The 69,814-nt window shown below is 50.7% G+C and overlaps 3 protein-coding genes across 6 annotated transcripts; 2 read left to right on the top strand and 1 right to left on the bottom strand.

The window, feature by feature from the left end:
* Positions 1–12,340: 12,340 nt before the first annotated feature.
* BMP8B (bone morphogenetic protein 8b) lies at positions 12,341–41,441 on the top strand. 2 transcript variants are annotated; one of them, XM_053212067.1, is made up of 7 exons: positions 12,341–13,052; positions 29,071–29,260; positions 29,684–29,832; positions 36,199–36,393; positions 37,155–37,234; positions 37,799–37,909; positions 41,199–41,441. In XM_053212067.1, exons 1-7 carry the CDS (start codon positions 12,719–12,721, stop codon positions 41,346–41,348), a joined length of 1,209 nt encoding a protein of 402 aa, XP_053068042.1. In that variant the 5' UTR covers positions 12,341–12,718; the 3' UTR covers positions 41,349–41,441. The 2 variants fall into 2 exon arrangements, with proteins under 2 accessions (XP_053068042.1, XP_026910824.2); XM_027055023.2 differs by lacking the exon at positions 41,199–41,441 and having other exon boundaries at positions 37,799–38,569.
* Positions 29,846–34,950, top strand: LOC106988987 (succinyl-CoA:3-ketoacid coenzyme A transferase 2, mitochondrial). The gene is given in 6 exon segments (XM_015087454.3): positions 29,846–32,572; positions 32,575–32,601; positions 32,604–32,930; positions 32,933–33,050; positions 33,052–33,509; positions 33,512–34,950. Coding segments are annotated over 6 exon segments (1,551 nt in total). The 5' UTR covers positions 29,846–32,319; the 3' UTR covers positions 33,880–34,950.
* A 3,060-nt stretch (positions 41,442–44,501) lies between the features above and the next one.
* PPIE (peptidylprolyl isomerase E) lies at positions 44,502–60,757 on the bottom strand. Of its 3 annotated transcripts, none has more exons than XM_015087463.3 (10): positions 60,680–60,757; positions 59,650–59,748; positions 58,088–58,131; positions 57,611–57,637; positions 56,398–56,479; positions 55,762–55,862; positions 53,086–53,209; positions 48,786–48,971; positions 47,764–47,906; positions 44,502–47,581 (listed from the first exon to the last, which is right to left on the bottom strand). In XM_015087463.3, the coding sequence occupies exons 1-10, from the start codon at positions 60,708–60,710 to the stop codon at positions 47,513–47,515; spliced, it is 906 nt and encodes a 301-aa protein (XP_014942949.1). In that variant the 5' UTR covers positions 60,711–60,757; the 3' UTR covers positions 44,502–47,512. The 3 variants fall into 3 exon arrangements, with proteins under 3 accessions (XP_014942949.1, XP_053068046.1, XP_053068053.1); XM_053212071.1 differs by having other exon boundaries at positions 60,688–60,743; XM_053212078.1 differs by lacking the exons at positions 57,611–57,637; positions 58,088–58,131; positions 59,650–59,748; positions 60,680–60,757 and adding an exon at positions 57,566–57,587.
* Positions 60,758–69,814: the final 9,057 nt, after the last annotated feature.

Genomic DNA, 69,814 nt, shown 5'->3' with positions numbered 1-69,814 from the left:
GGATTCTCTCTCCCTCTGTCTCTGCCCCACTCCTCAAAAGAAATATATAAACATTAAAAAATATATACAAATTCTCAGAAGAGGGATTGCTGGATCAGAGTGCAAATGCATTTGAAATTTGGGTAGATATTGCCAAATTGCCCTCCACAGAGACTGTACTATGTTTGCGCTCCCATCAGGAATTTATGAGCACCTGTTTCCTCACACAGCCTCACCATCAGTCTGTGTTGTCACACTTTTTTATTATTTGCTCTTTTGATAGGTGAGAAAATTTAGCTCAGTGTAACTTAAATCTGTATTTTTATTTATTTAAATTTATTTTAAAGATTTTATTTTTAAGTAATCTCTACACCCACCGTGGGGTTCAAACGTACAACCTTGAGATCTAGAGTTGCATGCTCCACCCCCTGAGCCAGCCAGGTGCCCCGCAGATTTGCATTTTAAAACAAACACCTCTACAACTGCCTTCTGATTTTTCTCCCTTCACCCTGTCTTACTTCCCTGCAGTGAATAGTGGAAGCTCCTGGGAAACCAACAGGGGTAGAATTCGGAGCACAGGAGTGTCCTTGGGTAGGAGGGGAAGACAGGACAATAAGGCAGCTGTGTGATAGTTTCTTTTCTCTCTGTCAGGGAGAACATAAGATCATTTGTTGAGAGTGAGGGGCTAAAAGGGAAGACAGAAGTCTGGGAACAGTGTATCTAAACAACCAAGCATAGAAATGTTTAGCAGCATCGCAGTGGGTGACCAGGAATTACTTATACCCCATAGTTCATGCTCTTCAGTGATGCTTGCTGCCTGGATGCAAACATAAAGAAGATGCATAGTCAGGCTAATCCAGAATTTGGGGTTTTGATAGGTAAGCATTGAGGGGTAGTGGAAGGCAGTGGAGTTCAGGATGTTTGCAAGGAAGTCATCGAAATGACGGAACATGACATTGAAGTTGGTTGAAGAGCAAAATGAAGACAGACAAGAGTTGGTGGATAGGGAGAAATAGGAGGGTTCCGTGGACTGGAGGTCTTGAGGAGGTCCAAGAAGAGGAAGGGCTTGACGAGTGGAGGTAGCAAGTTGGAAAGACATGAGTTGGTGGACCTACAGTGACATTGGGCTTTGAAAGGGCACACAGGGTTGTCACAGACATCAGGGGTGCAGTGAAGTGCAGAAGGAGGTCATTGGTGATGAGGAGATAAGGAACGAGAAGCCAGGGAGAACAAAGTCATGGACCATGATCCTGTCCCTTTCTCTGCAGGTGGGAACTACTCAGAGAGTCCTGGTGGCACCTGTGTGGGGAGTGTATAGAAGAACAGATTTTACATTGTGTTGATATTAGAATCTCTTACAGAAACTATTTGTTTCAAGCAGTTACCATGGAGCACAAATGGAGCATTTACAAAAAAATAGAGTATGTAATTTAAGGTCATAAAGGAAGTCACAACAAATTCTAAAGGATTAGTATCATACATGTATCAACCACGGTTAGTATCAACCATGATTCAGTGAAATGACAAATTATAATAGGATTATAGGTTTGGAAACTATCGTATTGACAGCTTTTGGTAGAAAAGGAAATCATAAAGAAATGTGAGAAATATTTAGCGCTGAATAATAATGACAAAACCACATGGCAAAGCTTGTGAGACACAGCTAAATCATCACTTAGAAGTAAATTTATATCTTTAAACACATTTATTAGGAAACAGTACACATATAAAATTAAACAAGCCCCCAAGAAAGCTGAAAACATACACCCACACAAACACTTGTAAGCAAATGTTGGTAGCAACAACTGTTTAAAATAGCCCCCAGATGGAGGCTACACAAATGCTCATCAACATGTGAATGGATAAACAAAATGTGGTATGTCCATACAGGGGAATATTATTTGGCAATAAAAGAAAAGAACGGGGGTGCCTGGGTGGCTCAGTCAGGTAAGTGTCTGACTCTTGGTTTCGGCTCAGGTCATGATGTCACTTTTAAGGGATCAAGCCCTGCACTCCACTCTGTCAGCTCGGAGCCTGCTTGGGATTCTGACTCTCCCTCTCTCTCTGCCTCTCTCACTCCTCACTCTCTCTCAAAACAAACAAACAAACAAACAAACACACACACAAACATTAAAAAAAAACCACAAAGCACTGCTACATGCTACAGCATAGGTGAGTCTCGAAGACATTATGTTAAGTGAGTGAGAAAACTAGACACCGAACACTACATTATATAATTGTATTTTTGCAAAGTGTCCAAGAAAGGCAAATCTATAAAGAAAGAAAGAAAGTAGATATTGCTTGCCTAGGGATGGAATGGAATTTGGGATAAACTGCAAATAGGTATATTTCTTTCTTTTGGTGGTGATGGAAATATTCTAAAATTGTATTGTGGTGATGGCTGCACAACTCCGTAACTATACTCAAGATCATTCAAGTGTGTACTTAAAACAGGTGAATTCTATGGTGTGGAAATTATACCTCAATCAAGTGTTAAAAATAAACAAGGCAAGCATTCAATTTAAGACTGAAAAAAAGAGGGTGCTTGGGTGGCTCAGATGGTTGAGCCTCCGACTCTTGATTTGGGCTTAGGTCATGATCCCAGGGCGATGAGATCGAGCCCAGCCTCGGGCTCCACACTGAGGGTGGAGCCTGCTTGGGATTCTCTCTCTCTCTCTCTCTCTCTCTCTCTCTCTCTCTGCCTCTGCCCCTCTCCCCCACTCTCTCTCTCAAATAGAAAATTAAAGATGGTGAAAAGAGAGCAATGAAACAAACCTCTAAAAAACAGGAAGGAAGGAAATAAAAAAAAACAGAAACCAAAGCAAGCAAACAAAGAAGGAAAAATAAAATTGGTATTTTGAAAAAAAATTAATACCGTATATAAGACCAGTGAGTTTATTTATCCAGAGATGGCTTAGTGATCACAGGAACTGTGAATTCATTTACAGATTAAGTAAACGACTTTGGTTTCCAATAATGAACAAGTGTTATAAGCTTGTAGTCATGTTCTTGATGACAGGACTTACCATCTCATCTGTAGGATGTGGCTTCTGTTGACTGACTAGGCTGTACTTGCCTCTGCCCAAGAACTTCTCATGTGCTATCTCTTTGCATCCTCACAGCAGTCCAAAGAGGTAGGTGCTATTATCCCCGTTTAACAGCTGGGCACCGGGGCTAGGAGAGGTGGGCTCCTGGGCAGAGGTCACAAAGCCAGTTTTTCCCCTGGGTGCCAGGCTGCTGGTGTCCACCAGGGGGCAGAGACAAGCCAGGAATCCAGCCAACAGGCTCCCTGCTTTCCCGAACTTCCCTTTGCCTTTCTTTGTGGTCAGGGACCTTGGGGATCAAAGGACCCGACCCCTATTTCTCACTCGACAGTAGGATAAACGGAGGCCGTGGAAGGATAGGGACCGACCCCGGAGGCAGACGTGATCAGGAGCAGAAGTGGCAACAGAGCCCAAGATTCCAGCCTCCCAGCAGCTCTGAGCCCTGCCCTAGACTCAGGTGACCCTCAGCACCTGGGGGGAGACATGCTGGGCATGGATTCTGGACTCCAACCCCAGCTGCGAACTCCACACGCGCCGTGGCCCCACACCGCCCACGCTGCCCTGCGCACAGAGAGGACGCAGCTGCCGCTTCCTGAGCAAGACCCATCACCACTAAGTCATTCCTAAGAAATGGGGAGAGCGCCTCCCTCCCAGGGCTGTTGGGAGGATTCATGCTAAGCACTCAGCACAGAGGAAGTTCTCCAGGAGTGGTGGCTCTATTACTGTTGTTGCCCTTTTATTATTAATAGCAAGTTGCCGGGCAACCGAGGGAAGCAGGTGTCTCTGAAGCCTGTTCTCCGAAGTGAGGCTCAGAGAGTCCCACGGCCCGTGAGTCGCGGGCCCTCAGGTGGATGAGGGACAGCTGTCGTGCCATTACCACCGTGCTCTCAGTGGGTACATTAATGATCCCATCTTGCACACGAGAAGTCAGAGGTTAAGAGAGGTTGAGTGTCACGCGGCTGGTGCGGAGCTTTGATAGGAACTCCTGTGTGTCTGACTCCAGAGCCTGTGTTCTTAACTGCTACCTTGGCCTCAAGCACTGCCCTCTACTGTGGGAGAGTATAATCAGCACAGGCTTTTTCGTCACTGGGGCGTGTCTGGGCCCAGTCCTCCGACTATAAGATGCCAAAGTACTCTGTACCTGCCTCCTGCACTCTGCTTAATCCATAAAAATGTCTAGATATTTCTTTTCGTCACTTTTTAAATAGCGGTAAAATACATAGGACGTCAAAATTACCATTTTAATTACTTGTAGGTGTACATACAGTGGCATCAAGCACATTCGCATTGTTGTGTAACCATCACCACCGTCTGTCTCCAGAGCTTTCTCATCACCCCCAAATGGAGCACTGTGCCTATTAAAAAATAACTCTTCAGGCCCCCCTCTCCCAGCCCCTCGCAGCCACGCTTCTACTTTCTGTCTCAGAATTTAACTATGTTAGGTATCTTATTTAAGGGGAGTCATACAATATTTGTCTTCTTGCATCTGGCTTCTTTGACGTAGCAGAATGTCTTCAAGGTCCATCCATGTTGTAGCCTGTGTCAGACTTTCCTTCCTTTTTAGAGCTGAATAATATTCCATTGTATGTATATCCCACATTTTGTTTATCCATTCATCTGCTAATGGGTATTTGGATTGCTTCCATCTTTTGGCTATTGTGCATAACACGGCTATGAGCATCGTACAAATATCTATTTAACTCCCTGCTGTCAGTTCTTTTGGATAAACATCCAGTGGTGGAACAGCTGGATCTTATGGTAATTCTGTGTTTCACTCTTTGGGGAACCACCATACTGTTCCATATCAGCTGCACGAGTTTACATTCCCACGGGCAATGCACAAGGGCTCCGATTTCTCCACATTCTCACCACTGCTTATTATTTTCTGTTTTGTTTTGTTTGTTTCATAATAGCCATCTTTTGTTTTGTTTTGTTTTTGCTTTCATACTAAACATCCTAATGGATGTAAAGTATCTCTTTATGGCATTGATTTGCATTTCCCTAATGATTAGTAATATGGAGCATCTTTTTTTTCAACGACCCATTTTATTTATTTATTTATTTATTTATTTATTTATTTATCTTTAAGTAAGCTCTACACTGAATGTGGGGCTTGAACTCATAACCCCGAGATCAAGAGTCACACGCTCCATTGCGTGAGCCTGCCAGGCACCTGTGAACATCTTTTCATGTGCTTATTGGCCACCTTTACATCTTTTCTTTCTTAATGTTTATTTATTTATTTTTAAGAGAGCAAACACAAGTGGGGAGGGGCAGAGAGAGAGAAACACAGAATCTGAAGCAAGCTCCAGGCTCTGTGCTGTCAGCACAGAGCCCGACATGGGGCTTGAACCCACAAACTGCGAGATCATGACCTGAGCCAAAGTTGGACTCTTAACCGACTGAGCCACACAGGTGCCCCGATAGCTTTTTTTTTTTTTAAGTTTTTATTTATTTATTTTGAGAGAGAGAGCATGAGCAGGGGAGGGGCAGAGAGAGAGGAAGAGAGAGAAGCCACACAGGCTCCGTGCTCCCCAGATGCCCTGATCTCGATAACTTTTAACTGTATTTCGAACCAGCCCAGCATGGAGGGCCCTGTCTCTGTAGAGTGCAAGCAGTGTTCCCTTCAGCAGTCAGAACTGTGAGCCAGTCAAAGAAAAGGGATCCCCCAAAACAGTGAGGTTTGTGTTCTTCTCTCAGGCAGCACAAGTTGGAGGAGGCCCTGCTGTTTTCGGGTCAGTTCATGGATGCTCTGCAGGCCTTGGTCGACTGGCTGTACAAGGTGGAGCCGCAGCTGGCCGAGGACCAGCCCGTGCACGGGGACCTCGACCTGGTCATGAACCTCATGGACGCCCATAAGGTGAGGGGCGGGAGCTGCGCCGCGTGGAGGCAGAGCCCTGGGTTCCTCCGCCTAAGCAGGCCTCCTGCTCCGACTCACCATCCAGGGGAGAAAGGAAATCTGGAAGAGCCCGTGTCTCTGCTTGTCACCTCGAGAGGCTCCCCCCACACCCCTCCATCCTGACTCCTTTCATCCATTGGGTCACATGTCTCATTTGGGTCACAAAATGGATTTCATTTCAGGTGGAAATTTCAAACATACCCATTTCCCGTGACTCCCAAAATCCATGGGAGAACTTTTGAACGACTTTTGAACTGTCCATGTCAGTATTTAGTGTAGCCTGAGCCTGGCAGGTTGAGCTGCATAAGGTCCTCCTGTTCCAGCAGAATGGATTCTGAGGAAGGCACAGTTTTATCACCATCTCTGTTAATATTCTTTAAATAATCTCTACACCTAACACGGGGCTCGAACTCACAACCCTGAGATCAAGAGTCACATGCTCCACCCTCTGAGCCAGCCAGTTGCCCCAAGATTCCTTATCTTGAGACTAGTTTTCCTGATATTAATAAGCCACTCCACCTTCTCTTTTATTTGCATGATATATTGTTTTTCCATCCATTTACTTTCAACCTGTATTGTTATATTTACAGTGCATCTCTTAGAGACAGCTTGTCCTTTGCTCTTGCTTTTTGTTTTTTTCTTCCTTAAGTCACCTGACAATCTCTGACTTATAATTGGAGCATTTAGTCCATTAATAGGAGGTGACCTGACCCATTGGCTGGAGATTCCCCATGAAGACAGGAACTGTGTCATTATGTTTGTTTCTTCTTGGCATGTAAGCATACCTTGGGAACATGACGAGCTGGATTTTCCCAGCCTCCTAGATGCAGCCAGCCACGAAGGCGAGTGAGACACCCTGTGGGCCCCTGAGCAGTCATTTAATGAGGCAGGATAGTGCACCTACCCCATGGCAGCCTCTGGGTCTGACACAATCATGACACAGGAGCTCTGGATAGGATCCTGTGACAGAATTACATAGGTCCTCAGATCACAAAAGGCAAAGGTTAAATATGTCAGTGGGAACATTGGATAATCTCCATTCCTATGGTATCTTTCTTACGGAAAACTGTTCTCTCTGCTCTTTTAAATTGCTGTTTCTTGTTCGTATTCCATATAGAGTAAGTCTTGCTATCATGAATTCGATCTTGTGGTTTTAGCAATGGAAACTCATGGATTTGCATTTGTGGCTGGTGTGCAAGCAAACCCCTCACACAACCAGAGAGTGAGCTTTGCTGGTCACCAACCCCCACACTCCAACACAGCTTTGTGCTTCTGTTCATTGCCTCCCATGCAATGATGGACAATTCTGCATGGAAGGGTTTGTGAAGGCTGGAGGCCACTCCTTTCTTAGAGATTAGTAAGCGCAGCAAATATTTACTGACACCCTACGCATGAGCCTGACACTGGGATGTGAAGGTAAATCGGGATGACAATCTCCGCTTCGAGAAGTTCACAGTGGAGAGGGAGGGAGTGGACAGCAAGTGTAGGAACAAATAAATGTCACTCAGTTTGATAAAATGAGCGAGCTGGGGGAGCAGAGGACCATCTGCCTATGAAGGTGGAGAAGGCATTGGGAAGAGGTGATGTTTTTTTAGCTTTATCTTAAACAGGGGTAATACTTGACCAGACAGGCAAAGGGGATCTGGACATTCTTGGTAAAGGGAACCACATATGCAGGTGAACAGAAATGTCAACAACAGAACAGGTGAGGGAACAACAGGTAGTCCTGTGCGACTGCAGCAAAGTATACACCATGGGTGACTAGAGAAGACTGTAAAGAGGGGACAGTAGCAGGGACCAACTGAGTGCTGGGCACTTGCTCATGTGATCACATAGTGCCCTCCTGGTCCCCAAGACATGGGGCCAAATGCGTTTGGAAGATATTGAGTTAAATTTAAGCTGATTGCATTAGGGCTCCCCCGAGGGAAGGGGGAAATGTAGCGTGTAGTATTTACCAAATTCCTTTTTATAGGAGCCCCCTCACGCACCTCAGTTTGGAAAATTCTGCTTTGAGAAGTGAAAGCCCATGGAAAGATTTTGAGCCATTTACAGATATCAGATTTTCATTTAGAAATTCGTTCTGGGGAATGAGGAGTGTGGGAGGGATGGGGAATGAGAATCAAGGACACCAGTTGGAAGGAAGCCTGTTACAGCCATCCAGGGTGAAGGAGATGCTCCATGAACCACACAGGAGGAGGGCGTGGAGAGATGGGGAATTCGAGAAACATTGGAAGGTGGAATCAACAGACTGAGCTGCCTTTGGAGGGAGGAACACACATCAGTTCCCTGGCTTCTGGCTTCGACCATGTCTAATCACTCTTTAGATATAACTTCTGGTGTTCAGGAGAGGGTCCGTGCAGGGGATATCTTTGGCGTGAGGAATGACTGTATGAAGGCAATGACGTCTCAGGTGGGTGAGCTCATCATCACCAGTTTCAAAGTCTAAGAGGGAGAACAGGACTGCAGACAGAAGTAGGGAACATCATGTTTAAGAATGGGAGGGAAGGAGTAGCCGGGAGGAAGGAGTGAAACAGGAGAGCAGGTGTTCTGGGAGCCAAAAGGGGAGAGGGTTTCAAGACAGCAGTCAGTAATCCCTCTACATGGAAATTATGACAACAGAGAGGTGGTTTTACCTGTCAGATCAGCAGAGATTTATTTATTCATGTGTTTAACAATAATACCTAGTGTTGGCAAGGGTGAAACAAAATGGGCACCTTCACACTATTTGGGTAACAGATAATATGTAGCAAAAACCTTATAAACTGTGTATGTCTTGTGATCCAGGTACTCTACCTCCAGAAACTAATCCTAAAGAAATTACCAAGCGGGGCGCCTGGGTGGCTCACTCGGTTAAGTGTCCGACTTCAGCTCAGGTCATGATCTCGCGGTTCGTGAGTTCAAGCCCCGCGTCGGGCTCTGTGCTGACAGCTCAGAGCCTGGAGCCTGTTTCAGATTCTGTGTCTCCCTCTCTCTCTCTGACCCTCCCCCATTCATGCTCTGTCTCTCTCTGTCTCAAAAATAAATAAACATTAAAAAAAATTAAAAAAAAAGAAATTACCAAGCATTGCATATAATATTAAAAATATTAATTAATATATTTAAAATTAACATATTTGGGGCACCTGGGTGGCTCAGTAAGTTAAGCGTCTGACTTTGGCCCAGGTCATGGTCTCACGGTTTGTGAGTTCGAGCCCCACATTGGGCTCTCTGCTGTCAGCACAGAGCCGCTTTGGATTCTCTGTCCCCATCTCTCTCTACCCCTCCCCCGCTCACATTCTCTCCCTCTCTCTGTCTCTCTTTAGCTCTCTTTCTCTTCCCAAAATAAAAAAAAAAATCATTAAAAAATAATAAAATAAAAATTACATATTATTCAATTACATGGGCCTGGCTAAATACATTATGATAGTCATATGATGAAAAAAATACCATGAAACCAGTAAAAAACTCTATGTGACATAAATAATGGCATGGTGAAATGCCATTTATGAAATCATTTAGGCCATTTATGAAATCAATAAAGCAAGCAAGATCCTATTTTTTTGTACTAAAAATATACACATGTATATAAGAAAAAGAAATACCAAATATTGCCAGTATTTACTTCTAGAATATGAGTTTGGGTGATTTTTGTTTTCTTTTTACTTTTCTATATTTTCAAAAGTTTCTGCAATTAAGCAAGTTATTTTAGTAATCAGGAAAAGGCATGTTTTAGTACTTTGAATAGTGTAATAATATTTTAATAATAACAATAGCTAATGTTTATTGACTGCTTGTGATAGGCTACTGTGCTAATTGCTCTATGCACAACCCAACATCGTGACCCCATTCACGGATGAGAAACAGCCTGAGAGGTTCAGTAACCTGCCCAAGGTCACAGCGTTACCAGGCGGCTGGGAAAGCCCTTGTTTGACACTATCTCTCAAGAAATCTCCCCCCCCCCCTCAGTTCCCTTCCAGGGCCGGAGTTCCAGGATTCCTCTCACATCCCCACCCCCACTTCCCAGCTCCTTGTCCTCTGCCCATCCAGGCACTTTACCGGGCCCTCGGTGGGAGCACAGCCTTCCTTCTGCCTCCCATTAAGACTGTATATTCATCAGACTGTCGCCCCTGTTGTGGGGGGCCCTTGGAGGCAGGGAACCGTCGGCTTCATCTCTGGCTCAGGGCAGAGCACAGAGCAGCCCACAGCGGTTGCCGCTGAACTGAATTTCAGGGAGACGCCATTTGGAATGACTGAAACCTGATGTTTAGGTTTATGGGAATTTGAGGCCTGTTGTTTAAAGAACACAGCTATCTCTGCTCACCCTTAATTGAGATCAGTGATTTCTGTTATAAGAATCCGCCCAGCCCTGGGCTGCTTACAGTCTAGCTGGAAGCCCAGTGTTACACAATACACTACCTGAGGACTCCAGGCTAGATCTGAGGACCTGGAGGATGTGGTGTGAATTCAAAGGGGAGTGCAGAGGGCTGGCCAGAGAAGGACAGGGAGGAGGACAGGAGATTCAGAGACCCTGAACTAGCCTGACACAGGGATACCCCCTTGACCCTGCCCCTGCCCCAGTATGCACTCACCAAGCCCTGGGGATGCAGCCTGCTAAACAGCTTCTCCTCTGCCCTCTACCCCGTCACCAGAAAGGATCATGGTCATTGCCCACCCCATTACTGTACTTGCCTCCATCTGTGGGCCCTGACTCTAATCTTCATCCCTGCAATCCATGTTCCCCTCTGCAGCGGACTCTGCCTTGGGCACTTTCAGTGGTGAAGCTGCCGCATCCTTATGGGGCTTATAAGCAGTGCGGAAATTTACCCATTGGAAAAAAGGCAGACTAGGCATGGGCTTAAAGCACCAACAAATGATTGGTTCGATTTAGAATGTGAGAGAAAAGTCTTGATTTTTTTTTAAAGTTTGAAGTGATGATGGGAAATTTAAAGTTCGGTGGACTTCTTAGTTTCTTTTGAAGTTTCGTATTGAGTCCACACTGGGGCCACCATAACCATCTGTTGTCCGGAGCCCTCATCTAGTCTCCCTGCAAGGTCCTCTGGGTTCGTATCTTGCCAGCCACTCAAGCCTCACCCTCACCCTGGCCATTTGTTTCCCAGGCTTTTCAGGCTCCACTGAACAGCTCACCTGCAGGGGAAGTCCTTTAACTTCCGTGTGCCTCAGTTTCCTCATCTGTTAAAAGAGGGGGTTGAAACGGCATCTACTCTATATGTGCAAGCATTCAAGAAGTGACACAGACCTTGCCTGGCACATGGTAAGTGCTAAGTGTTACCTGCATTATGCTCCCTGGAGTCCTGTGGCCTCGACACCAGCTGTTTCCTCTGCCTGGAAACTGCTCTCCAGCTCTCCCTCTGCCCTTTCCTGTCATCCCAGGCCGATTCCTTCCAGCTTTCCGAGCTCAGTCCAGGTGTCACTTCCTCCCAGCTCACCGCCTTAGCCATAAATGAATCAATGTAGTGAGAGGGAGCCCAGGAGGAGCAGAGTGTGCAGAAAGGGGCTGAGTCAATAACGAGTTTCCGTGTAGAGTCTTCTTTCTCTTGCAAGCCTCTGAAAGCCGCGACAATTAAGACGTGTAAAGGGCGGCTCCCGGGCGCTCTGGAAGGGCCCCAGAGCTCCCTGGCCCAGTTGGAGGCGGATGCGCGGCTCCCTCCTGCGGGAGGCGGGATCAGCACTGGGGGGTCCCCAGGGCGCACAGCGAGAGCCGGCGGTGACAGTGCGGTCGCCGGAACATGCGGGGATGGGGGGTCTCGCCTGGGGCGCTAGCCAGGAGCACGCGGGAACCAGGTGGGTGGCACGCACGCTGGGAGCAGAGACTGAGCAGGTGTCGCGAAAGAAGCCTCCAATAGCGCATGCAAAGGGATAGCGGGCAAGGAGCCGGGTGGCCAGCGAGGAACTGAGGTGGCGGCTGATGGCAAAGGAACGCGTCTCACTCTCCGGGTACGACTGGCACCTCGGGGTCTCTCTACTTCTAGACCCTTCTGAGGCTTTTCTTCGTGTCGCGTGGAGCGACATTCCGCGCACTAAGGCGGGACTGCGGGGTCACTCCAATGGTGGGACGCAGGCCCCGGATCCCGCCCGGTCGAGAGTGCTGGAGGACACGCCCTGCGGGAGCGCAGGGCCCTCATTTCTCCCGACTGCCCGCTACCCTCGTGTCCCCAGGCCGAGGCCCCCCGCCCGCCCGACGGTGCCGGCTGGGAGGGGAGCCCAGCACGACCCCGACGACCCGGCAGCTGGACAGGGGACCCCTCGCCGGACCCGCCCACCACCGAACAGCGGACGGCATCTCGGCGTCACCACCACCTGCTGCACCACCCGCGCCCCACCACCCCTTCCCCCTGGCTTCAGTCCGGCGGCCTTGGCCCCGCCCCGAGCCCCCATTGGTCGGGAGCGGAGGGGGCGGCGCCCGACGGCGGCACGCGGGACCCACGGGCGGCGGAGGCGGGCGCGCGGCGCAGACAGCAGCTCCAGCTGGAGAGGCGCCGTCGGATCTGCGTCGTCCCGAGCGTAGACCGGAGCTCCCCGCCGCCCCTGCGGCTGAGCGGGCCTCGGCAGCAGCCGACTGACGGCTCGGCCGCCACAGACAGATTGGCCGCCAGCCCCCAGCTCCCGGAGGAGCCCCTGCCGCGTCCACGCCGCCCGAGCCCAGCAGGTGCTGGGAAACCGCAGGCGAGCGCGCCCCGTGCCGCCGACCCCGAGCCCCGCCCGCCGTTCTCCGTCCGCCGTCGGGGCGGCCGCGGCCCCGGTCCCCGCCCGGCCGCGGAGCGGATGCGCGCCCGCTGAGCGCCCGCCCGGCCCGGCCATGGCCGCGCGCCCCGGGCCGCTGTGGCTCGTGGGCCTGGCGCTGTGCGCGCTGAGCGGCGGCGGCCCCGGCCCGCGCGCCCCGGCCGGCTGTCCGGCCCGCCGCCTGGGCCCGCGCGAGCGCCGCGACATGCAGCGCGAGATCCTGGCGGTGCTCGGGCTGCCCGGGCGGCCCCGGCCCCGCGCGCCGTCCGCCGCCGCCCGGCTGCCTGCGTCGGCGCCGCTCTTCATGCTGGACCTGTACCACGCCATGGCCCGCGACGACGACGAGGACGGCGGCCCCCCAGAGCGGCGCCCGGGCCGCGCCGACCTGGTCATGAGCTTCGTCAACATGGGTGAGTGAGGCCGTCGGGGTGGGCGTCCGGGGCCCCGGTGACCATACGACCAGACCACCGGGTGGACGCGCGGGTGCGGACGGGTCCAGGGGACCGCCTTGGCCGGTGCGCGCCCCTTTGATCGCGGCCACGCCCCCACAGAGGGCTGGGAATGCGGAGCTCAGGGCGGCCGAGTCCAAGGGCTGTGGGCCCCGCTCACTCCGACAGACAGACGGGGATGTGAGTCCCATCGATGTGCGCGTTCGTCCCGCCCCTGGAAACACCCAAGGGTAGGAATCATCTCATGTCGGGTGGACCTGGCAGTGCCAGGAAGACAGTGTGGTCCTGGGGAGACGGATGAGTAAACAGGCCGGGATGCTGCCACAGTGATAAGGGCAGTACTGGAGAAAGGGACAAAGTTCAGCGTGGAAAGCCCCGGTGACATCATCAGAGTGCCCAGAGCTGAGATGAGAGCCCAAGATGTCATGAGTCCACAGCAGCCCGTTCCCTGGCCAGAGCCCTGGCTCCTGTAGGTGAGGGTGTGGCTGTCAGGGCAGCGGGTGGGGAAGGAGTGGACTCTGAGCTCAGTGGGGCCGTTGGCGGTCTTGTCACCCTGAGCGCAGCACCTGGGATGTGGCTTGGCATGCTGTGAAGGTCCAGGCTGTGGAAGGACATGGTGGGCAGCTCGGACGCCCCTCCTTCTCTCACACAAAGCCCAGCCCTTCCTCTCTGCAGAAACTCTGTACAAGTCGTGGAGCCATTTATGGTTAGTTTTCAAAGATGTCTTTCCTATTATTAAATGCTCTTTAATCTGCAGTCCTGACTATCTGTCCCCTGTCCGCTTTGCTTCCTGTCTGTGGGGTCAGGGCTGGAGCAGACACCAGACTGGATCTGGGGGCACAGGGACTACAGCTCAGGCTTAGATGGGAGAAGACCTTTGCCAAGGCCAACAGCCTCCCTTCACCCACAGCGTCACTCTTGACCTTCCCGACAGCCCTGTTACCAGACATGATCTTCATCCCCATCTCCCCGATGAGGACTTTGAGGCTCAGAGAGACAATGTTATGCCCAGGATAGCACAGCCTCTCTGTGGCCCAGTCAGGACAGGAGGTAGCCCTACATCCACCTCCTCAAGGAGCTGATATTTCTTTCTCCTGTCAGGAGGGCAGGCTTTCAGGGTGTAGAGAGCTTCCAGAGGGGTTTAGGCAGAGAAACCCAGGGGCTGGAGCAGCGGCAGGTTTTGTGGGGTCTTTAGCCATTTGCTTCCTGCACTGGGGCAGGCCGAGGGGACAGCCAAGGAGGCCTCTGTCCCCCCCCAGCCCCGAGCTGGTGGGTGCCTGAGGTGAGGGAACAGCAGGAAGCGGCTGTTAACCTCTGCTGAGAGCCGGTGCCAGGCACAGGACTTGGGCCAGTGAATGCCACCTTCCTGGTTAGAGGGCAGGGTGGGGGACGCGGGATAACAGAGACCATGTGCAAAACTGAGGCCTGTCCTCAGAACAAGCTGACCTGGGGCTCAGAACCAAGAGGGGCTGTAGATACAGTTATCCTGAGAATGTCCCCAAGGGAGCCATCCGTTAGTGAGTCACTGCCCGGCCAATGTCCTGCTTCCCCAGCATCCCACGGTCAAGGCGCACACAGCCTTGGTGGGAGCTGCTGTTGTGAATCAAGCATCACCCTTAGTTCAGACACATCTGATTCCTCTTGTGCCTCTGCTGTGTGGTCTTAGGCACGTCCCTTGTCCTCTTGGAGCCACAGATCCCTCCTTGTAAAGTGGGGCTCCTAGAGATCAACGCATTGTCAGGGTTGTTGTGTGTTCAGTTGATAGATGGGAGGAACAGAAAATCATGCCTCTGGTCGGTGAGCCTGGGCCTGGTTGCTCCTGACTCCGGTCCCTCCCAGCTGCTGGCCAGCCTTGGTTGGATGTGTGGGAATGTCCCACACTTCTTTTTTTAACCTTTATTTATTTGTTTTGAGAGGGATGGGGAGGAGAAGAGGGAGGGGCAGAGAGAGAGGGAGACAGAATCTCAAGCAGGTTCTGAGCTGTCAGCACAGAGCCTGATGCGGGGCTCGAACTCACGAACCATGAGATCGTGACCTGAACCAAAATCAAGAGTTGATGCTTAACTGACTGAGCCACCCCAAGCCCTTTTCATGGGCTCAGAGAGGTTTAATGGCCAGTCCAGGGCCACACAGCGCATCCATGACATCATCCAGGGGCTGTGGATTCCAGGTGCCAGCTTCTTCCCACGCCATCTCTGTGTGTTTCACGAAGATCGAAGGCCTCTGACGCTGTGGGATTAACAAGCAGATCTTTGTTCAGTGGAAGCCCGGTCTGTGGGCGGGCCCAGCCAGCTGTCAGAGGGCCTCCTTTATTCTGATGTGCTAATTGCACTAGTACAACTCCTTCAATTTGAGTAGTTTTAACTGGTAATTACCTGGGCTGTGGGGGCGGGGGGATTAGACACCTACCAGGATTCTTTCCTTGTTTGGAGGCCCAGGCCCCAGGCCCCTGAACCACCACCAAGACTAATAGCAGAGTCTCTATGGTGTCAGCACCCACGCCCAGGCTCCCACACCTGTTGCCTCCAGCTCTACCTCCTGTTGGCCTCATCCGGGTCCTGAGAAGCCAGACCTGCTGCCTGCTGGGCCCCTGACCGTCCATGGCAGCCTGTGGAACCCAGAGACCTCTAGCCTCCCACAGGCCTCTGGCCCGTGGGTCAGGCCTCTGTGCCCAGGCAGGTGCTGTAGGAAGCCCATGTCATGGCTGACAGTGTCTCTGTAGGGAGGCCAGGACTACGGTCAGAGCTGGGGCCCCTGCCTGGCCTGTCAGTGAGTCTCCACCTGTATGCTCTTGGCTGCCCTTGGTCAGGACACGGTAATGGGGGCCGATACCTGTTCTGGGTGTCCCCTGTGCTCACGGAGAGGAGAGGCCTGAGCTGTGAGGCAACACCCAGGTTCTTCTACCGCCTGGGCTCGCGACTGAGTCCTTCCTGTCCCAGGTCACCTCCCTTCCCTCTCTGGGCCTCTTTTCTCATCCAGTCCACAGCAATGGTGTCAGAAAACACGGGGCCTCCCGGCCCTGATCCCGTGGCTCCGTGTTGGAGGCACCTCCTCATGGCACCACCCCGTCCCCTGGGCTGGAGCGTGGGTCTGACTGGCTGCTCCCTGGGCGCCTCAGGCTGGCCCAGCCCGCCGGAAGGGAGGAATGAGGCCAGAAAGACCAACTCCGCACGTTGGTCCTGGTCCTTCTCCATCTCGAGCTGCTGGGCCAGTAGGTGCCGTGTTCCAGGTTGAGAAACTGAGGCACAAACAGCCCTAAAGGCAGAGGTCTAGCCAGAAATGCATCAAGCCATCTTCACTTTTGTGGAGACCCTTCTCTGACCAGACTAATTTATTCCCGTGCCTCAGGCAGCCGAGGACAGGGGGTGTTGACCTGAGGCGCTGGATTTGGGAGAGGCAGGGCTGAGTGGGAATGAGGGACCTGGCCCACGTCCTGCTCAGCCCTGTGACCTTGAAGGTACTTCCTTTGGTTCTTTACTAGGGAACTCTCTCATTTCTCACGAATTCACTCAACAGATAGTCATGTGGTACCTGCTCTGTGCCAGACATAGTTCTTTCTAGTTCCTGGGATAGGTCGGTGAGCGAAACAAAGTCCCTCCCCTTGCGGAGCTGGCCTCCTAGTGGGGAGCAAGGAATAAATACTTAAGCCACAAAGATGGTTGTCTAGACCACTGGTCTAGACAGTGACCCCCCCCCCCCAGGGGGGCTCTGGAGCCCAGGAGCGAATGGACAGTGGGAGGTCAGACAGGACCTGGGTGGGGGGCTCTAACCTGTGCATCTTGATGCCACCACCGAGTCTCAGTGTGATCTGGGCTCTCCGGGCCACCTCTCAGAGCCTCAGTTTCGTCCTTTGTAAAATGGGAGACACTCGTGTAAAATAGCCCACCCTGCAGGCTGTTCGGGGAGTGTGTAAGATGGCCCCTGGTGAGGACCCTGTGCTCAGAACCTCTGAGTGTCTCTTCATCTGCATCACACTTAAGGTCACATCTTTGTTTTGAAAAGAGGAGAGTGAGGCTCAGAGAAGTTAGGTGGTTTTCCCAAGGCCACCCAGCAGGTCAGCTTCCTGTCTCCTCTGCTCTTCTCCTACATAGACACTGCCTCTCCGCCCAGACCTGGGCCTGGCCCACCATTAGGTGTAGTAAGTGTTGCCGAATTGGACTGTATTGAATATATATTGGAAACTGAGAATCTTATTTTTAAAATTTCCTTGTTTTAGGATTTATAGAAATAATGCAAAAATTCATACCATATAAATTCATTGTAGAATTTCATTATACAAAATTAGACCATACGTTCAAAAATATACAATATGGAAGCCCCTAGTAATCCTCTCTCCACTTCAGAGAAAACCAGCGTTCTAATTCTTTGGTGTAGAGTTCCCTACCTGCCCTGACATTTTATCAGTACAGATTCTAACATTTTATTATTATTTTTTTTTACAAAGTATGACATAAATGTCCAGTCTTGCTACTTTGTCTTTCATTTAACAGTAAATCCTTTGTCCATCTTTAAAGCTATTAATGTGACCATATGCCCAAAGGTAGCATCTCTTATTAAAAAGTAAGTAATCTAGTTTTTCTGATATATAATTGATATATAAAATTCTTAAAAAAAATTTTTTTTTAACATTTATTTATTTTTGAGACACAGAGAGACAGAACATGAACAGGGGAGGGGCAGAGAGAGAGGGAGACACAGAATCTGAAACAGGCTCCAGGCTCTGAGTGGTCAGCACAGAGCCCGACGTGGGGCTCGAACCCACGGACCGCGAAATCATGACCTGAGCTGAAGTCGGATGCTTAACCGACCGAGCCACCCAGGCGCCCCAGATATATAAAATTCTAAGATATCAAAAGTATACTACATGGTGATTTGATACACATAGACATTTTTCATGGATTCTCCTCTCTAGTTAATTAACACGTCCATCACCTTACAGATTTCAATTTCCCAATACTGTGTTATCAACTATAGTCCCTATGTTTTACATTAGGTCCTCAGACCTTATTCATCTTATAGCTGAAAGTTTGTACCCTTTTACCAATCTCTTCCTATTTGCCCCACCCCACCCAGCCCCTGGCAACCACTTTTCTACTATCTGTTTCTGTGATTTTGACTTCTTCTTCTTCTTCTTTTTTTTTTAAGATTTCACTTAGAAGTGGTAACATGTAGTATCTGTTTTTCTCTGTCTGGCTTATTTCACTTAGCATAATGCCCTCAAAGTGCAGCTCGTGTTGTCACAAATGGCGGGATCTCCTTTTTCATGGCTGAATAATATGCCATTACATCTACATACCACATCTTTTTTGTCCACTCATCTGTTGATGGGCGCTTAGGTTGTTTTCATATGTTGGCTGTTGTGAATAATGTGCAGCAAACACGGGGGTGCAGATATCTCTTTAAGTTTGTTTTCATTTCCTTTGGATGTATTCTCAGAAGTACGACTGCTGGGTCATATGGTAGTGTTATTTTCAATTTTTGGAGGAACCTCCGTGATAATTTCCATAGTGGCTGCACCAATTTACATTCCCAGCAACAGTGCCAGAGGGTTCTCTTTTCTCCACATCCTCAACAAGAGATTGTTATCGCTTGTCTTCTTGATGACAGCCATTCTAACAGGTGTGAGGTGGTATCTCGTGGTTTGATTTGCATTTCCCTGATGCGAGTGATGCTGAGCACCTTTTCGAGTACCCATTGGCCATTTGTATGTCTTCTTTGGAAGTATATCTATTCAGTTTCTCTGCCCATTTTTAAATTGGATTTTTTTTTTTGCTTGAGTTGTATGAAATCCTTATATATTTTAGATATTAGCTCATTATCAGATATGTGGTTTGCAAATATTGTCTTTCATTTCACAGGTCACCTTTGCATTTTGTTGATGGTTTCCAAAGGTTTCTCTTTCCAAGCGTTGAAGGTGGGTCCCTTTTCTCTAAAACCCTGTCTGTCCACCAGGCTGGTGTCCCCTGTGGATCCCTGACAACTGACTCCTTACGTCCATCTCCTCAGTGTTTTCTTACCCTTCTGAGGTAAATGACTACTACCTCCCCCAGTTGACAGAGGAGGAAATTGAGTCTCAAGGAGTATTAGTGACTGGCCCAGTTCCTGGGTACCCAGATCCACAGGGGCGGATGTGAAGAGTGGATCACAGCAGTAAGGAGGGTCAGCCCTGCAGGTGGGAGGCCAGAGTGGTGGGTTACTTTGGAGGAGGACACACGGGGCTTCAACCCTGGCTTTGCCGCTTGAGAGCTGTGAGACATTGAACAGGTTATTTAGAGTCTGTGCGTCTCAGTTTCCTCACCTTTAACCTTGGGATCATCTACCTGTGTCCATAGTGCAACACTTAAATAGGTTAAGCACTTAAAAACTTAGCAAGTGCCTGGCAGTGCTCGGTACTAACAGCCAGCGTTATGGGGGAAGGGCCTGCCATGTTTCTCCGCACCCTACCTCGCCCCCCCTCAAACCCAGCCCTACCATTTACTTAGGGACCTGCAGCCCAGTGGTCAGCTCAGGCTGCCTAGGTTTGGATCCCCATTCCACCACTTGCAGTTTGTAGTGGGTGTCGTGATGTTTCGCACATCTTCTCTTCAGGAGCGAGTCACCCATTGCCCAGCTGCCTGGAGGGTGGGCTGCTGGCAACCAAGTCCTTCTGTAGGCACCCATCAGCTAGGCCCCCAGGAGCTTTTTATCCGATGTTAGCCACCCTCCGTGGCGGCACCCCACATTTAATGGCTGGTTTATGGGGGCGTACGTGTCCAGTCCCTTGTCTCCGGGAAGGCACCAGCAACCAGCCCCAGGGCTCCCAGTGCAGGTGGAATGGGCTGAGCCTTTGTGTGGTCAAATCACTGTTCGGCCATGCTTGGTGCTGCTCCCTCTGTTCCCTACAGAGAACACTCTCCCACTGAACGTCTTGACTCAGTCTTTTGCCCAGAAGCCTGATACTGTTTATATGATTTTTGTGTAAGTTAGTTAATGCTCTTTGCCTCAGTTTTCCTCATCTTCAAAATGGGAGACATAATAAATAGTTCCTGCCTCACAGGATTGCTGTATCACATGAGGTAATCTGTGTAAAATGTTGAAACAGTACCTGTTAAATGCTCAATAAGTGTTAGCTTTGTCTGTTGGCTTTTAGCCCAAGGGCAGCTAGTTGGTAATAAGACCAGAAGTAAAACCCAATTATTTCCTTTAACTGCTGCCTCTATACCCTGAGCAAGCAGCCATTTATTCCCAGCAGACTTGGGCTCTGAATACAGTAAGGGTTGGGGGGAAGTTGAAGGCTGGGAGACCTGGGGATGGAGAAAGTTGGGTTGTTCAGTCTGTGGCCATTCCTTAACGAACACTACTATGAACCTACTGTGTGCTGTTCCCTTTCTTGGTTATCCTGGGGCCTCCTCCAAAGTACAGCCCCAGCCCGAGGTCTGCTCATTAGAGTGGGAAAGGTGGGCCCAGAGACAAGTCCATATAAATTATGGCAAAATGGGAGGAATGGCCATTCACCTACTCAACAAACAGGAGCATGGAGGTTCAGTACAGCACAAGAGAGACACGGTGTTTCATTTTGTGGGAGACGAATAAGGCCCAAAAAAGAGGAAGAATGGTGTCCTGGCTGGGGGACAGAGAGGGCTTGGCAGGAAGTGTCATTTTGCTGGACCTTGAGGGAGGGTAGAACTTAGTCAGAAAGAGGTGGGAGGAGAAGGTGCAAGGGGAGGCAGGGAGGTGAAAAAGCTCTTGGTGTTTTGGAACCCCAGTTCCTTAAGTGAAAATCCACTCCTAGCTTTCCCTGCTCAGAATCCTTCTGTGTGTTCCTTCGTGTCACAATTGAATTCAGGTTCCCCGAGTCTGCCACTCAGTGTCCAGTGTTCTGGCCCAGCTGAGCCACACAGTGTTCCCTTGACATGTCTCCAACTTGGTGAGGCTGTGGATGAAGGGAAAATACAGACTTTGGAATCAGACAGACCTAGACTCTCACCCTACCTTGGGTGCTCCTGGTTGTGAACTCATGCAAATCAGTTACCTTCCCTGATCATCAGTGTCCTCATCTATAAAATGGGGTGAATAATATCTCTTTCACTGAGTTGTCGTGGCCTCCAGTCTGGTTCTCAGTGATCACGCCTCCTGGTGTTCATGTTCTTGTGTAGGCCCCTTTCACACTCTGCCATTGCTGGTCTGTGTGACCAATAGAATATGACAGTATGATGTGTCACTTCCGAGATTGGGTTATAAAAGACTGCCCCTTCCATCTTGGGTCCTATACCCCACCACTCCTCTGCACGCCAGATTGTGGAGTCTGGGGAAGTCATGCCCGGAATGCCGTGAGCAGTCCCACGGAGAGGCCCACATGGTGAGGAACAGAACCCTGCCACCAACAGCCACATTAGTGAGCTTAGAAGTGATGTGTTCATCCCAGTCAGTTCTTCTGAGACCGCAGCCCCAGCCAGCAACTTGACTGTCACCCCATAAGGGACCCTGAGAGGGACCCACCCAGCTAAGTGCCTAGATTCTTGACCCTCAGAAATATGTGAAATAATAAATGTTTCTTGTTTTGAGCTGCTACATTTGGGTTACTGTGTTACATAGCAATAGATAGCTAATACAATTACGTATTAACAGAAATGGCATGTGTGACATGCCCAGTATGATGCCTGACACAGTTCAGTGCTAAAAAAATGGGAGCTGAGGGAAGCCTGGCTCAGTCAGCTGAGTGTCCAACTCTTGATTTTGGTTCAGGTCAGGATCCCAGGGTCGTGAGATGGAGCCCTGCATGGGGCTCCACACTGAGAGTAGAGCCTGCTCAGAATTCTCTCTTGCTCTCCCTCTGCCCCACTCCCCCACTCGTGCTTGCTTGCTCTCTCTTTCTCTATCAAATTAAAAAAATAAATAAAAAGGGAGGTGGCACATTATTTCCCACCTCTGTGCCTTTGCCTAAAATACTCTCCTCCATTTCTGTTTGTCAAAATTCTTCCACCACTTTCAAATACGTTTTCTAGAAAAGTGTTCTCTGACCCCTACTCCCCAAGGCACCCTCCATGATTAGAGCCTTCATCCCCATCGTGTGTATTTCTCTTAGGATTTGAGTCACTTTCTGCCAGTCTCATTCAAGGCCGTGTCTCGCCCCTATTTTACTCCCTGGGAAACCATGAACGACCGGAGAACAGGGACAGATCTGAGTCTTTGGGGCACCCCCACCCCGTGCACCCCATCCCCTGCATGGCAGGCATTCAGGGCAGACTGGCAAGGTTGAGGGAGGACGATCACAGCTGGGGGCAGGGAGCTGAGAGCAGGGGCGGGAGCCTGGGCCTGGTCGGTGCAGCAGAGCAGGGCCGTCCTCACTGTCTTTGTGGAGGCTGACAGCGGGTTCGGCATCTCCCTGGGCGCTTCCTGGGACCTCCAGTGCCCCCAGGGCCCTGCCTGGAAGAAGGTGGCTTCAGCAGGCATTCTCGGGGGGGGCCCCATTGACAGGAGAACCTCATTGACAGGTGACCCCCCCATCGCAGTATCACCACCTGGAGGGAAGCTAGGGCCACTCATTTTACCTCAGCTGCAGGTCTGAAAGTCCACACGAAGGGCCCTCACCTGACATGCGACCCCTGGCAAGTCTTTGCCCCTCTGGGCCTCAGTTTCCCCATGTCTGCAGGGTTGCCCTGGAGGCCTTTCCAGCTCTGACCAAAGAATGTGCCCACCCCTGCCCACTGATGGGGGCTCCTCCAGGGGTGAGGCCCAGGGCAGGGAGGTACACCCAATCCATCTCCTTACGGAAATCCATTCCCTACGGGAGAGAGGGATGTGTCACTGTGACCACATCTTTCCGGAAAAGTCCCACAGTTCAGTTCTTCCCCTGGGTTTGCACTGGGGAATCGTATCCTTGCTCAATCTCCTCGGATCTATTTTTCGCCTTGACAGACTTGATGTGGGGGAGTGTGCGGGTGTTCCCTTTTAATTTGGGGTCTGAAGCCGTCGGAGGCCTGGACCAGCAATCATGAGTGCAGAACCATTTATGGAAACAGCTCTTGAAAAAAGCCGGTAATGAAAACTGACTAAAAATACCTTAGAAATGGAGCCTTGGCCTCCTCTGGGAAGCACCGAGATTTCTGGGTGGGAGGAAGAAGCCCTTCAGATGCAGACTTGGTAGGTGGTCCATTCTGCAGCCCCTTGGTGGGCCTGCACCGGCCATGGAGACCTGGGTCTTGTTTTAGGTCTGAAGGGGTGGGGGGCCCTCGCCCTTGTCACGAGCAGGACCAGCCAGACAGGACCCACACACCTGCCTCTGGGACCCTGGGGAGCCTGCCCTCCCCCTTAGCAGCCTGGCCATGCAAACGGGGGCCAGTCCCAAGGCAAAGTGACAACGTGAGTGGCTTCTGATGGAGGCACACCGTGACACGGAGGCCACTCCAGACCGGCAGCATGGCCAACCCAAGGGGCAGCAGCTGCTGGATGACGAGCTGCTGTCCCGGGGACCTTGGGAAGAACCAGCAGACACATCCCCTCTCTGGGCCCCCAGAACACAAGGAGCTCAGTGGAAGTTCACTGAGAGCTTCCCGTTTCCACCCCACATTGTGCAGTCCTGCCCTCAATTGTGCACCATCCAAAAGGGCACATGGAGCAGAGATGGGGACCCCTGGGACTGGGGAAAGGGAGAGGCTGGCAGGCTGATCTGTGTGGGGTTGGAGCAGGACGAGAGGAGAGTGGCCTTTGGACCAGGCGGGATGGGAGCAACTCAGGAGAGAGCGCTTTGGGGAGGGTGTCCAGGGAGGGTGTTTGCAGCCAGAAGGCCGAGGAGGCCATGAGGTTGGGCCAGGTCAGCTCAAGGGGTCCCGGAACCAGAGCTTGGTCTCCTCCCAGGGGCCCTGTGGGGCTGGGGAAGGGTTTCAGGGCAGACCGGTCAGATTTTCTTTTCTTAACAGCCACTCTGGGTGGCTTACTTATGGTCAGAAACAAGACAGATTTAGGTCTTCTGGATGACTCTAAATTTTGTCCAGGGCACAAAAATAGCCAAAGTTTTTGTTGGTGTAGGACTGGTAGACTCAGGGTGTGGCATCTGGAGACCTGGCCCATGAGTGGTGCAGGGCCTCAGATGCAGATTGTGGGTGGCAGTCATGGAGGGCGGAGGCCACAACCTCCCCACAGAAAGGGCCTTTCCCAAACATGGGATCTGGAGGTTGTTTTATCAGAGACTGAGGGAGAAGGCTGAGAGTCCTATCAACACATGTTGGTGATTCATGATTGTTTCTTATTCTGGAAGCCACATTAAGGTGAATCAGAAAGTAAATTCATTTGCGGTTCCCCAGACAGAAGCTGGTCCAACGTTTGATCATTTTTGGCAGTTTTTATAATTATGTAGAAAATAAACATTTAGAAGTGCCAGGTGTCGCTCTGTGTGTTCTCTATGCCCAGTAAATACTTGGTGCGTGGCCTTTCATGTTTTTGCCAGTGCGACAAAGGGTTGTGTTGTTAAAGGGTAAATTCATATGTAATTTTGCCATGGTCCTGCAAAAGGATATTGCCAAATTCCTCTCCAATGCATTCCTTTTTTTTTTTTTTTAATGTGTATTTATTTTTGAGGTAAAGCGAGCAATAGGGAGGGGCAGAGAGAGAATCCCAAGCAGCCAGCACAGAGCCTGATGCAGGGCTTGAACTTACAAACTGTGAGATCATGACCTGAGCTGAAATCAAAAGCCAGATGCTTAACCAACTGAGCCACCCAGGTGGGCATCTCTATCCAATGCCTTCCTACCAGCAACGTGTGAGAATATTCATGTTTGCTCTCACCTACCTCGCAAAGGCTGTACTGAGCACCCTATGAAAAGTACCCTCTCCCTGTTGCCATTACTTTTGAGCCTATAACCCTCTATATTTCACTCACAATGTAAACAGCATCCCCTACCTCTCTTGTTTTGTTGTTCATATTGTGTCTTCCCCCTTAGATCGTAAACTCCATCAGTACAGAGACCCAGTTTACCTGTCTTATTCACTGTATTCCTAGTGCTCAGAGCAGTCTTTTTTTTTTTTTTTTGGCTTAAACAGAAAAAACATTTATTTCTCACAGTTCTGGAGGCTGCAAGTTTGAGATCAGGGTGCCAGCATGCTCAGGATCCAGCTGAAGGCCATCTTCTAGGTTTTTTTTTGGTTTTGTTTTGTTTTGTTGTTTTTGGTTTGGTTTTGTTTTGTTTTTAATTTTTAAATTTATATCCAAGTTAGTATATATTGCAACAATGATTTCAGGAGTAGATTCCTTAAAGCCCCTTACCCATTTAGCCCATCTCCCCTTATACTACACCCCCAGCAACCCTCTGTTTGTTCTCCATATTTAAGAGTCTCTTATGTCTTGTCCCCCTCCCTGTTTTTGTATTATTTTTGCTTCCCTTCCCTTATGTTCATCTGTTCTGTGTCTTAAAGTCCTCATGAGTGAAGTCATGATATTTGTTTTTCTCTGACTAATTTCGCTTAGCATAATACCCTCTAGTTCCATCCATGTAGTTGCAAATGGCAAGATTTCATTCTTTTTGATTGCCGAGTAATACTCCATTGTATATATATACCACATCTTCTTTATCCACTCATCATTGATGGACATTTGGGCTCTTTCCTTACTTTGGCTATTATTGGTAGTGCAGCTATAAATGTTGGGGTGCATGTATCCCTTTGAAATAGCACACCTGTATCCCTTGGATAAATACCTAGTAGTACAATTGCTGGGTTGTAGGGTGGTTCTAGTTTTAATTTTTTGAGGAACCTCCATACTGTTTTCCCAAGTGGCTGCACCAGTTTGCATTCCCACCAACGATGCAAAAGAGATCCTCTTTCTCTACATCCTTGCCAACATCTGTTGTTGCCTGAGTTGTTAATGTTAGCCATTCTGGCAGGTATGAGGTGGTATCTCATTGTAGTTTTGATTTGTATTTCCCTGATGATGAGTGATCTTGAGCATTTTTTCATGTGTTGGTTGGCCATCTGGATGTCTTCTTTGGAGAAGTGTCTGTTCATGTCTTTTGCCCAATTCTTCACTGGGTTATCAGAACAATCTTACATATAGTAAGAACTTAATAAATTTGTTTATAAATTGAACTTGATAAACTAAGGAAAATTAAATGGCCAGATTAACACATTTATTTGGGAAAAGATCATTCCACTTCTTCCTTCCCTCTCCTCCCCTCAGCTTTGAAATTTCTGACATGGCCTCCTGAGGGTACCACATCTTAGCACAATGTAGGGAGATTGCAGGTCAGGCTCCTCAAGAACTCTTGTTGAATGGCCACCCCTCCCAGTCCATTGTCTGACTGTTTATAAAGTGAGGAAAGCTGGGCAGTACCCTTATTCTCAGTTCACAGAGGAGACGAGGCCAAGTACGTACCTGGTTGGTGCAGGGTCAGGCCTGCAGTGAATGTCCTGACCACTGGTCAGAGCTCCCTGTGCTGCCCTAAGCTGCCTCTTTGGCTAAAGCAGGCTTGGTTTGCACTGTTAACAAAAGGGTCATAGAGGTCCCCGAAAATGCTTTCCCAGAGCACCAGCTTTTGGAAAATCTCTCTACTGACTCAAAGCAACAGCCACAGAAAAAGAGGCAAATCCATAGGTTATCTCTCTGCATCCTCTCAACTGTCAGATGAAGGAGTGTTCTTTACCCAGTTCCACACTTCAGGAAATACCACTAATTACTGATGAAGAGCATTACTTTCCTAGAAATGTCCCTTCTAGTGCTTACCTGGAACAGCCAGGGTGGGGAGTTTCCTGTGCCGAACTACTGGGTGCCTCATCGATTTCACAAACCCACAATGGAAGCTGGGAACTGGGGTCAATGCAGGTACATGAGGCTCTCTCGACCCAGCGCACCTGGCCCCCCAGGTCAGCATGGGAGGGAGGCTGCAGGGTGTGGTGCTCCTGAGGAGCTGGCGGGCTCACGGGTTGTGCCCCGAGTCCCCAGATCCAGTATGAAATCAGCGTCGGGCCTGCACACAGAGATTCCCAGGGGCCCCAGGACCCGCCCGTCAGCCGCCACTGGGCCTTGGGAGCAGATACATTTATGATGCTCTGAGAGGACACAGGTGAAGGGTGTGACTGAGCCACCCTCCTTCGCTCTCCGTGCCGCACCCCGTGACAGCCAGCAGCCTAGACTTACGTCATCCTGCACGACCGGGATTACACGGCCACATAACAGGGGTGGTCTGTGCAGTCCTCGAGTGGATGGAAATTGTCACCAAAGCTGTGCATGTGTGTGAGTGTGTCTGTAGGGGGGAGGGGACATGTGTGTCCATATTCTTGGCGTGCATCGCTCGGTGAGGGTCCAGAACCCTGCCCTCTGCGCTCTCTGCCTGTGTGGGAGGACCCGCATCCGCTCTGGGTCATGCTGCCTCCGCAACAGCCTGGGCCACGGGTGGGCATTTGCCGCGTGTCCGGCACGCTGTCAGAGGATGGACGTTCTGTTTCTTCTCCTCCTCGGCTGGGGATGAGAAGCCCGTCTCCTCCTGTCCAAACGTGCGTCCACGGGCCCCACCCAGCCCAGCTGTTTGTCCATCACCAGATCAGGTCCTCACCGTGAGGACGGGAAGTGCTCCCCACATCCGCCTCCGCCACCAGCCCGGTGACTTGTGGTCACTGAGCCCAGTAGCCGGAGAGAGAGAGTTTTTAAAAGACTCACAGACATGTAATTAAAATCTCAGTGTTGGGTTTTGAGGACGGCGCTGGGCGGCTCCCACCCCTGCTTTCCGGAAACACAGATTTGTGGTGTTTGAAAGTGACAAGAGGCTAAAGTAAGACGGTACTAAATATACTGTCCTGGGCACTTCCGGGCAGCTGGGGAGATGTGGGATTGACTCGCCACCCACAGCCTCCTGCGCAGACAGTCCAGCCTCGCCACCAGGCCGCCCTGGCTCCCCCTCCAGCCTGCACTTCACTTGCCCCTCCACACATACCTTCCTCCCCACCCCAAACCACACTGCGCCCCTGCTGCCCAGAGCCCTGAACCCCAGCGGCCAGAGGCACAGCCCACGCTCCTGGGCCAGAATTCCAGCCCTCCGCAGTCAGGCCACAGCCACTCAGGGCCCGTCCCCCACACTGCTGCTCTGTGGACGCCCCAGCACCCCACACCGGTGCCTCTGGGGTCCCCTCTGCCTAGGATGCCTTCCCTGCCACCTTCTCCACCCGACAAGACTCTGTCCCATCCTTCAAGGCCAGTTCAGATGTCCCCTCCTCCGGGAAGCCTGCTCAGATCCCACCACACCATGGGACTGTCCAGCTTCCCCAGGCCCTGACCAGGTCTCTCCAGGAGCTGTCACTCCTACCTTGCTACTCCTTGTTCCTTTCTGAGTCTCCCTCCAGCACTCCTCCTTCCTTCCCCTTGTCCCCAAACAGGGCCTGCCATCATTTCCATTTCACCCTTTGCTGTATTTTATGGCTGTTGTTTCCCCTGCTGGCACAATCTGTTCCTCAGCCCTAGGCCTTTGGTCAGGCTGGCCCCTTTCTTGTGCAGTGTCCTCCTCTCTCGACGTATACGCTCTCACCCCTCAAGGCCCAGCCCGTGTCAGCTGCAAAGGCTCCCCCTCCCCAGGCTTCCATGCATGTACATCGGCAGATTCTGGGCAGCCCCTGGCTCAGAAATGCAGTCAGTTATGTCTCTGCACCCTTACGTGGCCCTTTTCTGCCTTGGCTCTGATGTCCGTCTTCCCAGAGGAGGGACCTGACCTCTACTTCACCCTTGGGTCCCAGCGCCAGCAGGGAAAGGGGATGGCAGGCTGGGTTTGGGGCTCAGGGGCCAGAAGTGAAGGCTGCTCTCGTTGAGCTGGTGTATGCTGGGTCCTCTGCAGACGCCTCACCATGTAGCCCCACTGAGCCTTCTCAGCACCCAGCGGGCGGAGCCTGGGAGCAAGCCCCTTTGCAGAGGAGGGGGCCGTCACCACCCAGGCTGCCTCGGCCCCCAGCTCCCACCCAACTCCACCCACCCCCAGCCCGAGCCCAGAACACGAGTGACCGCTGGTCCCGCTCTGTCTTGCAGTGGAGCGTGACCGTACCCTGGGCCACCAGGAGCTCCACTGGAAGGAGTTCCGCTTTGACCTGACCCAGATCCCAGAGGGGGAGATGGTCACAGCCGCTGAGTTCCGGATTTACAAGATGGCCAGCACCTACCTGCTCAACGGGACCCTGCACGTCAGCATGTTCGAGGTGGTCAGAGAGCAGTCCAACAGGTGCCCGCCCCACGCCCCGCCTCCCGGTCGAGCCTCTGTCGGTGTATCAGGCCCAGCCCCGGAGGGGACATGTCCCAGAGGCCAGAAGGGGAGCTCCCTGTAGAGCACACCCCCAGAGACAGAAAGATACTTGACCCCAGGCCTCGTGTCACTGTGGGAAGTGACCCAGAACCAGTCCTGCTGCAAGTCCGTGCCCCGCTGTCCTGGGGCAGGACCTTGGGCAGGTCACTGAGCTCCTGGGCCTCAGTTTCCACATCACTGCGTGGGCGCAGTAACACCTTTGTGGGGTAGATGCAGTGAGATGAGGAGAGTGAGGCATCCGGCCCGAGCCAGGCAGGCGCCCACTCGTGGTCCACAGGAGGGCCCTAGAAACACAGAGGCAGCTGTGCCAGCCCTCGGTTAATTGTTCTTTCGTGTCCACAGGGAGTCTGACTTGTTCTTTTTGGATCTTCAGACGCTCCAAGCTGGGGACGAGGGCTGGCTGGTGTTGGACGTGACAGCAGCCAGTGACCGCTGGTTGTTGAGCCGGAACAAGGACCTGGGGCTCCGCCTCTATGTGGAAACGGACGATGGTGAGGCCCAGGGTTGGGCGGCAGACCTTCTCCCTGGGGGCTTCTCTGGCGCTGCTGGCAGCCGAGAGGGCTGCAGCCCCCTCCCTGGGCCCTGGAGGCCTGGCCTTTCTCAGCCCTGTGCCTGGGGTGACAATCCCTGCCCCACCGTGGGGGTCAGCAGGGTGCAGGGGCCAGGTTCCCGCAGCAGGGGCCCCCTACCCCAGTGCTCTCCCTCCTCTCCTTGTGCGGAACCCACGCTTGAGCTGCTAAGAGAGAGTCTGTGTTTTCCCTCTCCAGGAGCAACCGTGTAGGCTGGGAGGTCCCCTACTGGGCAGGGCAGGAGGGGAAGCGGTTACACCCTCAGACTTGATCAGAGAGGCCTGGGCTTGAATCCCAGCCCTGCAGTGCTCTTACTCGATGACCTTGCAGGATACTTACCTGCTAAACCTCCGTTTCCTCATCTGTAGAATGAGGATCACACCTTCATTCGTTCCATAGGTATCTGGGGAAGAGCTTCCGTTATGGCAGGAGGTGGGATGGAGAGGCCGAAGGTGGGCACAAGACTGGCGTATCTGAGCTGCAAGAAGGGGCGGCCATGGCTGGAGCAGGGGGGGCCAGGGCAGATGGGAGAGGAGACTGAGAGCTGGCACGGCGCATTCTTTTTTTTAAGATTATATTTATTTTTTAACGTTTATTTATTTTTGAGAGAGAGAGCGTGAGCCAGGGAGGGGCACAGGGGGACAGAGGATCCAAAGCAGGCTCTGCATTGATGACAGAGAGCTGATGTGGGGCTCAGACTCATGAACTGAGAGATCATGACCTGAGCCAGAGTCGGATGCTTAACCAACTGAACCAGCCGGGGAGGGCCCCCAAGATTTTATTTGTAAGTAATGTCGGCACCCAATGTGGGGCTCGAACTCACAACCCTGAGGTTAAGCGTCGCATGCTTTACCAACTGAGCCCGCCAGGCGCTCCGGGCCCTCTGTGGGTAAACCAGGGCCTGGTGTTGGAGCGTGGGGGGTAGCTCACTGTATTTCATAGCAGTGGAGGATGGCAGGATCTGAAAAGAGCCCCCTGAGAACACCCCCCTTCCCTCCCAAGGAGGACATCACTCCACCCCTCAGTGTGACAACGCTTAGCGACCTGCTTCCCAAAGTGCAGTCGGGACGGGGTGGGGGAAGTAAGTTCACAGAGGAGAAAGCTGAGCGTGCTGCCTCGGCAGGTGATCAGGGTTCACGTGAATGTCACGTACCTCCCGTGTCCCCTTGACATGAAGGGATGGGAAGGGCCCTTCATTTCGTGGTCTTCCCCCCAAAACCCACACCCCGTCTAACCGTGAGAAAAACCCAGACAAAGGGAAATGGAAGGACGTACGGCAGAGTGCCCGTCAGGTCCTTCTGCAAACCGTCATAATTAAAAAGCAAATCTGAGCTCGTGTGAGAGCCCAGAGGCACCTGAGCAGTTGTAGCAGCTGACGGCCATGTGGGATCCGGGCAGGGACCCTGGAAAAGAGAGAGAGGACATGGGGAAGACCGGCGAGATCCGAATATATCGTGTTAATTTATCATATTGGTTCATCAGTTGTGACAAATCCACGGCCCTAACGTAAATGTTAACATTTCCCAGGGGAAACCGGCTCTGGGTATCCGGGGACTCTGGGCTGTCGGTGCGATTTTTCTGTAAATCTCAACTAGGATAAAATAAAACCTTTCTCCGTATGTATCCAGAATGGCCCGCCCCTGACGTGAGCAAGGAGGGTGGTGTGTGGGGGACAAGAGCGCCGTCACAGAGGCTCAGGAGCCACCCAGCGTGCAGGTGGAGTGGGGAGGAACTTGTTGGTAGCGGCAGAAATGGAGAAAAGTGGGCAGCGGAGGAATCACGGAAAATGTGGAGTGAGCCAGGGGCCCATTTTTAATAGATTTGTGTCTGAGTAAAAGAAGAGGAGGGGGCAGGTCTGAGGCAGCAACCCCAGAGCACTTTCCTTGGCGGTGAGGTCATTGGGAGCCCTGGTAGACGTCCAGATGGCCGGTCACCCAGGACAGGTGAGCTCGGGGGCGGGCGGCACAGGTGTGGGAAGCGCGGCCGTCTGGGTGGCCTGAGGGCCAGGGGACTGGAGCAGGTCACCTGGGAAGGGGGTGGTGACAGAGAAGGAAGGGGACCACCCAGAGTTGGGGGTGTCCGACAGGGAGAGGTGTGCCCAGAAGGGGCCCCGCGAAGGACCTCCCTTGCCCCCGGGGCTTTGGGCTGGACACGGGCGGCCTTCCCGCCAATCCCGAGGACTCAGGGTCGCGTCTTCCCCTCAGGAACGCCACTGCCTCCGCAGCGGGGGACGCAGGGTCCGGAATCCCCTTGGGGGAGGGGCCCCTCGTTGTGGTCAGGGGCGCCGGGGCCACCCGGTGTGAGCGTCACCGCCCCACGCACCCTCCCTGCTCTGTGAGGAGGTGGTGGCGGCTGGCGTTGGCCTGTCCCCTGCCGGTCTCAGTCCGGGGCCCGGAGCCGGAGCGCACAATGACCGTCCCCCAGAGGCTCGCGCGGGCGCTCGGCCACCGCGTCCCCGCCAGCCGCTGGGGGCCCACGCTGGCTGAGGCCGAGGGCGGTGTGCGCGGCCTGGCCACCAGCGCTCGCGCCCGCGCCAAATTCTACGCAGATCCCGTGGAGGCCGTCAAAGACATCGCGGACAGGGCCAAGATCATGGTCAGCGGCTTCGGGCTCTGCGGGATTCCAGAGAACCTGATTCAGGCGCTGCTCCGCACGCGCGTCAAGGCTTGACCGTGGTCAGCAGCAACGTGGGTTGGACGATTTCAGGCCGGGCCTGTTACTGGAGGCCAAGCAGATCGCCCGCCTCATCTGCTCCTACGTGGGGGAGAACACGCTGTGCGAGCGCCAGTACCTGGCGGGCGAGCTGGAGCTGGAGCTGGAGCTGACGCCCCAGGGCACCCTGGCCGAGCGCATCCGCGCCGGGGGCGCCGGGGTGCCCGCCTTCTACACGCCAATGGCCTACAGGACCCTGGTTCAGGAGGGAGGCGCCCCCATCAGGTCCGCGCCCGACGGCCACATCGCCATCATGAGCCAGCCCCCAGAGGTGAGGGAGTTCCACGGGCACCACTATCTTCTGGATAGGCCATCACCGCCGATTTTGCTTTGGTGAAGGGGTGGAAGGCCGACCGCTCCGGGAACGTCATCTTCAGAAAAAGCGCCAGGAATTTCAACGTGCCCATGTGCAAAGCTGCGGAAACCTCTGGTGGAGGTGGAAGAAATCGTGGATGTGGGGACCTTTGCCCCCGAAGACATCCACGTTCCTAACATTTATGTCGACCGCGTGATTCAGGGAGAAAAACACGAGAAAAGAATTGAGCATCTAGCCCTCAGGAAGGAGCATGATGAAAAAGCCGAGTCTGCAGATGACCCCGGCGCCCGAATTGTCAAGCGGGCAGCTCTTGAATTTGAGGATGACATGTATGCCAATCTGGGCATAGGAATCCCGCTCCTGGCCAGCAACTGCATCAGCCCAGACATGACTGTTCATCTTCACAGTGAACATGGCATCCTGGGCTTGGGGCCGTTCCCACCCAAAGATGAGGTGGATGCAGATCTCGTCAACGCGAGCAAGCAGATGGTGAGCATTTTCCCCAGGGGCTATTTCTTCTCCAGCGATGACTCATTCGCCATGATTCCAGGCGGGCACCTCGACCTCACCATGCTGGAGCCATGCAGGTCTCCAAATATGGTGACCTGGCTAACTGGATGATACCCGGGAAGAAGGTGAAAGGCATGGGGCGGGGGGGCATGGACTTGGTGTCCAGTCCCAAGACCAGAGTGGTGGTCACCATGGCGCACTGCACCAAGGCCAACGAACCCAAAATCTTGGAGAAGCATACCATGCCGCTGACTGGGAAGCGCTGTGTGGACCGGATCATCACTGACAAGGCCGTGTTCGACGTGCACAAGAAGAAAGGCCTGACGCTGATCGAGCTCTGGGACGGGCTGACCGTGGACGACGTCACAGAGCACGGGCAGCCCTTCGCCGTGTCACCGAACCTCAGACCCATGCAGCAGGTGGCTGCCTGACCCAGGGAAGGAAGCCCTGGTCAGAGGGTGTGTTTCATTTTCGCCACTGCCTCTCACCCAGAGAGGGTGTCATCACGCCTGTCCGTTCGTCTGACCGGTTCTCCTGGCGTCTCAGACTCGGCTACCGCCAGACAGACTATTCTCTCAAGAGGAACATGGCTTTAATTAAAAACAAAAGGAGATCTTTGGTGTTCCTCTTGCATGTTCTGTGAGTCCTGAGTTAGGTCTGGTTCCGTCGTCGGGCACTCGGACGCCCTCCTCACTATGATGTTTACGTTAAATTCCTGCAGCTCGGATGATCCCACAGGAAGGCTTTCACCGAGGAGCCTTCTCTCCGGAACGAGCCACAAAATGTGGGGGGAAGTGATAAGGGAGGAGTAACCACCCCCGTATCCCCAAGGCTCCTTCCAGTGTCAGCCCCTGCAGCTGACCCCCCTCCCGTCCCAGCAGGATCGTTCCTGAGCGGTGCCTCTAACGTGTCCGGTGCATTTGTTTGTGGGAGGTGATGTCATAGATCAAAGTTTAGTCTCTGGACTGATTAGTGCAACCAACTTGGCCCGGGGCCCCAGGTCTAGAGCCCAGCTGTTTAAGGGCTGACCTTTGCCAGCTGAGCAGGACTGGGATGGTTTCACAGTGAATCAGGACACCCGCTAATGGAACAGACACATAGCATCGTGTATGTGTATGTCTGTATCCTGTATGAGAAGTACACGTGTGTTCCATATGTACGTACGTACATGTGCCTGTGTGTGTGTGTGTATGTGTGTCAGGGTGGCAACACTGAGGTGATGTACAGGAAGTAGAGCAGTTGGCACTGTGTTCTAAGGAGCATAAAAGTCAGTAATCACCTCCTGTCGTTTAGTTTAAGAAAATACCATGGGAGGGGCTCTTAGGTGGCTGAGTTGGTTGAGCATTCGACTCCTCCGGTCATGATCTCACAGTTTCCAGTTTGTAAGTTTGAGCCCCATGACTGGCTTGCTGCTGTCCAGCACAGAGCCCACTGCAGAGCCTCTGTTCCCCTCTCTCTCCGCCCCTCCCCCACTCACGTTTCCTCTCTCTCTCTCTCTCTCTCTCTCTGAAAAATAGAAACATTCAAACAAAGAAAAAGGAAAATTCCACAGGAAATGAGAATGAAGAGATCTACCCCTTTCTCGTCTTTTAATGAAAGCCGGGAAATAACCTAAATGTCTAAAGTTAAGCTAATCTCTAAATATTATGGTACATTTTCTCAAAGGAATTTTATGCATTTGAAACGTTCATAGTGGAGACATTTTAACAGCAGTGAACATGTTTATGTGAAAAAGTTGGAAAACATACAGACTTCTTTGTTAAGATGACCATTGTGTAAAAGTTCAGGTGACATGAAAATATTCCAGAAAGATGAAAATGATGTGTTGGGGTGGGCAGAGGTTTCTGAGTGATATTTCTTCCCCAGAGGTTACCTTACAGTTGCCCTTGTGTTACTTTGACAGTTAAGAAATCAAGAGGTCATTTGGAAATACAAAGAGGTACAGGAAGTTGGTTTCATTGGTGGAGTCGACATTTCCAGGGATCGTGAGTGTGTTTCTCAGGGCATCCTCATCTCTAAGCAGCTGTGGGGTCAAATCCCATTTTTAGGGGTGTCCCTCTTCCAAGCCGGAGGTCCCCGTCATGTCCAGCCCACAGCCTTTTCTCTCTTTTTTAACCCACAAACCCGGGAATAAGACCTTCAGTGGGTAAGAACTTGGGATCTGACTGAACCGCGGCTCCAGGACTTTGGCCAGATGTCTCTGCCCCACTGAACCCGGGGTCTTGTTTGTGGATGTCAGGGCACAGTTAGTGCCCTGCTCTTGGCAGTGCTGGGCAGAGCAAGCCCTGGCTACGTGCTGGTGGCTGCTCCAATCTGCTGGGTCATAAATCCATCCACACCCCCAGAACGTATGGGGTGGAAGGGAGAACTCGGGCCTCGGAGCACTCAGATGGACATGGGAACCGTGGTTCTGCGAGCCCCCGGCAGAGTGGCTCTGACGTTTCTCAGCAAAGCATGAGGTCCAGGGGGACTGTGGAGACACAAGGTCACGTGTGTGAACTAACTCAAAACCTATAAAGTGCTTCACGATGGCATTGTTCACCGTTATCGCGAGTAATGACCCTGTGTTCGCGAGGCCCCCCTCCCTCCGTCTCCCTCGCACCTGGGACTCCTGTTTCCAGAGGAGCAAACTGAGGCCCTCTGCCTCCGTGCTCCTGGGCCCAAGCAGGCCCTGGCAGGAGGGTCCCCGCTGTCCCACGTGCACAGCCCCTGCCTGCGAGTGATCACCCTCTCTCCTCTCTCCGTCTCAGGGCACAGCGTGGATCCTGGCCTGGCCGGCCTGCTGGGGCGACGGGCGCCGGGCTCCAAACAGCCCTTCCTGGTCACTTTTTTCAGGGCGAGCCCTGGTCCCGTCCGAGCCCCTCGGGCAGCGAGGCCCCTGAAGAGGAGGCCACCCAAGAAAACCAACGAGCTGCCACACCCGAACAAACTCCCGGGGATCTTTGGTGAGGTCCAGGAGGGGCCTGGGGCGGGGCCCGGGAGCCACCTGGAGGGGACAGAACCCTCTGGGTCCTCAGTAGGTTCAGGCCGGGGTCACCCTCCAGCACTGTTCTGTGGACCAGCCTCTGCCCTCTCCGTCCCTGACACCCAGAAGTGCTTTCTCTGCCCTCCCCTGGCTCCCAGGGCTTTTTCCAGAAGTCTCCATCAGAATCAGGTGCCCCATCCTCCGGGCAGCACAGCCCCTGGGGACCCTGCAGGATGCACAACTGTTTATGCGGAGGTCTCCCCCGCAGACTGAGCCCCTCAGGATCAGGAGTGGGCCTGCCCTGCCCTCCTGCCCTCCTCTCCTCCACGGGGAGTCCGCCCTTTGGCCTCCGTGAGCCACTCGATCCTGTGGAATGGAATGGGGGCGGCAGGAGAGGTGGGATGAGGTCACTACAGAAGAGGAGCCACTGATGGCCTAGGGTCCCCTGGGCTGTTTACTGAAGCATCGGGAGGGCCCACAGGTTGGAACTCAGGGGAGGCTGGGGTGAGTGCAGGGTTCCTCTGTAGCTATCGGACCCACCTGGAGCCATCGAAGTTTCTCGAGCTGGGTCGTGACACCAGCAGAGCTGCAGGATGGGCTTAATGAGATCAAATGCGTCTGTTTCACTGCATTCATTTATTCACCAAGTGTGCCCCGTGGGGTGTCCCCCGCCCTGGGAGCTCCCTGTGGAAGCTGCCCAGAGCAGGAACCCCAGAACAGACCTGGCTTCTGTCCCTGCAGATGACGTTCACGGCACCGACGGCCGGCAGGTTTGCCGGCGGCACGAGCTCTACGTCAGCTTCCAGGACCTCGGCTGGCTGGTAATTTCTGACTCCCCTCCTTCTTACATGACGGTCCCCACCCGGAGATGATAGGTGTATCTCCAGGGGCAGCTAGAATTATGGGTGACTTTAATTTTCTCATGCATTAGGTTCTTCAGTGTTTTCTGAAGGGAATATGTCTTTCTTTTATAGTGAGAAGGTGCTTTTTGGTGAAAACCATGGAAATGGGGATAGTCTGAATCCTCAGCCAGAACATGTCAGGGCTGCAACAGGGAAACCGAGGCTGGGAGGGCAGTGCATGTGCACGTCTGCTGGGACAGCAGCTCTAGAAGATGCAGGCAGTGGGGCGGGTGGGGAGGATGATGCCCAGTGCATGTGAAGGGGACAGAGCTGTGCCCAGCCCTGCCTGCCGAGGGCCTCCCGGTGGACGACAGGCCTCTTGGGGGAGCCTGCCTGCAGGGACCCTAGGCTTGGCTGATGGGGCTGGGGCTGCAGGTGGGTAAGGGGCAGCCCTGAGTCGTCTTGTGCCGTGTGCTGGATTCAGGGGCTCAGTGTGGGGGGGCATCTGGATGGCACTCACTTTCTCCTCTTTCCCCCCCCCAGGATTGGGTCATTGCTCCCCAAGGCTACTCGGCCTATTACTGTGAGGGGGAGTGCTCCTTCCCGCTGGACTCGTGCATGAACGCCACCAACCATGCCATCCTGCAGTCCCTGGTCAGTACCGCGTCCATCCTGTCCCCACCCACGGGGAGAGGGCTCGTGCAGCCAGGTGGATGGAAGCGCCTGCTCGGGTCTCAGGGAGCTCTCCCCACCCTTCACTGTGGGCACACGCAGTTAACTTCCCATGTCTGTACAGGAACTGGTCCCTATGTGGCCACGTTCACATGTAGACCCCTAGGCATCTGAACCCACACACACCCGACTTACCCTGACTGCTTGTGCACACCCAGATCCGTGCCCTGCACATGCACGTGTAAGGCATTCACGTACATACGTGGGCACCCAGATTTACAAGACATGCTTGCTTCTGGTCACACATCACACCACAACACACACATAACATGTGCATCCCACCTGTGTACCTGTGTGCTCTAAACACACATCACCGTGTCCCCTGGCATCCTCGGCCTCCTGTTGCACAGATGCCTGTGGGGTGAGTGACAGGCATGTGCATTCAGCCATCTGCTGCACAGTGTATGAGGAGAGCGTTACAGGTGTGACCTGGGTGACGTGCTGGGCTTTGCCCCCCACTTCTGTTCACCTCCCCATTGTCTTTTTCCTGGTCCCTTAGTTCTTTGTGTCTCCCACAGGAAGTAAATGCTTTTGATCCTGTCTGGGTTACCTTTAAATGCCGAATAATAGTTTCTGTGAGGAGCTTTGTTGCTGCTGTTTATTGCTAAGCGTTTTAAAAGTTTGTTGATAATAGGATTGAGATTTCTTTCTCGAACGTTTACCTAGAAGCCTACTTCCTGGTGTCACTGCCCCTATGTTAATCTAGTAAGAGGTTAAGTAATGCCCCTGAGTGAGAGTAAACATCACTAACAGCGGCTTTGACCTTGTGGTCACACTGCCTTTCTCACATCAAGTGGGAGTTGCTGCCCTCAGGGACTGCTTTCCTGGGAAAAGCTTGGTCGTGATAAGACACACATGGTTCTCCTGGCCCACAAGGGTGTGCAGCTCCCAAGTCAGGATAGCTGGGTGGGCTCAGGCTGCAGGGAGGCATGGGGGGCCGGGAAGGTGAGGTCAGAGGTGGGCCCGGGAGGGAAGCGGGACCTGCAGGTCTGAGGAGGGGCCGGGCTGAAGCTCTGGATGTCAGAGTGGCATGGGGCTGTCCCTCCAGTCCTGAGAACAGGTGAGCTTCTCTGGGGAGACGGCAGATGCAGGAGCGGAGGTGAGGACTGGCCTCCTCCATGGGGAGGCCAGGCAGTGATGGGGGACTTGGGGTGTCGTGAAGGCAAGAGAAGGAAGCATTTCCCTCTAGGCTCATCCTCTTAGCCCTTCTCCACACAGCAGCTGGGGATCCCACTAAAGCACAACCTAGCACCTCGTTCTCAGTTGAGAAACTTGGTCTCGCTTCCTACCATTCCCAGGAGGAAGGTTGAGCCCTTGGCCTGGGACGCAGGACCCCTCGTGAGCCACCCTGCCGACCTCGCCAGTGTCCCCACATGTTCTAGTACCCTCATCTCCCTGCACAGGCTGTTTCTCACCTTCCTGCCTTTGCACCTGCTGTGCCCTCCACTTGCAGGGCCTCCTCCCCTGCCCTGGGCCCAGCCACCCCCTGCTCCCCTTGCACGCCTCATGTCTGTGGCCCTTCCCTGCCAGGGGTCGTCACCACGCTCACGCTCCCAGTGCTGAAGGCCTGCTTTGTTGTGCCGCTCCGGTGGGTCCTGGTTGTCTGCTGGAATATTCCCCATCTCCCTGTCCCTCCCCACTGAGTCTGTGAAAGCAGGGACCATGTCTGGGACATTTCTGTGCCCCATGCTGGCAGAGCTGGCACAAGGCACATGTCCTAGATACATTTGTGTTGGAAATGAGAAAAGTACCATTCTACCCATTTGGCAGAGGAGAAAACGAGGCCCACAGATGCGCGATTTGTACCCAAAGATGCACAGCCAGTAAGTGACAGACCCTTGGATTTGGTCTCCCGGTGGCTCAAAAATGAACTGGGTGGAATGGCACATTAGCTTCCCCAAGTCATCCTGTTTGGTGCCAGATGGAATAAAAGACCTTCTTTCTGTCACTCATCTGACAAAGCTCTCGTCTGGGGCGTGGGGGAGGTCTCAGAAAGGCCGTACCCCTGCAGTGCCCAACTTCTCTCCAGCACCCCGACTCAGGCAAGACCCTCCCCTGTTCCCAGTCATTCAGAGCCCATGGCTGGGGCAGGCAGGCAGTGTCGCCTAGTTTTTCACGTGGGCCCATGAAGGCCAAGCCAGGCCACCGCATTTGGAGGTGGGGAAGTTGGGAGCAGTGGCACCCAGGTCCTGTCTGGCTGGACATCCCCACAGCGGCCTCGGCCTCCCCCTGGGACCCTGAGAGGCTGTTGGGCCCTGAGCCAGCTGGTGTCCTCCCGGCAGGCTGGCTCAGAGCTGGGCACAGGGGAGTGGGGGCCAGACAGATTCCCCCACCAGACAGCTTCATCCGGGTCCTGCTTGGCTGCGTCCGAGAGGGTGGGGGGCCCTGGGCTGCACAACACAGGGATGGAGCAGGTGTCCTCTTCTCTCCTGCCTCCCCACAGCCTTGGGCTGCCTTCGGGCCTGCAGGTGGGGGGCCCCGACCCGGAATTCCATGTAAACTGCGGCTCGTCCTGCCAGGGCTTGGGAGAAATATTTTTAGGAAGCTGAAAATGGGCCGTTCCTCAGGCAGGCTCTCTCCTGGCAGTAAGGCTGTTCAGAGGGCAGCAGGTCAGCACACCCCGTCCAAGTTCCGCCACACCTGAGAGCCATGCGACTCTGGGCACCACGCGGGGCCTCCGTGCCCTCCGTCTTGGTCGGCCCAGAACAGTAGTTGCCTTAGAAGTTGTTATCAGGGGTGGCAAGTGCCTTGAGGAGTAACAGCACTGAACATGAGGATGGACCTAGGATTCTAGGTCTCTCCTGTTCTGTGATCGTTCACTGGCTCACAGCTGGGAGGGGAGACAGATGGCAAACAGCTAATGGGGACAAGATATGATCAGGGACGTTACAGGAGCACATGGGAGGAGCGGAGGGGACCCCAGAGGGGTGGTGCGGCAGAGGGACTGGGCACTGGGCACGCCATGTGCTGGAGACCAGTGAGCGGGTCGTGGCCTCTGAGGGGAGTGAATGTGGAGGGAGGGAGTCAGCTGGTGCGGGGAAGGGGTGAAGGGGGGCGGGGTGGAGAACATCTACAGGTTAGTGCCAGCACGGGCTGCAGAGGATGGAGCCAGGGAGGGTGAGCAGCTGGAGACTCCAGGGTCGGTGGGACCTGGGAGTCGTGGGAGAAGGCCGCGGTACTCACACCTGACTGTCGTCCCTCCCCTGGCCAGGTGCACCTGATGAAGCCGGATGCGGTCCCCAAGGCGTGCTGCGCCCCCACCAAGCTGAGCGCCACCTCCGTGCTCTACTATGACAGCAGCAACAATGTCATCCTGCGCAAGCACCGCAACATGGTGGTCAGGGCCTGTGGCTGCCACTGAGGCCCGGCCCCGCCGCTGCAGAGCCTCCCGCCTGGATCAGGCCCCTCTCCAGATGCAGAAAACTCTCAGACCCAGCCCGACCTCGGGGGTGGGGGGGGATGGAGGGGTGGGCCCCCAGAGATCAACATATCTATGCCCTTCTTTTCTTCCTGCCAGGGCTGGATCTTCTCCAGGCCTCTCTGCCCCTTCCCTGCCTGAGGTTTGTGAAAATCTTTTGGCCTCCAGGCCTGGTGGTCTGAGTCACTGAGCAGGTTCTCTCCCAGCCTCCTCCCCGAGAAGCACGTGCTGACCAGCATTTTGGGGTTGACACAAAAGTCCTATCTGAGGACCTATCCGTGTCCATTGCTGGTCCAGGCTTGTGGTGATTTGGGGTGAACTGAGGGGCACCTAGAACCCAAAATGGCTACCTCGGGCTCTTTACTGTCCATCACAGGGCTTGGATGTGTGTAGACAGTCTAGTCTACCTCCGGTTGCCTGCCCCTCCCAGGTATTTCTGGGCACTTTTGTTAGAGTGTGGACTTGCCCTCATTGCTGTGTAGTTGTGGCTCTGAATCATCAAACTGCTAGCCACAGGTAGGCACGTGTGCCAACTCAAGAGCTGAATGAACCACATGACGTAGGGCTCAGGCCAATGGCATTTGTCTCTCCCGATCTTACTGCGTTGATCTGCCTCTGCTATCTGGGGAAGAGCTGCGGTGCATGGATTTTGGCCTTTGTAGAAACAAAAAACTGGGGAGGTTTCATTCACCTGTCTATCTGTCACCATGCTGAGCTCAGCTCCATGGAAAAGCTCTCTTTTTATTGAGCCTAGCATGGTAGAGAAATTGGGTGGCTCAGGATGACGATGCTGAGAACAGATGACATGACTACCCTTTCCCTTTGGCATGGTAAACATCAATAATCTTGATTTTTTTTTTGCTTCCAAATCTGGATAGAATTTCAAAATGATTGGTATTAGAACTCCACTGTTTGCCATCTTCTGTCATAAGGAGCAATCCATTTCACCCACTGCAGTGCATCTGGGACACTGGGCAGCCTGGGGCCAGGTGTGGGGCAAGGGCAGGGTTTTCTCAGCACCTGCTTATGTCCAGTTGTCAAAATCAGGCTGGTCACCATAATCTGCATCACCCTGTGTGCCCAGGAGTGCTGTCCTGTCTCTCTAGGCCTGTGGACAAAAGAAAAGGTCCCTGTCCCACGGGAGTGACAGGCAGTAATTAGGCTGACCTGGGTGAAGGTTCCCGGAAACCACTGTTCTCCTCGGAGCAGCCGCCACAGGCAGTTGGAGTGTTTATTTGATTTCTGACTTGCTAAGCCTGTAATTTACCTGCTGGAGCAGACAGAGTCCAGCTGCCCGAGCCCTGAAATACTGTCATTAAAAGCAGATCCTGGGCCCACCCAACCCACAGGCACAGCCCAGCCGAGGCAGAACCACCCCTGTGCCCAAAGACGCGCATCTCTGCCATCACTCTGCGCCCTGAGGAGGGGCCCCAGACATCAGGCCTGGCTGCAGGTGTGGAGGCCAGGGGCCCTGCTGCAGGACAGCAGCCTCTCCACGGGGACCTGGAAGGGACTGTGGAGCAAATACAGAGAAAGAGACCCTGGGATAGAGAGCAGGTCCAGACTGTCTGCAAGGTGGAAAGTTCCCCATCAGTTAAGGATCTAAACTCTGGCCTAGATGTTAAGAGAGCTGACCGGGTAGATGGTTTCCTCCTCTGGGTCTCATTTTCCCATGTGTACATGAAGGCATTTGGCTTTCTGGTCTCCAAAGGGCCTTCGGCTGGAAATCTTGTCTGCTAACCCTTTCTCACGCTGAGCCCAGATGCTGCCTCACAGCCTTGAACTGGGGGCTCAGGTGGTGGTCACAGATCAGAGCTGGTATAAAATATAGAACTGTTTGCCATTCTAGTCCTAATCTAACACTTCCATCTTCCTAACATCAAAGATGACCTTTTAGGCAAATGTAAGTTTAAAATTAGCCAATTATTTTGACAATTCTTTACTTCACTCTCGCATCTTTTGTGCCCAGCCAATAGCCCAACACAATTAGGGGTACACCAGGAATGTCTGTCAAATCACCCAAAGATTTATAGACAGGGATATATATACCTCACCTGTCCGGCTGGGCACAGCAGGAATGACTGGAGGTTGTAATCTTCCTTTTTCATGCACAACTGAAAAACAGGAAGCCTCTGCCTGCCTTCCTGGGTCAGACTTCCAGCAACTTCTGCCATTCAGGCAAATGAGATCAAATGGAGAAAGCCCTGAGCAGTGAAACCATTGTGAATGGACACAAAGCTCCTGCATTTTATGCCCTGTTTATTGCATGATACTGCATGCATTTATCGCATGTGTTAGATTTCCAGTTATCCGTTTGCTGAGCCAAGCACGGCAGCTGCAGGGGGTGGCCCAGGCTGGCAGATACACAGCACAGATGCCACCATTTCCCTTTCTCTTGCTCAGGACATGGCTGGTTTAGCTGGTTGCACGGGACCCGAAGGATACATATGGGTGGTTGGTCAGGCCCACTGACAACGAGGAATCAAGGACTGTTGCCAGAAGGGAGGGCATGTGGGAAAAGGCTGAGGACACATGCAGAGCAGTCTTGGCTTTGGCAGTGCAATGCTGGCCTGGAGGCCAAGTTATTACAACATCTGTGTTCATGGTTTGCTCAGGTGGGGAGGTAACCTGTCCTGGAAAATTCCCAAAGGAACAGAGGCAGCATAGCAAGAGTACAGCATTTTGGAGCCAAATGGATGTGAATCTTGCATCCTTTTCTATGGTAGGGTAGGATATTGGCTTTTTCCTTCCAAGGCTATTGGAAAGATCAGATATGTACATACACATTTAGGACAATGTCTGCCATAAAAACACTTAGCAACTGGTACCTGTTGACCTTACAAAAGGATCTGCTGAGCCCTTCTGTGCTTGTCCAGAATGTGTTCTGCAGGTGATGGTGTACTTATTTCAGAGCTGTGCTTTCTCCTGAAAATCTACACCCTGCAGTCTCTGGAGGGAGGACTTTGTGTTCCCACTTGCTTTCAAGGCCTGAGGAAAGTGCCTGGTTACGGCCAAGGCTGTGAACCTTTTTCCCATGTTCCCAGGGGCAAGGGGATCCCACCAGCCTGCTTAAAGGTACAAAGCACTCAACCCACCTTTTAAAAAACAGGTTTTTCATTTATTATAAAAGTAATGCAGTTTTGGAGGACAAATTGGAAAAAAAAAATCTGAAATTGTCACAGTTGTATGATTCATAAACAGTATTTTAGTGAATTTGTTTCTAGGCTTTTTCCTTAGGATACACATGTTTAGATGTTTACATGTTATAGATAGGTATTTTTACAAAATTGGGATCACACCATATCATATAAATTGCTTTGAAATCTGCTTTTCCCACTTTATTATGTAGTAGAAATTTTCCTGTTAATATTTTTTGACAACATGGCTTTCTTGGTTTTTAACACCCACAGCCTACAAGACTGTGTTCACAACTAAAAAGTAGGTCCCAAATCCCTTCCTGGAGTGCTGCTGCAGGCTTTTGGGACTGTGACATCACGGCCAGCCACATCCGAGGGCTGAGGTGCTGTCAAAGAGGAAACTCCAGCAGCCACGGGACCAACCCTGGGGCCACAACCTGAAGGAGTCAGTGCACTGGCAAAACCCAGCCCTGTTTGAGGTGCTGGGGCTGAGGCAATGCACGTGCAGACCAGGAAGCTACCTCAGACACCCTTGGGTACACTTCCGAAGGACCAGAGCCTTCCCAAGTAACAGGTTTGGTAGTATGCTGTGAGGAGCTGATCAGGTAGCCAGGCCACTGCTCCCCAGGCTCTGGGGCACCTCCTGTCTGGCAGGGAAGAACCCTGTTTCCTTAGGTCTCCCCAAAGGGTCCAGGCCAACTATAGGGACTATGTGTCTCCCTGAGGGCCTTGGGCCCCCTGCCATAGGCTGAGGCTAGAGCCCAATAAACCTCCCAGGACCCCACTTAACTAGGAGGAGGCAGGCTGAGCTTCCTATCCTGCTCTACCATGTTCTGGGACTTTGTAGCCATGTCACCCAGGCCTTGGTTTACCTCTGTATAGGGTTCTGCTGTGGATACAGGGATAACACCTGCAAATGGTCCGTAGCACAGTGGGAGGGGCACTGGCACCCAGTGGGTGCTACCAAGGAACAAGAGAAAGCAACAAGGTCATCATAGGAGTCAGTCCCCTCTTGGGAGATGGCTGTGCTATACCCTTTTATACACATCCTTTCCTGGTGGCTGACCTGTGATGGCCATAGTTTGCCCTCAGAGTGGGGGCCTGTGCTTTGAGGGAAGGTCTCTTTTGGGAGCTCTGTAGGGTCAAGGGTAACCATGTGGTACAACCTAGCCACAAGGAAGACAGAAACCCCAAGTAGGAGCTCAGCCAACATCCCTCACAGGAGCTATCCTGGGGTCACCAGGGCCAGGAGGCACCAGGCTCGTCCAGATCTTAACATCAAAAAGCCCAGCCCCATGGATTCTGAATGGTCCTAGCAACCCAACCAGAGAGGTGCCTAGTGGCCACAGAGCTCCTCTCTGATCAGGCCTTCAGCAGGTGAGGGATGCTTGAAAGCCACCTGGCTGAGCACGGAGAGAGAAGCTTGAGCTCCAAGCAGTGGCTGCATTAGGAAGACCAGACTGTGAGCTCAGCATGGGGTGGGACCATTTGTTTAAGCCATCAGCAAACTTTCTGCAAAGGTTCATGTCATAAATATTTTAGGCTTTGAGGCTGTGTTGGTTAGTTTTGTGTGTCAACCTGGCTGGGCCACCACGGCCAGTTTTTGGTCAAACACCAGTCCAGATGCTGCTGTGAAGGTACTTTTCAGATGTGATTAACATTTAAAGCAACAGGCTGGAAGTAGAGCACATTACTCTCCAAAATGTGGGTGGGCCTCATCCAATCAGTCGAAGGCCTTTAAGAGAGAAAAGACTGAGCTTGCCAGAGGGAGGAAGAATTCTGCCTCTAGACAGCCCTTCAGACTTGACCTGCAACATCAACTCTTCCCTGGGTCCCAGCCTGCTTGCCTGCCTGGCAGAGTTCTGACTTGCAAGCTCCACGATCACGGAGCCAAGTCCTTAAAATAAATCTCTCTCTCTATATATACACATGTCCACACACATCCTATTGGTTGTTTCTCTGGAGAGCTTTAACATGGGGACCATATAGTATCTGTCACCAACTACTCAGCTCTGTCACTGTGATAAGGAAGCAGCCATAGAGAATATGTAAACAAATGGATGTGGCTGTGTTCCAATAACTTTATTCACAAAAAAGGCAGCAGGTTGGTTAGACCCAGGTAGCTGGGTGACATCTTGTCTCCGGACAAATAAGCATAGTACGTGGCACAGAGAAGGCATTTTGAGTTATAAAATATTGTGTGAAAAATTCTGTAGAATGGGAGAACCTGGCTGGCTCAGTCAGTACAGCATGTGGCTCCTGACCTCTGGGTTGTGAGTTCAAGCCCTACGCTGGGCACAGAGCTTACTTAATATCTGTAGAGTGAATATGAAGAAATAAGCACATGAATCGCTGAGAGTTGTAACTATGCTTGCTGCCTACAAGACTAGCCAGCATGAGTTTAGGAGCACAGGCAGCAGAAGACAAATTTCTTCACTATCTTTGATTTCCACCGTCCTGACAATGATCTGACAAGGGAACCTGGCTTGAAGATCTATTACTTGGCATCTCAGGGAACTATCCAAGGGAGTAGAGAAAAGCTATGCCCCATCCCTTTGCCAGCCTAATTCAGCAGGACAGCTTAGCCACAGACATAATCTCTGACAACTGCTAGGAACTAGCTGGACTCAGCAGTACAGGAACTAGGATTTATTTTACTAGAAGAAACGTCCAGGAGCCACACTGGCGGGCCAAGGAGAAGCCGTGGCAGCAAAGGCCGGAAAAGACCACGCACAGCCTGTCCACAGTGGGGAAGGCGGCCCCTGTGCCAGCTCCCAGGCCCACGGCCACGCCTGGGAAAGAGCCAGAGGGAGCCCAGGCCGTACCTGCAGAAGAGTTGCTCCGAGCTGAGTCCAAGAAGGGCCACGACACAAACCCCTGCTTGCCACAAAGGGGACAGACACCCTCAGGTGCTGGTTCCCAGGCTGACAGCTCCTGGATATGCAGGGGCAGTGCCAAGACTTTGCGGACTCACACGTACTCCCCACAGTCGGCAATGATTACCTTCTGCTTTGGCTTCCCATCCTTGCTGCCCTGGGCCTTTGTGGGGACAGAAAAGGGGGAGAAACACGGGAGGGTGGAGAGTAAGGACTGGCTTAGGGATACCCTCCCCATCTGCCCACCCCTGCCCTGAGCAGAAGCAGCCCTCCCTGGGAGCAGCCGTGGCCCCTCTCCAGCTCTCCCGCAGGGCTATGCACCCAGGGCCCGGGGAAGCCACCCACCTCAATCTGCCGCAAGACATCCAGGCCTTCTGTGACCTCCCCGAACACCACGTGCTTGCCATCCAGCCAATCCGTCTTGTCACACGTCAGGAAGAACTGGGAGCCGTTGGTGTTTGGGCCGGAGTTGGCCATGGAGAGCAGGCCTGGGGGAGAGAGAACAAGCACGTGAGCTCCTTCTCTCCTGGCTCCTGGCAAGATGGATGCTCTTGGCATCATGGGAAGGGTGGTTTCAGTAAAGGTGGGGCTAGAAGTCTGGCTGAAGGGGCATAGAGAGAACAAAAGGCAGGGAGTCTACACAACTTTTTCAAGAAGTTTTACTCAAGGGGATTGAGAGGCATGGAAGATAGCTAACAGGGACACAAGTCAAAGGAGTTTTTTAAAACACAGATACCATATGCTTTTACACAGACGGGCTGATCCAGCGGGGCAGAGGGTGTGCGTTACACAAAGCAGCAGAGGGACAACCACAGGAGCCAGGTTCCCAGGTAGGGGAGCAAGGATGGGGTCTGGACCACAGCTCGTGCCCTGCCCTGAGGGAAGGCAGAGCGGGCCCGTGTCAGGAGACGCAGGAGGTCATGCTTGGAGGGTGACATGGAGGTTTCGGGAGCGAAGGGAGGAACTGTCATCTCTGACTGGGACTGAGCATTAGTAACTAGGGGACTCTAGTAACGCTGCCAGGGGCCCCTGAAGAAGTGTGGTCGTAAGTTTCAAGATGACCATTCAGTATAGTAGTTTTTCTCCAGTTGCTGGAGGACCAACCACTAAGAGAGAGAGGAACACCTAACAGAGACGGGGCAGCCAGGCTCAGGGACTAAGAGAGCTCACATGGCGGGCCCCAGGGAGGATGGGCAGTGTGTGAATGGAAGCCGCTTCCCCGACACCAGCCAGGCCACATGCAGGTGCTGGATCATCAACCAGTTCGCCTACAGACCTGAGCCCTCCGCCCGAACCACAGCCCGCTGTTCCATCCACAAAGCCACTGGCCTGGCCCCACACGCCACCACGCCCCGATCGGGTCCCACCTGGTCCCGTGTGTTTGAGGATAAAGTTCTCATCATCGAATTTCTTCCCGTAGATGGACTTGCCCCCAGTGCCATTGTGGTTCGTGAAATCGCCGCCCTGGCACATGAACTGGGGGATGATACGGTGAAAGCTACTTCCCTTAAAGCCGAAGCCCTTCTCATGGGTGCACAGGCATCGGAAATTCTCTGGTGGGGAGAAAGGAAAAGATGCTGAGGTTAAAAACTAGAGCAGTTCCTCAGGCTTTGGGCACACCTCGCCTTGCATTCCACGTGAGACGCAGAAGTGAGTGACCGAAGCCAAGAATGAAATGCAGGTGGCCATAGAGCCCTATAGACTAAGTCCCAGCTGAGCTGCTTTGACCACATGAAGATGTGCTTTGTGATGGGCTGTGCAGTGGGCATGGTGGCCGGGGAGCTCCGCGCCACCTTCTCCTGTCTCAGGATTGGAATGCGGGGTCAGGAGCTGGTGGGCGGCATTGGGAAAACCATGATGCTGAGCATGGGGCCTGCTTAAGATTCTCTCTCTTCTCTCTGTCTGCCCCTCTCCCCTGCTTGCACGTTCTCTCTCTCAAAAAAAAAAAAAAAAAAAAAAAAGAAAGAAAAGAAAAATAAACAAAACAGATGAACACAGGGGAAGGGGAAAAAAAAGAGTGAGGCAAACCCTAAGCGATGAATCCCTAAGTTCTCCTGAAACTAATATTATATGTTAATTAACTAGAATTTAAATAAAAATTTGAAACATTCAAAAAAAGAAAAAAAAAAGGAAAGCTGGATCTTAAGTCAGAAGAGCCAAGAAGCAACTCGCTTTATGTTGCAGAAATGCCAAAAGCTCAGGTACAGGGTAAAGGTGGTTCTGAAAACAGGAAAGCTGGCTGAAAGCCTGTTAAGAACGTAGCTAACCACTTCCTCCCCAGTAGCTGGCTGGAGGTCTACTCTCTCTGGTAGGTTAAGGCAGAGGGTCTCTGGACTGGCTATACTACATGTAGCCGAGGGCAGAGGTACTGTAATGACAAATGGAGATTAAGTGAAAGTTTACATACTGCCCCCGTCTCTCCCGACCAAGATGGCAAACAGCTAGCTGGATGTAAGAGCCTCTAGCAGGAGACTAGACTCTTCTCAGAGGACTCTGTGCTGTCAAAGAGAACAGAAGTCAGGGAACGAACATCCGGGGTCTGACAGAGAAAGACCCCAACCGACTCATCCCACAGGCGAAAAGCCTCAGCCAGCAAGCCTTACTGATGCCTAGGAAGTTTCCGGGCAGATTGTTAGGGCCCCATTCTTAAAGATGAGGAAGGCATCTAACGTGAAAAGCAAAGACCAAAACAAACAGACCAAAAAGAAAGCAACACATAACAACTCAGGAAAAAGGGACTTGAAACATAAGCCACAGGAAGACAAAACTTTAGTAATATCCCCAGAAAGATAAATTATCACCTCTGTGAAATAAGCACAGAACGCCATTAAAAAAAAAAAAAAAAAAAAAAAGACACTTAGGAAGGTTCCTAAAGGAGAGAAGAGAGAAATCAGAGGGGACAAAAGTGAAGAAGTAATTGAAAGAAATTTCCCCAACCAGAGGATAAAACACTGTCCTGTGGGTGTGGTACACAGCAGAAACATCTCTCTAAAGACATCCATACCAGTCCCTGGAACCTGAGAACATGATATAGCAACAGAGCCTTTGCAGATGTGATTAGGGTTATGGATGGACCTCGAGTGGGGAAAGCAGCCCCAATTATCCAGAGGGGCCTAACAGAATCATGAACCTGTAACAGGGGAACTTTTCCTGGCTAAGAGATTCTAAATGTGAGAGGGACTGGATCACCACTGTTGGCTCTGAAGATGGAGGAAGGGAAGTGGCGAGCTTTCAGAAACTGGGAATAGCTTTCAGTTGACAGCAGCAAGGATGGGATACCTCAGTCCTACCCATGCAGGAAACTGAATTCTGCTGACCTGAATGCCCCTGGAAACATACTCCTGTAGGGCTTCCAGTAAGGGAGTGACCTGGCCTCCAGATGGGAGATAATAAATTTGTGTTGCTGAAAGCCACTAAGTTTGTGGTAATCAGTGACAAAAGCAATAGAAAACTAATATAGTAGGTCCCCCACTGAATATCTAGCATGATGGATGTAAGATCTATCCAAAGGCACATGGTTTCAGAACAGCACAGACACCTTAAGGGCCTCTAGGCCAGGGCTATCTAACAGCTCTTAAGCACTTGGCTAGTGTAGGGGCACTCGGGTGGCTCAGACTGTTAAGCATCTGACTTTGGCTCAGGTCATGATCTCTCGTTTTGTGAGTTTGAGCCCCGTGTTGGGCTCTGTGCTGACAGCTCAGAACCTGGAGCCTGCTTTGGATTCTGTGTCTCCGCTCTCTCTGCTCCTCCCTCGCTCACACTCTGTCTCCTTTCTCAAAAACAAATAAACATTAAAAAAACAATTAAAAAAAAAAAGCACTTGGAGGGCACCTGGGTGGCTCAGTTGGTTAAGCGTCCGACTTCAGCTCAGATCTCACGGTTTGTGGGTTCAAGCCCCGCGTCAGGCTCTGTGCTGACAGCCTGGAGCCTGCTTCTGATTCTGTGTCTCCCTCTCTCTCTGCCCACCTCCTCAGCTGACACTGTCTCCCTCTCTCTCAGAAATAAACAAATATTAAAAAAATATTAACAAATATTTAAAAAAATTAACAAATATTAAAACAAATATTAAAAAAAAGAAAGAAAAAAGAAAAAGAAAAGCACTTGACTAGTGTAACTGAGGAAATTAATTTTAATCTTATTTAATTTAAACAGTGACATGTGCCTAGTGGCTACTGTATTGGAAAGCTCAGCACTAGAGAGAAAGAAAGGGCTTTATATAAAGGACCAAGAATCAGAATGACCTTAGACTCCTCTAGAATTCTGTACCCTATCAGTCAAGTGAGAAGGTACTTATGTTTAGATTTCAGTCTCAAAAAACTTACTTCCCAAGCTCTTTCCTGCAGATGCTACAGAAGCATGTCTTCTACTAAAATGAGGGAATACACCAAAAAAGAAGACAGCAGAGAACACAGGAGACCCCGTGACACTAGCTGTGCAGCAGGCTGGGAAAGCAATGGTCCAGGCTAAAGAGAGTTAGAAGGCTCTAAGGAGGACTTCTACAGGAGAGGAAACCGACAGAATATCTGGTGTGTGTGAACATGAGGAGATATTTACGCAGGCAGCAGAATTTGGGAGAGCATCAGGAATAAATGTATAGACTGAGCTTGCGTGAAAACAAGACAATTACAGATCCCAGGAAAACAAAATGCTGTGTGTGAATGGCAATTACTATAGTATGATGTTAAATAGTTAAAATAACCTCCAACTTAACCAAGCTTATGGCAACTAGATATGTCAGGAAGATAACGGGGCAGGGAAAGGGATTTAAAAAGCTGATTCCTTATCTCCTGAAGTGGGAGAGCCAACCGATGTCTAAAATGAAAAAACAGGGAGCAGCAATATAAATCTCTCATCTACTGGGGCACCTGGGTAGCTCAGCCAGGTAAGCGTCCGACTTCGGCTCAGGTCATGATCTCCAGTCCGTGAGTTCAAGCCCCGCATCGGGCTCTGTGCGGACATCTCAGAGCCTGGAGCCTGCTTCAGATTCTGTGTCTCCCTCTCCTCTCTCTGCCCCTCCCCTGCTCACGCTCTGTCTTTCTCTGTCTCAAAAATAAAAACATTAAAAAAAAAATCTCTCATCTACTAATACAAAAACCAAAAGAACCAGCTAAGAGTTGAAACTGGCTGCCTCTGGGGAGCAGCAGATGTTGGGGGGGGTGGGGTGGGGGGAGGTGCCCAGGGCAGGGGCACAGTACCAAGGGAGTGAGGTTTTTCATGACAAACTTTGTGAAACTGACGCCTACATAATGAAACTAGATGTAAAAAAAGAATAAATAGAAGTCAATATTTACATGAGAAACTCAAGAAACTGTTCGCTAACAGTAGTTAGTTCTGGAGAGTAAAACTGGATGTGGAGAGAGGGAAAAAGATTTAAGTTTCAGTATGTGTGTATGTACTTGTTTTTTGTTTTGTTTTGAGCATGGATACATGTTTACTTGTGTTAAAAACAAAACAAAACAAAACAATTATTGTTAAAAAATAGTAAACCAGCACCTATAAAGCTTCAAAAGTGCCTGCTTCGACTCTTTTGCTCCTAGATCCCAGGATCTGAGATGCCTCAAGTCAACTCAGGTCAGAGACAGTGTCAAGGGCACAAGAACTGTGGCAGTGAGGACCTTGGGAAGGCCACTGCTCAGCCACCGGCATCCTGCCCGAAGTCCCACTCACCTGCCGTCATGGGGACAACGTCTGAACGCAGGAGCATCTGGATGCGACCGGCTGGCTTGTTCCCAATCTTGATGTCCATGTACACCTGAGGATTTGATCGGGCCTTTTTCGCAGCAGGCTCTCCCTGGGTGCAGGAGAAATCATTAAGTTGGGGAGAACTCTAACCCCCAAGTAGGAGAGCAAGTATTCTGAATATGCACCAAGAACCCAACAGCCGCGAGCGGGCTGCAGCAAGATGCTGGCAGGGAAGGCCCTGGGCTGTGAAAGGGAAGGCCACGGCCGCAGCTCCCGGCTGGACACCCAGTGACAGGACACCTCAGCACCAGCTAACCTGAGCCCCACCCCGCAGGCTCATTACCTTATCACACTTACCCTCAGACACGCCAGCTCTGCCCTGTGGTCACAGAACACTTTTTTGGCCCACAGAAGGTAGCTCTCAACACGTTCAAACCCACCTCAGTCCAATTAAATAAGATGCCACCTCCTCCCTTCTATGCTCAGTCCTGTGCACCCACAGGCTGGCTACAACGGAAGCCGGGAGGGCAGCCCTCTGGTGTGCTCAGAAGACAATGGGGGAGGCAGGGGCCTTGATTTACACTCCAAGGAGACAAGGCTAAGAAGAGGATAAGGAGACATTTGCTGGGGTCACATGTGTTCCAAAGAGAAAAGTCAAGCAGTGCGCTGAGGTCGCCCGCTGGCACTGAGGATACTATTACTATTATTTGCCACTAGCAACAACAGCGGCAAACGTTCACACAGCACTTGCCAAGTACGGGGTACTATTCTCTGAAGGATACATACACTAGCTCATCAAGTCTTTACAACCACCCTAAAGATCAATCAGTACTGCTATTTATCCCCATTTTAGAGGTGGGGAAACTGAGGTACAATGAAGTTCAGTAACTTGCCCAAGGTCAGAGAAGTGGCTAAATGGTGAAGCCGGAATTCAGGCCTAAATCATCCCACCCCACCCCACCCCTGATCCCGCGCTCTTAACCACATTCACCCACCTCACTTTTTAATTAATATGATACTTAATACAAGGCCCCTACACTCACAGAATTACTGCCTAGAAAGGGACAGGCAAGAAACACCGGAGTAGCCTGCACAAAAGCAAAGACGTACAGCGAAACAGAGACTGGTTTTCCTGAGCTTGAAGTGGGGACCGGAGCGGGAGAGTGGAAGGGAGACAGATGGTGAGGTGGGAGGACAGGAACTGGGGAGCACACCCCAACTTTCTTCCTCAGGACAGGCAATGGGAGCCACTGAAGAATTCTTAGCAGGAATCAGGGGCTCAGTCTGTGCTTTATTTATTGATTTTTTATAATTTTTTTTAATGTTTATTTGTTTCTTGAGAGGCAGAGCATGAGTGGGGGAGCGGCAGAGAGGGAGTCACAGATTCCGACTCAGTCTGTGCTTTAAACAGGTCATTCCGTCTGTCTCAATGAAGGACTAGAGAGAGGTCAGCAGCCAGAAGACTAGTTAGGGAGCTTCTGCAATTATCTGCACAAGGAGAGGCTAATTGGGGCAATGGGACAAACCAAGGAGGGGGACTCAGGAAAGTCTGAGAACACTTGGCAGCATTTGATGATGTGCTGGCCGTTCTAAAGAGGGGGGTCTAAGGTTACTCCTTGGACTGTGAAGGCCATGTGTGCTCTGCTTTGCAACCAAATTTCTGGCTTGGGTCGGTGTGTGTGTGGCTGGATGGTGGCAAATTGACAAGATGGAGAGCAAGATTAGAGAGAGGAGGGCACTCGTGCTGGGCAACTCTAAGCTGCCTGTGAGACTTGCAGCCGAAAGATCTGAAAGCTGGACACTAGAAACAGAGGCCAGGAAAGGTAACAGCATGGGAGAGGCTGCAAAAAAAAAATCAGTGACTGCTGGGGTGCCCGGGGGGCTCAGTCAGTTAAGCGTCTGACTTTAGCTCAGGTCATGATCTCGTGATCTATGAGTTCGAGCCCTGCGTTGGGCTTTGCGTTGACAGCTGAGAGCCTGGAGCCTGCTTCGGATTCTGTGTCTCCCCCTCTCTCTGCTCCTCCCCCGCTTGTGCTCTGTCTCTCTCTCTCTTTCAAAAAATAAACATTAAAAACAAAAAATTTCAACCAAGGAGAGGAGGGGAGATGGAGAGAGGGAGACAGACACCATGAGCCAAGAATGAAATCCACAGAACAACAGTCACAAGGAAGAAAGGGGAAGCCCGGGGAGCCAGCCAGGGAGGGATGCTCAGAGTCAGGAGGGAGTGCTGGCAGGTTCCTCCTGGGAAGGGAGAGCCTCGAACCTGTGTACAGACTGAGGGAAGGTGGCACCACTCTGGCCTGCCTCCTCTGAATCAGGGCAGCGACAGGGAGACAGTGAGCCTCTGTAAAGCACTTCAGTGAAGGAGGGACTGGGCAGGAGGGGTGAAGAAGACCACTCGTTCACTTTCCTCACCTCGGGCTTCCTCCTCGTCAGTAGACAATCCCAACACGGGACTAGGCAGACCGGAGCAGCTCATTATGACACAGGGCACAAGGCTAAAAGAACTAGAGCCTCTCACTCACTCACTCAATACCACCTTCATCACAACACTAAGGGTCCGCTTTTCATTCTCTCTGCTTTTGTGTATATATTTGCAAATTTCCATAAAAACTTAAAAAAAAAAAAGTTTCCTATAGAAGCGCACGCCTTCACTCTCACCTCCTGGGTCTCCACTTTGGGAGGCTCTGACCCTTCTTCCTCTTTATTCTCTTCGAGAGTCTTCCCAGAGAACTTCTTCAACCAGTCATCATCTGACCACACTGAAAGGAAAAGAATCAAACAAATGCTAAGAAATTCAAGCTAACGGCCAGCTGCTCACTAGCTGTTTTGGTCGGCGAAGTGGAACATACTCCATGGCCCTTGGAGCCAGACACTTCTGCTGAGGAACTCCCAAGGGTAAGGAAAGTTCCCAATGGGAATGTCCGCCCTGAAGTCCAGCTCGTACGAGGCTAAGTAAAAAAAAAAACAACATCAAGAATTAAGTAAAAAAAAACGACATCAAGGGTGAAGGCACAGCCTTGCCAGTTCCAGCCTTGATGAGCGAAGTGCCGAGAAACTGGGGAAGAGAAGAGATCGGGCAGGGTTTCTCTTATAATACAGACAATCACTCTGAGAAGCTCAAACTCTTTTCATTCCCCACAAAGGCGGCGCATGCCCTTTGCCAACGTGAACCCTCCTCTACTATCCATCTGGAGCGGCATTCAAATGTGCCTACTTCCAAGTAAACAGGAATAAAAATGTGACTAAGGCCACACTGGAGGATGTGATGTGGAATCTGTGGTTGTCCCCACTCACCTGGTCTGGAAGAGCCTTCCTTGATCCTCATTGGTTTTGCCAAATTGACACGAATTGTCCGTCCAAAGAGCTCAGATTCATTCTGAAAAGATCGAAAATCCAGCTACTTAAACTCTTGTCAGGTTAAAAGAGAGTCAGACAGCTTTGCATTTGCTTCTAATACATCTGAGACATGCTCATGCTTTATTCTCCCTGAATCCCTGACAACAAGCTGTGTGCCTACCACACAGCAGCCCAGGGGCTGCAATTTCCACCCCCTCCCCCCGGGGGTGCTCCTGAAAGTAACTCCAGAATGCTCTGGAATTACACGGGTAATTGCAGTTTCCAAGTACTTGGGTTCACCTTCAAAAGTCAAGATCTGCTTTGAAATAGTGAGAAATGATCTCTGAGGGCTAAGGAATATGTTCTGTGAGTGGGTACCAGAACAGGAGTAAAGGAGAACTTTATCATCCAAAGATAACTAGTACTGGGAAAGGTCACTTATCATAAATCCATTTAGAGCAGTGAAGACAAATTCAGAGTAAAAAGAGAAGGGGGGTAAAAAAAAAAAAAAAGGACCAGGACTTTGTTGTGGTGAAACTAAAAGTAAGGGAAATAAATTTCTTATAAATTTCAGGTTTAACTATATACTAATTTGCAGAGCAAAGACGTAACGGGTGCTGATGAGTTTGCAGTGGTTTTCCAACAAAATTCTGTCAACAGTATATGACATTATTGCACATCATATCTGATATGAAAATCACAAAGACGCCACAAATACTCTAGAGATTCATCATTATTCCCAAAGTCTTCTCCAGGGTATTCAAATCTTCCACAGCAGTAACACACCCTGCCATTACCCTTACTGAACTTCTCTTCTTACTTGTCACTGGTCCGATGTTTCATGAAATTCTGCCTCTTTTGCAAAACGTGTGATTTCACCGTGCAACCAACTTACATAGTGTTTGCGATTATCCTAGACATGGGGCAGTCAGTGAGAGACTGGCCAATAAGGATGATTAGAATTTATATCACTGGTAAATGGGGAAGGCCGTTTGAGTAAGGACCAATCTTACAAGTGATCAGTTCACAGCGAATATTTGCACACGATGACAATTTTTACTTCCCCGTGCAACCCTATAACTTTGGAGGTTAGGCAAACCAATCTAGGCATAAGGACTCTCTGTACCACCAAAAAGCAACTTCAGTTAGGAATGAAGATTCTCAGCCATACCATGTTGTCAATAGCTGCCGCAGCATCCTGCCGAGAAAAGACAAGGTACAAGTTTAGCTTCCTATGGTGTCTAAACGCATACTTGGCAGCAGAAAAACAAAATTAAAACAAAATAGGAAAAAGTCACATCTTATACCTCCTGCCTTGGTTGTATGTGTGTCTAACAAAGAGCACTTCAGCAATTTGCCATCTAGAGGAAGACCTAAGAAATGATCACCAGTGTGGCCAGGCAGGAATGCTCAGTGAGCAGGGCTGCAGGAGCTGTGCAGAGCAAGAAGGGCAGGTCTGTGTTGTTAACTCTCTAAATGTTATTAACGGATGGGAAGCTTTCCATTAAGCAGCACTTCATGTCTCTATGGAAGCCTCAGCAAGAGGCCTAGACACCTAACCAAATGGAGACTGGTTCCCTTTGTAATCAGTAACAACATTAACACAAAACAAAGACTAATAAACAGAAGTAACACAGAATTTTCTCACCTCTGCCAACTCAAATTCAACAAAAGCAAATCCTCGGTGCTTTTCTGAAAGGAAAAAAAAAAAAGGGAAAACAAAAACAAGTAATTAGCACTGGGGGCAATGGGAAGAAATGGGGGCAATGTCACAAGGACAGGGAAGTCAATCACATGCCATATCCCGACATTGGAAATTCTACCCAATCACTAATTTGTAAGAAAGAATCTCCTTTGATTCTTCCTGGTTTGAACAATATTTCCAGTAATATTGAACTCTGTCTTTTAGAAAACATGGCTAAAGAATGAACTGTACTTTTAATCTTTAAGGCATTCAATTCTTACCAAAGCCAAATTAAAGCCTTAACCTCTGCATACAAGGCAAGTAGAAAAATTAAGTTACTTAACTTATCAATTATTGGTCCCAAATACACATTTTGAGCATCAACTGTGCATAAAGCATGAATCTTAAAACCTGGATTAGCATGCTCACTCTTTACCCTCAGAAAAATGTTGACCTAACTTAAAAGGCCAAGCACAACAGTGCCAACTTAATTAAACCAACTAACTTTAGAGAACCACTATAACCTTACAGGTATACCTGGTTTTATTACACTTTGCTTTGTTGTGTCTCATAGATACAGTCTTTTACAAACTGAGAAGGGAACCCTGCACCAAGCAATTCTGTCAGCACCAGTTTCCCAACAGTATTTGCTCATTTTGTGTCTGTGTCGCATTTTGGTAATTCTCACAGTATTTCAAGCTTTTTCATCATTATTATATTTGTTATAGTGATCTGTGATTAGTGATTACAACTCTCTGAAGGTTCATGTTATGGCTAGCATTTTTCAGCAATAAAGTATGTTTTAATTAAGGTGGTACATTGCTTTTTTAGACATGTTATTGCACACTTAATAACTATAGTATAGATTAATGTAACTTCTATATGGGAAAGCAAAAAATTAACTTGACGCATCTTATTGCGATACTGGTTTGACTGTAGTGGTCTGGAACCAAACCTGCAATATCTCCAAAGTATGCCCATATTGATTTTTACAGATAAAGATCCCAGACCAGAGTGTTTAAAGACCTTGCTAATAATCGTGCAGGGTCGATGACTGATCTAGGCCTAAAACTCCAATCTTAAAAAAGACAAGAAAGGGAAAGTAGAAAAACTGCACTGTACCTGTGATAGCAATTGAAGGAAAACTCCCCCAGGTTAGCAGGGGCCAAAGTCCCTCAGTTGGGGCTGAGCTTCCCTGGTGCCCTGATTAACAGTGCAGCTGCCAAGAAAGGAGCAGGGGTGGTAGGGTACCCAGCAGGTAGTTTGAAAGAAGTCTGATCACCCTGTAGCTCAAAATCTATCTTCCTACTGGGCTATCGAAAATTTTGTTATCTCACACTCAACAGATGGGACTCTGCAAGTTATGTTACAGCTTACAACCACAAGACTCAGAACATTCCTTCTCCATCAAGATCACTCTCATGCTGCCCTACTGAGGCACCCTCTTGAACTTTTCTACATATCAACCATATTTAGAATTTTTTCCTCTTAGTATTCTGAACATGAAAGACATGAAAAGGACTCACCTGTTTCATAATCCAGGGGAATCTGAATATCTGTGATGTCTCCAAATGGGATAAAAGCAGCATGAAGAACTTTGTCGTCCACTTCCTCTGCCAGCCCACCTGCAAAGAAGCCAAGTGCCTTCTGAACCACTGTCTTCCATTCTCTTGAGAAGTCCCTGCAGCCCAGTTAGCATGCGACAGCCAAGGAGAGGGGTTGTTCCATCCAGTCCTTTGGGTACCACCCTTCTCATTTGCTCCCTCATCCATCCTTAAGGAAACACACCTCTTTACCCTTCTCACAGACGCCCATCTTAGCGCCAGGATTACTGCAATAGCTTCTTAACTGCCCTCCCTCTCCTCCACACAGCCAACTGGAGCGATCCTGGGATCATGCAGATTTTAACCCATTACTTCACTGCTTAAACTCCTTCAAAGATTTCCCACTGTCCTCAGGATAAAATACAAACTCCTTAGCAGCGTACACAAAAGGCTCTTGATAACCTGAGCCCCGCCAACTTTCCCTTCGCTTCCTCAATTCCCTGGGTTTCTCCCAAGATGACCCCTTTGTCCCACGTATAAGTCTCTTTCACATCTTCGGGGTTTTGCTCTTGCTGCTCCCTTTCGGTAAACACAACTGCCCCTACTTGGGCTACAAAGCGCTCATCATCAAACTTTGCTACTGAGGTTATTCTCACTGCTACCGGTTAGTCAGGGAACCCCTTCCTTTAGGGCAGGGGCCGGGACTGAGCCAGAGCTGCAGTGAGTGTCTATAAAATGAATGAGCGCGAGGATCTGGAGCCCCATAATATTCCTCCACCAATCCTCCGGGTCCAGTGGGTGAAGGGGTTCCTGTTAGAGCTCAGCCGTCCCGGAAGAGAGCGGGAAAGACTGTTACGTCTCGGGCTAACTCCCTGAAGCAAAGCAGCACCGCCATCGATCCCACCTAGACAGCTGCTCGCTGCCCTCCGCGTTCGTAGGCGCGTCCTGCCCTACGCCAGGACCCACTCCCTGCGGGTTCGCCCCGATTCCACCTAACTCCGGGCCTGCTCACCCACGTACAGCACACGCTTGGTGGTGGCCATCTTGCTCCCGCGCGCACCCACAGGAAGCCGGAGTTCAGCCCGCCCCCTTCCGCAAGGCCCCGCCCCTCCGGGCCCGCCCCCGCCTCTAGGCGCTCACAGACCTCGCCCCTGGCTGTCAGTCAGGCGTCCGGGGCGGTGGGAGGTGCCCTGCCGTGAGTGAGCTGCAGCGCCCCGGCGCGGTAGGTGTTCGGTACTGGGGCAAACCGAGCTCGGCGGAATCCTCCGGCTCCGCGAATAAAAAACCGCCAGTAAACGATGGGCCACCCTCGCCTGCGTGCCCTGGACAACCTGCTACAGACACGAGACAAACCCATTTTTAAAAAATCTTTGTTTAATATTTATTTATTTATTTATTTATTTATTTATTTATTGATGAGAGAGAGAGAGAGAGAGAGAGGCTCCCTGCCACGAGCACAGAGTCCACAGGTGGTGGGGGGGGGGCTCTCAGGGCTGGAACTCACTAACGGTGAGATCATGACCTGAGCCGAAGTCCACTGCTTAACCGATTGAGCCACCCAGGTGCCCCAGAGTTGGTGGCTTTTTACCTCCACTCCATCCTCCAGCTTTTTCCTAGGGTGATCTTTCTTCAAAATAAATCTAAACTCTCCAGAGCTCCTTCTTAAACCCTGCTGCCGATAGTTAACAAGGCTCCTAGAGCCCTTGACAAGGGGCCTTGGACGTAAGTCAACACCAACCTCCATACCAGTTCTGGCCCTTACTACATGCCCTTTTCCCCCGCCTCTGCCTCTGCTCTTCTGGTTCTCTCTTTCCTCCATCTGGAGGCATCCACCAGTCCCTGTTAAGCTTCACACCCACCCCTGCCCCTTTAGACAGAAGCCATAGCTGCCAAATCCAGAAGCCAACTGGACCACACCCTGTAACTGTGGTCAGGTGTGTTTGTCTCTCCCACTTTGACACCAAGGCCTGTGCCCATTGGCCTCACCAGTCTCAGGCCAAACCAGGGAGGTGATCGTAGAAATGAGGCTGTGAGATCTGATTATGGGATCTCCTCGGATACCTGTCACTATTCCAGACCAACAAGGTCACTCTCAAGAAGAATCTGACCAGGCATCCTTTAAGTGGGTGTGGTATAATTAGGAAAAAAAAAAAAAAAAACACAAAACTATATAGGGGCGCCTGGGTGGCTCAGTCGGTTGAGCATCCGACTTCGGCTCAGGTCATGATCTCGCAGTTTGTGAGTTCGAGCCCCATGTCGGGCTCTGTGCTGACAGCTCAGAGCCTGGAGCCTGCTTCGGATTCTGCGTCTCCTTCTCTCTCTGCCCCTCCCCAACTTGTGCTCTGTCTCTCTATGTCTCTCAAAAAATAAATAAATGTAAAAAAAAAAACTATATGTATATACACACATACACACACACACATATATATGTATATATATTTGATCTTTGTCTCTAATACCTGGCACAGTTGGTCTTGCACCCCTGTGCCTCAGCTACATAACAAATTGAGAAGTGTTTATTCGTGAAAAACTGGTGAATTTCAGGTAAGAGCAGTGGGAGCCCGCGGTGTTTAGCGTGGGGCTTGCTCTCACATCTCCCTGTCTCCCCTCCCATTCAAGGAACTCCAAGGCCATTGTGGCTCAAGTGGTGTGAGCTGAGGGAGAGCAGCAGGAGGTGAGGCCAGAAAGACCGCCGGGAGGTCAGATCACGTGGGCGCTTTGGAGGTGATTGTAAGAATCTTGACTTTCATCCTGAATAAAATGGGAAGACACCCCCGGTTTGCTTGGAGGAGTGACAAGACCTGATATGTTTCACTGGCACCGTTCTGGCTTCTGTGGCGAGTGAGGTCAGGTAGCAGGCTGTTACAGAAATGCAGTTGAGAGATGGTGGCGTGGACCAGGGGGAATAGCCGTGGAGGCGGTGAAAAGTGGTGGGATTCTGGATATATTTCGAAAGTAGATGTCAAGGAATGTGAGAGAAAAGACTCATGCTATATGCTTGTTTGTTTGTTTTATACACTGCTGGATTCTATATGCTAGCATTTTACTTCAGGAGTTTTGCAAATATATTAACAAGTTTGGGCTAAATTTTCTTTCCTCATACTAGCATCCCAGGTTTGTTTGGCATTCATTCCTTAGTAGGCCCATGATCTTTACCTGCAATTCTAAAATTCAAAAAGTTCTGAGAACTAACAATAGGTGTCTTTTTTGGGAGAGCACTTTTTCAGCAAACTCAGTTGGCAGCAAAGCCGGATCTGAATTGATGCAAGCCGATTTATAGCATTTATTTACCCCACTTAGTATGTTATACCGCAAAAATATTAACATATTTGATTGTGGGAGCTGGCTCAGACTTTGCTGGGGTGTTATACACAACTTACATATTACACTATCTTTCTAAGCTCCCCAGCCCCAAAGAATTTAAGATAAAGGATTGTGGACTTAGTTTAACCTAATAAAATGAATTGGTCAGCTTTCTTCTCTTTCTTTCTTTCTTTCTTTCTTTCTTTCTTTCTTTCTTTCTTTCTTTTTCAGTTTATTTATTTTGAAAGAGAGTGTGAGCGAGTGTGTGTGGGAAGGGCAGAGAGAGAGAGAAAATCCCAAGCAGGCTCTGCACTGTTAGGACGGAGCCCAACTCACGAACCATGAGATGGGCTCAAACTCACGAACCACGAGATGATGACCTGAGCCGAAACCAAGAGTTGCCACTTAATACAATGAGCCATCCAGGTGTCTTTTCCTTCCTTCCTCCCTCCCTTCGCCCCTCCCTGCTTTCCTCCTTTCCTTCCTTCCTTTTATTGTTATTCGAAGTAGTTTGTGTATGGTGGGGATAATTTCCTTTTCTTTGAAATGTCAGAAACTCATTTGTAAAGATATCTGGGTTTGCCTCATGTCTTGTGTGTGCTGTTGTTACTGTTGATAGTGAGTAACTGACTTTTCGTGGGAGTCACACTTCTCTGGTGCCTTGGTGCCCTGCAGTACCCAACTTGGCCAAGCTTTGCTGCTTCCATTTTGTTTTGTTTATGTATTTATTTTGAGAGAGACAGAGGCAGCGTGAGCAGGGGAGGGGCAGAGAGAAGGGAGAAACAGAATCCCAAGCAGGCTCCACGCTGCCAGCACAGAGCCAGACACGGGGTTTGAACTCATGAAACTAAGATCATGACTTGAGTCTAAACCTAGAGTCAGACGCTTAACCGACTGAGCCCCCCAGGCGCCCCAACAAGCCTTGCTGATTACATTTGGAGAAGCCTGATATTGCAATTCAAGGAGATCAGAGACACCACAAACCAGTGGTTATTGGACCATTTGATTTGCAGACACTACTGGCTTTTTTGCTGGACAGTTTGGGAAGAAAAGAGCTTTCCAGGAATTGTATTTAGCATAATTATAGAGTGCAAATTTTTAATTTTACCTCTAGGGGGCAGTCATGGATCATAAATTAGTATGCTTAAAAAAATTACCTGAAAGAGATTAAACTGAGTGCCATTTTAGGTATGTATTGTTTTTCCCATTTTATAGATGAGAAAACCGAGCCTTGGAAAAGCTAAGTAACTTAATTAGTTCAGGAAAGTTGTAAGTGGTGTAAGTCAAATCTGGGATTTTAACGTAGATCTATTTAGCACTAGAGTCCATGCTCTTAACAATACTATATTCTTGGTTTCTTTCTTCCTCTCTCCCACTCTTTCCCTCTCTCTCCTCCTTAGAAGCAGTAGAACAAAGTGGTTAAATGTATCAATTCTGAGGTCAACCTGCCTGACCAGGAAGGCTTGGTCCACATGAGCACCTGCAGGGGAAAATGGCATCAGGAAATTGATTCCTGTGAAAAATAAGCCACTGACTTACCTACCAATGTCTGGCTCTCTCACTGACTAGCTGCGTGACCAAGGGGAGGCTACTTAACTGCTCTGTAGCTCGGGTTCCTCGTGGTAGAAATGAGATGATAAGGAAATGTTTGCTAAGTCTTGAGCGTCTGCAGATAGGCTTACCTGCTGCATGTCTCTGAGACTATATTGCTAGCAAAAGGCAAGAAGGCATTGGTCAGGGCTCAAAGCAACTGCTTCTGGGAGAAGTAATCAGAATCAGCAAAACGAAGAGCCTGGTGATGAGCCTGCCAAACGTGTAATCTGTGTCTCAACTGTCCTATTTGGACTCAACCCGATGACTTTTTGGGTCAGTAAAGTTCCAACAAGTCACAAATGGAATGGGGGCTCAGGTCCATTCCACACCAAACAATCTTGTGCTGACAAGCTAAAGACTTACTTGAACCAACCAATTACTTTTCCTTCTGAAACTGGGGCTGTTGCCCTTAGAAGCTCACCTTTGCCTTTGAATGGAGTCAGTTTTCACAGGGCCGTTCAGCCCTTGTACATTGTCTACCTCAAAGCAAACCTTTCCTGCTTCCTGAGTTGTTTGCTAACACTTCATCTGAAGATACAATCTCACATGGCCTAACTTCTTTTGTTTGTTTGTTTGTTTGTTTGTTTTGAGAGAGAGAGAGAGAGAGTGCACTCGAGTAGGGGAGGGGCAGAGAGAGAGGGGAAGAGAGAATCCCAAGCAGGCTCCACACTGTCAGTGCAGAGCCCAACACGGGGCTTGATCCAACCAACTGTGAGACCATGACCTGAGCCAAAATTAAGAGCTGGACGTTTCACCAACTGAGCCACCCAGGTGCCCCTCCCATGGCCTAACTTCCGTATTGGATCAAGTTGCCCTGCTTGGCAGTACATTACATTTAATACTCACTACGTATCAGTATTGATTTTTCCTTTTATTAGGGCTAATAGTTCCTATCTATAAGATTACTTTGATGATGAAATGAGATAATGCCTGTAGGGCACTTAGAACAAAGCCTGAGGTCGTAAGAACCCAATAAGTGTTATTGCTAGTCAACAAATTTTTTTTCAGTGTTACATTCTAAGATATGTGTATTGGGAAGGGTCTGATCAGGATACAGAAACCACACTCTTTGAGCAGAGAGAATTTCATCTAAAGGACTGTCACCGAGGTATGAAGTTATTAACCGTTTAGCTGACAGGGCACGAACAGAAGAAGGTATCTGGGAGGAAGCAATTATTGGAAGCAATATACACCATCGGGGCTAGGAGAGCAAAAGGAAGGTTTAAAACTCAAGCTTAGTGGAGAGGCCGGGCAGAGCTGAAACTCAGATCTCTGAGTAAGGGTATGGTCAGCTGTGGTTGGGGTTTCTGAGTGAAACACAATAAGGCTAGTGTCCAAATGTTGGGAAAACCAAAAACTGGATTCACAAGCCCCACGGGATCTGCTGTGGCTGTGGTGAAGAAGTTTGCTGCATAATAAAGGTTAGGCCACGCAGGAGAAGAAGCCAGTTCCTTCTTCCTTCAACCTTGCTATCCCTCGTATCATCTACTGACAAAGCCCATAGGGAGCCTGCTTTCGACAAAGCAGAGATGTGGTTGGCAGGGTCCCTGCTCCAGCATCGCAGGGCAGAGTATGGAAGGGTGAGTTGGAGTTAATAGACAACAGTTTAATGAATGGCACCATCCCTCCCTTTGGCTATTCAGCATCCCTACACACACATCTTCACGTATTTGAGCTTCCTATAAGACAATGAAAACAACTCTTTCTACCTAACAAAATAAAGCCGTCCTTCATACAAATGGAGACATCTAATCTCCCCCAAATGAGGAGATGCAAAGTTGCAGTAATGGTTGTATCCATTTTTGAGACATTCACACATCCATTTTTAAGATATGTTAATTACTCCTTAAATGCAGTCATAATTCCAGCTGAAGATTCATGTGAACTCATCATCTTCTTTCTATAAGCACTCTGGTGCATTCAAAAGAATTCTTCTGCAACGCCCGGGTGACTCAGTTAGTTGGGAATCTGACTTAGGCTTGGGCCATGATCTCACAGCTCATGAGTTCGAGCCTGGTGTCAGGCTCTGTGCTGACAGCTTGGAGCCTGGAGCTTGCTTCAGATTCTGTCTCTCCCTCTCTCTCTGCCCCTCCCCAGCTCATGATCTGTCTCTCTCTCTCTCTGCCCCTCCCCAGCTCATGATCTGTCTCTCTCTCTCTGCCCCTCCCCAGCTCATGATCTGTCTCTCTCTCTCTGCCCCTCCCCAGCTTATGATCTGTCTCTCTCTCTCTGCCCCTCCCCAGCTCATGATCTGTCTGTCTCTCTCTCTCAAGAATAAACATAAAAAAATATTCTTCCTATACCATGGTCCTTGTGGTTGTCATTACTGCTGTAATGACCAAGTGAAACAGCCACTTTGTCCCCTGGTATTTTCTCTTTTTTTAAAGTTTGTTTGTTTGTTTATTGAGAGAGAGAGAGAGAGAAAGGGTGAGGGAGGGGCAGAGAGAGGATCCCAAGCAGGCTCCACACTGTCAGCGCAGAGCCCAAGCTGGGCTTGAACTCATGAACCGTGAAATCATGACCTGAGCCGGAGTCAGACACTTAACCAATGGAGCCACCCAGGTGCCCCACTGGCATTTTCAACAGTCATTTGACTATAGTCAATAGTCAATAGTCAATAGTTGACTGTGGGTCATAGTTTGTTGAATTGTTAAGTCTTCGCATGCCACAGATTGCTATCATGCCATTGTCTGTGGGTAAGGTTAGCACTGAGTTCTATCCAAAAACACAACCAAAGTAATGCCAAAAAAAAAAAAAAATCCCCTTCTGGCACATTTTCTCAGTCAGCCAGAGTCCAATCCGGAGACAGAACCCACCAATTATTTGAACAGAGAGAACTGAATATAAATCATGGCTAACTAAGTATAAAGTTGTTAATGAAGTCACTAAAGGAACAGTTAAAAAACCATCAAGGTACAGAGAGGTAGCAATTGCAGGAAGCAGCTACCACCCCCAGGGCTGAAGGAGCTCAGAGAAGAGGTGTGAGTAATCGAACCTCATGGAAGTTTGGAGGAAAGCACAGCAGAGCTGGAACGCAGGCCTCAAAAGGTTGGGCGCTACTTGGAGGATGCTGGTGTCTCTGAATCCGGAAGAGGGTTCCATGGGGCTGAGACCCAGACCTCTTGGGGACAGGGAACTGACTCCCTGGTGCTGGTATCTCTGAGACAGCACAATGGGGCTGGCTCTGCAAGTGACAGGAAATTGTAAACTGGGCTCAGCTGCTGCTGCGGGGAGGCCCTGCTGTTACCAGGGAGTCAAAGCGTTGCTGGAGTGATACAGAGAGTGGAAGCCATCAGGAGAGCCCACGGGAAGTTCACAGGGCAACAATGCAGGGGAGTTTCTTCTTCCACCCCCGTCCTTGCACACTCCCTCCCTGTACAGGCACACCTTGGGCCCGGTGCTGACTCGGTTCCAGACCACTGCAATAAAGCAAATAGCATAATAAAACGAGTGAAAGGACTTTTTTGGCTTCCCAGTGTATATAAAAGTTAGTTTAGGGGCACCGGAGTGGCTCAGTAGGTTGTGTCCTACTTCAGCTCAGGTCATGATCTCACAGTTTGTAGGTTCGAGGCCCGCATAGGGCTTTGCACTGACAGCGTGGAACCTGTTTCAGATCCTCTGTCTCGCCCTCTCTCTGCCCCTCCCCTGCTCCTGCTCTATCAAAAATAAACATTAAAAAAATTTTTTTTAAAACAATTAGTTTACACTGTACTGTAGTCTAAAAACAAAGTATATACCTTAGTTAAAAAATACTTAATTGCTGGGGCACCTGGGTGACTCAGTGGGTTAAGTGTCCAGCTCTTGACTTTGGCTCAGGTCATGATCTCACAGTTCACGGGCTCAAGCTCCACATCGGACTCCGCACTGACAGTTTGGAGCCTGCTTGGGATTCTCACTCTCTCTCCTCTCTCTCTGCCCCTCCCCTGCTTGTGTGTGTGCATGCTCTCTCTCTCTCTGTCTCTCAAAATAAACTGAAAAAAAAAAAAACCTCATTGCTAAAATATGCTAACCATCATTTACCTTTCAGGGAGTCATAATCACTGATCACAGATCACCACCACAAATATAATAATAATATATCACAGATACATCACAAATATAATAATGAAAATTTTGAGATATTGTGAGAATGACCCAAATATGACACAGAGATGAGAAGTGAGCAAATGCTGTTGGAAAAATGGGGCAGATTTCGTTGATGCAGAATTGCCACATTTGTAAAATAAAAAACAAACAAAACAAAAACAAAAAACAAAAATAAAACCCCACAATATCTGTGAAGCACAACAAAGTGAAGTACAATAAAATGAGATATGCCTATATTAATCATGCTTTTTTATTTTCTTTTATTTGATGCTTTGGTGTCTTGGGGCCTTACTGACTCTGGAGGGACTGCCCCTCTCCAGGCTAGCTTACCTGCCTTTAGAGATAGCACACAATTTGCCCTAGACCATGCCTTTCATATGCAAACCAACCATGAGTCTGGAGCCTTGAATGCCAACCAGGTCCTCTAGTGGGCTGTCACACTCTGGGCCACTATTTACTATCCACCTGCTCTAATTGCTTCAGGGCCAACTGAAGGACAACTAAGGACAGCCCCAATACCCCAGAGCCCACTGAAATTATTCACACTAGCCAATTCTAGACCCACGTACCCTGCCTTGCCCATCCCTTCCAATGAAAACTACAATCAATCAATACTCCTCCCACATTTTCCCCTTACTCCCTCTCCCTCCTGACCCACCCTGGTGCTTCCCCCACATGGCCCTGCATGGTGTGCCTTGTCTTCCTGTTTCTAGGGACCGTGACTAAGCATCCTCCTTCATGACAGTCATTTCTGTGTGTGCATGTCCCACCACATCTGATTAAACAAACCCCCAGGTCCCCTTAGGGCAGTCTGTAGTGGCCTTGTTGGCAGACCCCAACAGGGAGCCAGCTAACAAAGCAGAACATGGGCCTCAGCCAGCTAACAAAGCAGAACGTGGGCCTCAGAGTCCCAGCTCCAGCCTCACAAAGCCCAGTATAGAAGAGGGGTGGGGTTTGAAGCAGAGAGATTACAGCCAAAGCACTGGCCACTGTCCAAGTTAGATAAGGTCCTTTTATTAAGGAGTTTCTAGTCCAGAGCAACAAAATTGTTCACAGTGAGATTGTGCTAGTAGAAAGCTATGCCTTAGAGACAAGCCTCACCTGAGACCTCCATACAGGGAAGCCAGCACAGGAGCCTGGGAGCACTGGGCTGTCAGAGGAGGTG

This window comes from Acinonyx jubatus, chromosome C1 (genome assembly GCF_027475565.1).
Source record: "Acinonyx jubatus isolate Ajub_Pintada_27869175 chromosome C1, VMU_Ajub_asm_v1.0, whole genome shotgun sequence".
Taxonomy (NCBI): Eukaryota; Metazoa; Chordata; class Mammalia; order Carnivora; family Felidae; genus Acinonyx; species Acinonyx jubatus.
This window is presented reverse-complemented; position numbering and strand designations above follow the sequence as displayed.

Coding starts and splice junctions, on each gene's coding strand:
- BMP8B (XM_027055023.2), top strand. CDS start 12,719: ATGGCCGCGCGCCCCGGGCCGCTGTGGCTCGTGGGCCTGGCGCTGTGC. Junction 13,053..29,070: donor CATGAGCTTCGTCAACATGG/GTGAGTGAGGCC, acceptor TCTGTCTTGCAG/TGGAGCGTGACCGTACCCTG. Junction 29,833..36,198: donor CTATGTGGAAACGGACGATG/GTGAGGCCCAGG, acceptor TCTCCGTCTCAG/GGCACAGCGTGGATCCTGGC.
- PPIE (XM_015087463.3), bottom strand. CDS start 60,710: ATGGCCACCACCAAGCGTGTGCTGTACGTGG. Junction 53,210..55,761: donor CCAAAGTGGAGACCCAGGAG/GTGAGAGTGAAG, acceptor TCCTGCACCCAG/GGAGAGCCTGCTGCGAAAAA. Junction 47,907..48,785: donor CCTCAAACACACGGGACCAG/GTGGGACCCGAT, acceptor TCTCTCCCCCAG/GCCTGCTCTCCATGGCCAAC.